Source organism: Hyperoodon ampullatus (assembly GCF_949752795.1).
Source record: "Hyperoodon ampullatus genome assembly, chromosome: 6".
Classification (NCBI taxonomy): Eukaryota; Metazoa; Chordata; class Mammalia; order Artiodactyla; family Ziphiidae; genus Hyperoodon; species Hyperoodon ampullatus.
This window is the reverse complement of record NC_136919.1, coordinates 113,985,696-114,057,784: the sequence shown is the minus strand read 5'-3', so window position 1 is coordinate 114,057,784 and position 72,089 is coordinate 113,985,696. Positions and strand designations below refer to the sequence as shown.

General features: G+C 47.6%; 1 protein-coding gene across 1 annotated transcript; it reads right to left on the bottom strand.

Annotated features, from left to right (window-relative positions):
• Nucleotides 1-20,487: 20,487 nt before the first annotated feature.
• Nucleotides 20,488-60,906, bottom strand: SLC25A37 (solute carrier family 25 member 37; the record flags this gene model as incomplete). The annotated part of the gene is made up of 4 exons (XM_079707194.1): nt 20,488-21,640; nt 23,772-23,828; nt 25,854-26,082; nt 60,694-60,906. The coding sequence occupies 4 exons, from the start codon at nt 60,904-60,906 to the stop codon at nt 21,120-21,122; spliced, it is 1,020 nt and encodes a 339-aa protein (XP_079563320.1). The 3' UTR covers nt 20,488-21,119.
• Nucleotides 60,907-72,089: the final 11,183 nt, after the last annotated feature.

The window sequence follows — 72,089 nt, the reverse complement described above, 5'->3', positions numbered from 1 at the left end:
GAACTATGATATAAAGACTAAGTCCCAGACTAAATTCTGAGTGGTACATGCCTGGATAGATTCATCAAACTGATGTTGGATCTACCACCGCTAAGTAGGTAAAACTGAACCTGCAGCCTGAATATAATCAGGTTGATTGCCTACTAAAACAAAAAATAAATAAATAAACATTCTCCAGAGGATTTTAACAGGACTCACACTTTCACAACATACTATTCAAAGTGTTCAGGATACAATCTAAAATTACTCAACATGCCAACAATGAGGAAAATATGGCCAAGGCTCAAGAAAAGACAACTTGCAGATGCCAACCTTGGGAATACCCAGATATTGGAATGATCAGACAGAGACATTAAAGCAATATTATAACCACACTCCATGAGATATGGATATATACTTTTGACAAGAATATAAAGACAGACATTCTCATCAGAGAAAAATAAACTACTTTTTAGTGTACAACTAAAAGGTATGATATCTGAAATAAAGAATTCACTCAATAGCAGAGTGAAGATGACAAAGGAAAAAGTGAGTGAATCTGAAGGTAGATCAATAGTGATTTTCCAATCTGAAGAAGAAAGAAAAAACAAATTTTCAAACAAATAAATTTAGCTTTAGGAACTTGTGAGATGGTATCAAAAGTTTAACATTCATGTCATTGGAGTCCCAAAATGAGAAGAGAGATATTGGTACAGAAACAATATTTGAAGAAATAAGGGTGAAAACTTTCCAAATTTTGTGGAAGATATAGATTTACAAATCGAAAATATCAGTGAACCTCAATCAAGAGAAACTCAATGAAAACCAGCAAATCATAACCAAATTGATGAAAAACACATGGTAAGAAAAAAATCTTGAAAACAGCCAGAGAAAAATAACATATTACATACAAGAGACATTAGTCAAATAACTGCAGATTTCTCATCAGGCACCATGGAGGCCAGAAGACAATGGAACAGAACCTCTAACAATCTGAAAGAGTTGTCAACTCAGACTTTAAACCCATTGAATATAACCTCCAAGGCAAATAAAAGACATTTTCAGGTTAAGGAAAAGTAAGAATTTGTTAGCAGAGGATCTGCTCTAAAAGAAATGCTGAAGGATGTTCTTCAGCCTAAAAGGAAATGATACCAAAGGGAAACTTAGAACTTCAGGAATGAGGAAAGATAAAGAACAACAGAAATTCTAAAACCCCAGATAAAAATCATGGGCTATTTTTCTTGTCTTAAGTTCTTGAAAATATGTGTTATCATTAAGAGCAAAAATTATTTCATATTGTTTAGTGCCACTGGGATTCTCATACATTGCTGGTAAGAATACAAACAATACAGCCATTTTAGAAAGCTATTTGGCAGTTTCTTATAAAGCTAAACATACACTTACCATATAACCCAGCAATCCCACTCCTAAATATTTACCTTAGAGAAATGAAAACTTATGTTTATACAAAAACTTGTATGCAGATGCTTAGAGCAGTTTTATTCATAATCACCAAACTAAAAACAATCCAAATATCCTTCAGTGAATGGATAAACAAACTGTGTTACATCCACACAATAGAAAATAGTCTACAATTTGTATGACCTTCTGCAAAAGCAAAACTATACAGATAGAGAACAGTTTGTCAAGGGTCAGGGGTTGAGAAAAAATTTGACTATAAAGGGCAGCTCAAGGGAATTTGGGGGAGTGATAGAAATATCTGTACCTTGATCATGGTGGTGATTACATGACTTTATACATTTCTCAAAACTCAGAACTGAACACCAAACAAGTTCATTATTCTCGATGTAAATTTATAAATATTTTTTTAAAATTTAGCTGTCTGTTAATTTCTTCAATTCCACATGTCCCTTCCTTAGGTAAACATACATATTTATAAAAGCTGAATGCAAATGGGACTCTTGTATATTTCAATATTTAAAAATTCACCAAGCAGGCTTACTTTTAAAAAGAATTTAGTGTGCATTCTTTCGTGAGGTAAACTTAGTGCATCTGATATGCACTATTATCTACGTAAACCAGAGTTTTGAATTTCATCATCTGCTTAAAGTGAGGTGAATCTGCAACTGTGATGATCTCCCAGGATATTCTTTTTTTCTCTGCAGTTCTAATCAAGAGCAGGTTGGTTAAGTTATTCTCACAGCCTTTCCAATACCACGACAGGAAAAAAAAAAAAAAAAAAAAGAGTCAGAGCAGTCCTAGGCAGTTCAAGTCCCCAGGACCAGCCACTGGAGAAACCCACATTCTCTGCCTTAGTGAAGAGGACACCAGGAGACAGGGCTTGGGTGCCTGGTTGCACAAGGACTTGCCCCTTCTTAGACTGTGCTCACAGCTAAAAGTCACTGAGTCGTGAGCCCCTTTGAGCTGGATTACGGCCACATCCCTCCTCTCATCCTGCCAGTCCTGATGTCAAGTGCAAACAGCAACACCATGAGAAGGAGGAAGTCGTCTTTGTCTCAGCCTGGTGCTTAGTGATGTATGACAGAGATGACACCTGTTCAACAAACCAGGTAAACTTAGTGCACCTTGCTCTGGCTCCCTCCTCCTCCATGGTTAGCTCAGGTGCTCTGTTCATCAGTTTGCACATCCTGGTCACATTTCCTCAGGCCCCACTTTCCTGAGCTGTGTTTCAGGTTCAGTAGTCTTTCAAAAAATCACAGACAACTCTGCCTTTGCCCTTCTAGGACGGTGTTCCTCACTTTGCTCAGTAACTTTCTGGAAAAACAATGGATGCAAATCTTATCAATCACAGAGCATAATAGATGCCTAGGAATATAGGCATCCTCTATAACGCAAACCAGTGTGGCTTCTTCTACAAACTGAAGTCTCCTTTTGCAAAGAAGCTAATCCACCCCTCTTGCCACACACACACACACACACAGACACACACACACCAATTTCTCTGGCAACTAAATCCTTATTGGCATATAGTGGAGCTTTTGTCAGGTGAGCAGTCTAAGCAGTCTAGCAGTCACTCTCCTGGGTTCCTAAAATGCCCTGTGCTTTAATGCAGTGACTCTGGGAGACGTAAGCTTGAACTTAATTGCTGGGTATCAAAACCAGTCCTGGGAGCTCCAAGCTCCTGACGAACCATTTCCTCCTCTTTCTATAGCATACAGATGCTTCTGCTTATCTCCCAGCTTCATCCAGCACTCCCCACCTTTACAGAAGGAGAAGGTAGTGCCATAACTCAACCCAAGGGGAGGATGTTCTTACATAAAGCATGCATTTAGTAAATAAGAAGAAATAGACCGTAATATGAGTGTCCTTTCATATTACCAACGTACACCAAGAGTTTTTCTTTTTCTGGGGCTCTCACTGCAACTGGAAAAGATCAATGGATACGGCTAGATTTTTAAAATAAAGTATAAGTCAAATTTAAATTGTTAATTTCCTTATTACTGAGAAGCCAAAGAGTATCCACTAATGAGAAAGAATCCACAGAACCCTTTTTCCAATCCATTCTTCATCCTCTGTCAGGCTCACCCTATGCTATCTGATCTAGCTGTTGAAGGAAAGTAAGAGGTCAGGAGGACGGATAAACCCCCAGGCCCTGCCTCATTCGGCATGGCAAGCCAGCTCATCCTTAAGGATTCCATGATTGCACCAGCCATAGGAGTGGAACTGTTTTAAGAACTTTATAGGCCTGTGTCCCTAAGTCTTCATCCCACATCAAATCGAAAAGCTTTAATTTACTCACATCCCACATTAAATATAATTTCTACGTGGCTATATAAGAGCTAGAAGCAGTTAACTAACTGATATAATGTTTAATAGACATTTAATTAAATGTTCATTAATTTTGATTTTTCAGGTTTCTTTTCATATTTTGAAATCAGTATATTTCTTTTTGGTTTCCAAACATTCCCACTGTTCCCTGTAAAGCTGGTACTCCTAAGGCACTAAATCTATAGTGCTTAATGGATACAACGGTTTTGCGCACGGGAATGCAGGAATGGTGTCTCTGGGCCAAATCCTTGCGAAATCCAGCTTAAGATAATTTTACATGTTTGAAAAGAGAAGAAACTCAGGGCCCTAATACCCACTGGCTGTTGGTTTCATTTATATTATTCACTCATTCTTTTACAACAGTCTTTTGAGGTTTTAATTATCATCCTCACATAACAGAGAGGAAAAATAGAACACAAACCATCTTAGTGACTTGTCCAAGGTCCTACTGCTAGCAAGCAGGCTTTTGAACCGAGGTCTCAGGGCCCCAAAGTCCACAGTTTTCAACTGAGTCATGACCCTTGCAGGTACTGTGCAAGGTGCTAGAAACACAATGGTGAACCCAGTCAGACTTGATCCTTTCCTTCGTGGATCTAGAGACCTTACTCATACAAATGGTCTTCAACTTAACCAATTTGCCTTGGGAGATTTTCCTTCAGGGTTGTTTCATGCATATATCTTGTATAGACCCAGCTTGAAACCTAGATCTTTGAGTAGAGGCTTCTCTGTACTCTCTCACTCCCAAGCAAAATAGCATGTGGCATATAATAAGCATATGTCAAAATAATTCATGCCTCCACTCTTGGGCGTAAGGCAAAGAAACACATGGGAAAAGTTCCCAGACTATGAATGATCTGCAATACAATGATCAATTAAAAAATTTAAAATGCATGAGCATGCCTTGATACAGATCTGAGTTACAGATACAAAAGATTTAGTTCAAGACTCCTAGAGGAACCCAAGGTAATGCAATATCCTTTGGAAATGCTGCCATTTGAAAAAATTGTGGTACACTAAGCATCCAGAGGCTGAGACAGATGTGGGTTTCCAGTTTGAATGGTGAGAGATGAAGTGTGTCTCGGATATTAATGAAAATCAGATGCCACCCTGTGGCAAGAAATAGAAATTCAGCAAAAAAAAAAAAAAGAATTTGATTGCTCTGAGAATCAAATACTACTATAGAATTGTGTCCATAAGTAACACAGTCCATCCAAGTGGAGACAGTGTATTCACACATTAATCCTCAAAACACTTTTTTTCTCTAATCTATGACATCCTTACAGACATAATTCTTAATACACACACACACACACACACACACACACACACACACACACGACATTTACAAGCCTCCTGAACACCCCCTTCCTCCACTCTAATCTACAGAGCTGGTTGTCACCTCCCTAAATCCAGTGTTGATTAACCCCTAAGGCATTCCAAATTCTGTGGGACTCCAGAAGTTTGCTAAAAACAATTAACAATGATTGTTGCTTGAGATGGGAATGCAAAAATAGTAGGAATGCAAAATGGGACAGCCACTTTGGAAAACAGTTTGGCAGTTTCTTACAAAACTAAAATAATCTTACCATGTAATTCGATAATCACCTTTCTTTCAACTCAAAGGAGTTGAAAACTATGTCCTCACAAAAACCTGCACATAGATGTTTATAACAGCTTTATTCATAATTGTCAAAACTTGGAAGGAACCAAGATGTCCTTCAGTAAGTGAGTGGAACAAAACAAAACAAACCAAAACGAAAACAAACTGTGGTACAACCCAGCAATGGAATATAATTCAGTGCTAAAAAGAAAAGAGCCACTGGGGCTTCCCTGGTGGTGCAGTTGTTGAGAATCTGCCTGCCAATGCAGGGGACACGGGTTCGAGCCCTGGTCTGGGAAGATCCCACATGCCGCAGAGCGACTGGGCCCGTGAGCCATGGCCGCTGAGCCTGCGCGTCCGGAGCCTGTGCTCTGCAACAAGAGAGGCCGCGACAGTGAGAGGCCGGCGCACCGCGATGAAGAGTGGCCCTCACTTGCCGCAACTAGAGAAAGCCCTCACACAGAAACGAAGACCCAACACAGCCAAAAATAAATAAATAAATAAATAAATCTTAAAAAAAAAAGAAATGAGCTATCAAGTCATGAAAAGACATAGAGGAAACTTAAAATGCATATTACTATGTGAAAGAAGCCACTCTGAAAAGATGAAATACTGTATGATTCCAAATATATGACATTCTGGAAAAGTCAGAACTATGGAGAGAGCAAATTGATCAATGGTTGCAGGGGTTAGGAGGAAGTAGGGATGAATAGCAGAGCACATAGGATTTTTAGAGCAGTGAAATGACCCTGCTTGACACTATAATGGTGGACACGTGTCATTACACATTTGTTCAAACCCATCAAATGTACAACACCAAGAGTGAACCCCAAGGTTGATCTTTGAGTGATTATGATGTGTCAATGTAGGTTCATCAATAGTAACAAATGTACCACCCTGGTCAGGGATGTTGATAATGGAGGAGGCTATGCATGTGTAGGGTCAGAAGGTATATGGGAACTCTCTGTACCTCAATTTTACTGTGAACCAAAAACTGTTCTAAAAATTGAAGTATGTATTTTTTAAAAGTTCAGACATACAGACCCTACAATTTTTTTAAATGCCACAGAAAAACTTCATTGTGTCTTCCTATAATTATGTACAATGTGAAAATGAGGGCCTTGCTGCTATCACATTCCCCAAACTGCAGGCTCTCAATGTGACCTATTTTGTTTCAGGCACTGGACCTGGAGTTCAACACAGACAACAGTCGTCACTCAGAATTTAGAATGACATAGGCAAATAATTTAATTACCATTGCATAAAGATGCAGCAATTAAAAACATGTTAAAGACAAGGATGTGAAATACACTTACATGCATCATTTTCCTATACTGAGTTCCTGGATTTTTATATTTTATTTGTAGAGTAGTTTAGGAAGTGAGAAGTAAATATCAGTAAAGCAAAATGATAATGAATGATTCCTTCTGGCAGGTACGCTAAAAGGCCTGTGAAGATTCTCCTTCTCATCTCATATAAAAGCATGTAATCATACTTTAATTACAGACTTAGAGACTGGATAGAGCCTGTACTAAACAAACATAGACTATTGCAGTTGGAGTAACTATTACAGGCCATCTGACCCAACCCTTTCATTTTCCAGATGAGGAAACTAGACCAGAGAGATTAAATGATATGTCCAAGGTCACTCAAGTTTGCCCCACTAGTTAGTGACCACCAGGACTAGTGTCCAAGCCTTTGGACTGCACCCATCTGATATGGTTTAATGGTTAAAATTAACCAAAGCAAATAAATTACTTCATTATATCAACAATAAAAAATTATTCTCATATTAGTATTCACTATAAGGTAATTATACACTTCTCAAATTTGGCTTTTAGAAACTTGCTGATCTTAGAAACAAAAGAATTATAGAGGCCAAGGTAGAAATACAAGATAGCATCAATAAACAAAGATTTTCAACCTAAGTCAAATCAGCAAAAATAATCTCTTCACAATAGGAAGCGGGATCAAATGAAGCATGATGGTAGGAGTCTAAGAACATTTGCAAATGAGTGCTCTTGGCAACCCTAGCTCACTGGAACACCAAGAGGCTTAGAACCCCATGTTCCATGCTGTGTAAAGAGAGTTTTTCTATGATGAATAACAGGATCAGGGTTTGGTCCAGTATTTCCATCTAGAACATTCTTTGTTCCCAGCTGTTCTTCCCAGTACAGTTATCATCTCAGTGTCATTAGTCATAATCTTCTTAATGTGTAATTTACCCAGATCTCATTCATATCATGAGTTTGAGGGGAAACATGAGAGGGAGACATATAATTGGCCCTCAGCCCCTGGCCCCTGCCTAAAGACTGTGAACTGACCATAGAGGCTCATTATTATGGACATAAAGTAATCCATAGATAAGACCACTGGAAGTGCTAGAAAATAAGCAAGAACCAAAGGAAGCTGCTAGCACTTGGGTCTTATCAGCTTCCAGGCTGGTGAAGTTCTTTTAGTCCTGGGCCAAGGCAGTTGAAATTTGGACATTGCTTTGAGTCCCCAGATACTTCTGTTGTCAAGGACTTTCACTACTGAAAGTGGTTTCTACCAAAAGCAATCTACAGATTCAATGCAATCCCTGTCAAATTACCAATGGCATTTCCCACAGAATTAGAACAAAAAATTTTACAATTTAAATGGAAACACAAAAGACCCCAAATAGCCAAAGCAATCTTGAGAAAGAAAAATGGGGCTGGAGGAATCAGGTTCCCTGACTTCAGACTATACTACAAAGCTACAGTAATCAAGACAGTATGGTACTGGCACAAAAACAGAAATATAGATCAATGGAACAGGATAGAAAGCCCAGAGATAAACCCACACACCTATGGTCACCTAACCCATGACAAAGGGGGCATGAATATACAATGGAGAAAAAACAGTCTCTTCAATAAGTGGTGCTGGGAAAACTGGACAGATACATGTAAAAGAATGAAATTAGAACACTCCCTAACACCATACACAAAAATAAATTCAAAATGGATTAAAGACCTAAATGTAAGGCCAGACACTATAAAACTCTTAGAGGAAAACATAGGAAGAACACTCTTTGACATAAATCACAGCAAGATCTTTTTTGACCCACCTCCTAGAGTAATGGAAATAAAAACAAAAATAAACAAATGGGATCTAATTAAACTTAAAAGCTTTTGCACAGCAAAGGAAACCATAAACAAAACAAAAAGACAGCCCTCAGAATGGGAGACAATATTAGCAAACGAAGCAACTGACAAGGGATTAATCTCCAAAATATACAAACAGCTCATGTAGCTCAATATCAAAAAAACCAAATAACCCAATCAAAAAATGGGAGGAAGATCTAAATAGACATTTCTCCAAAGAAAACATGCAGATAGCCAAGAGGAACATGAAAAGATGCTCAACATTATTAATTATTAGAGAAATGCAAATCAATACTATAATGAGGTTATCACCTCACACCAGTCAGAATAGCCATCACCAAAAAAAGTCTACAAATAATAAATGCTGGAGAGGGTGTGGAGAAAATGTAACCCTCCTACACTGTTGGTGGGAATGTAAACTGGTACAGCCACTATGGAGAACAATATGAAGGTTCCTTAAAAAACTAAAAATAGACCTACCATATGACCCAGCAATCCCACTCTTAGGCATATTTCCAGAGAAAACCATAATTCGAAAGGATGCATGCACCCCGATGTTCATTGCAGTGTTATTTACAATAACCAGGGCATGTAAGCAACCTAAATGTCCATCAACAGAGGAATGGATAAAGAAGATGTGGTACATATATACAATGGAATATTACTCAGTCATAAAAATGAATAAAATAGTGTCATTTGCAGAGACGTGGGTGGACCTAGAGATTGTCATTCAGAGTGAAGTAAGTCAGAAATAGAAAAACAAATATCGTATAGTATTGCTTATATGTGAAATCTAGAAAAATGGTACAGATGAACTTATTGGCAAAGCAGAAATAGAGTCATAGATGTAGAGAACAAACTTATGGTTACCAAGGGGGGAAGGAGGGGTGAGACGAATTGGGAGATTGGGATTGACATATATACACTACTATATATAAAATAGATAACTAATGAGAACTTACTGTTTAGCACAGGGAACTCTACTCAATGATCTGTGGTGACCAAATGGGAAGGAAATCTAAAAAAGAGTGAATATATGTATACGTCTAACTGATTCACTTTGCTGTGCAGCAGAAACTAACACATTGTAAAGCAACTATACTCCAATTTTAAAAAGTGGTTTCTATAAAGCAACACCCATTAAAACTTCGTGAAGCCCAGCACTACAGAAAAAAAAAATGGCATATGGGTGGTATCCATAATTATTTTCATTAAAATTTGTACATTATTTTATTTCAAATTTTACACAGATACAATCAGGCAAAGGGAGAAGATTTGCTGCAGTATTTCACTCACCTGATTGTATGAGGCTCAAAATATGAATGTTGATATATATATTTGTCACCTGTCAACCCAACTAGAGGCATCCTCTAAAAGAATATTCTCACTATTCAGCAGAAGCCAGAATCTATATCTACACACCCACAAACAATAGGAGCAAAGACTCCCAAGACCACTCTTCATTTATTCTTTTTTTTTTCCTTCATTGACTATAGATTTATTGTTTGCCCAGTCATGGCAAGTTAAATGTCTGAGTTTTAAAATTATGTATGTAGGTATTTAAATTTTTATTTTTATTATGAACCAAAACAAAATTATGCAGAATAATGTAATAGACATCCATGTATTCACTGTCAAAACTGAGCATATGTTAATAGTTTGTCTTATTTGTTTCACACTTTTTTAAAAAGATGAAAAAACTCACAAATATTTGGAAAGACTTCCCTCATTCCTTCATTTCAATTTGCTTTTTTAAGCTTAATTCTGTCTCTGAGATTATCCATGTTAATCTACATGGCTCAAATGCTTTCATTTAAACTGTTGTATAGTATCCCAGTGTATGAGTAAATCAGTTTATTATTTATTCTCCCAACAAGCTCAATTTTTTGGGTTATTATCAAGGCTGAAGTGAATATACTTGTATGTATCGCCTTATGCCCAAAGTGAGTTCCTTTAGTGTAGAATTCTAGGCGTGATATTGTTGGATTTCCAAGATGAAGATCTATACCTTTTCTGTTTGGTTTATTTCTAAATTTCATGTAGTCTTTGTTGCTAGTGAAAATATCTTTTGAAGACTGTATTTTTAGATTGGTAAAAAGGGAATAATAAGAATGTTGGAATAATAACTAATTTCTGTTTATTAATCTCGTATCTAACAACATTTCTCAACTCATTATTATTATTTTTCTTTTTCGGTACGTGGGCCTCTCACTGTTGTGGCCTCTCCCGTTGCGGAGCACAGGCTCCAGACGCGCAGGCTCAGCGGCCATGGCTCATGGGCCCAGCCACTCCGTGGCATGTGGGATCTTCCCAGACCGGGGCACGAACCTGTGTCTCCTGCATTGGCAGGCGGACTCTCAACCACTGCACCACCAGGGAGGCCCTCACTCATTATTTTAACAGTTTATCTAATAGTTCTGACTTTTCTATGTGATTTTTGTCTGTAAATAATTTTTATTTCTTAGCTCTAAGTTTACTGTTTTCTTGTATTGGCTAGTGCAAGAAACTCTGGTACAGTGTCTAATTGGAACAGTAGTAGAAGCATTCTTGTTTTGTTCCTGACTTTATGAGAATGTTTCTTACATTTAACCATTTGGTAAGATGTTGGTTATCAGTTCTTGGTATATTTCTTATATTGGGTTAAGACAGTCCTATTTTATTTTACCAAAACTTTGTATGATGAATGTTTGTTGAAACTTACCAAAAAGTTGGTAAGATTGTGGATTCTTTGGACCATATGTTATTCTTCTCCTTTAATTTAATGTGCAGGAGATAGTTAACATAGCAGGCTTGAAGCTGCTATCTTTAGAAGGACCTGCTTGCAACGATGGCCTCCTGCTAAGGTGTGAGAACTTGACTGCTGAAACATTCTCTAACTGGTATAGATGTTTCACTGTGGCTAGGTTGTTTGTATATTGTGATTTATGGTGAGCACATGATTTCTTTCTCGGAGGCTAGAATTTTGGTACTTGAGGGCAGAGAATGCCTGTTGACCAGACCCCCAGTAAAAACCCTAATTTCTGAGTCTCAAATGGGCTTTTCCAAAAGGCTTCATTTTTCTTCCTGGAGAAAGAAGCACACTCAAGTGTGTCTCTTCCTGGGCTGGGACGGGGAAGCATAGGAAGCCTGTGTATTGATTTCTCCAGACCTCACCTATATCTTTTTCCCTTACTGAACCATCTAGTTGTATATTCTTACTGTGTTGTTTATAATAAATCTTAGCTGTGATTACAACTGCCTCTGAGCCCTGTGACTCCATCATCTCATCTTGGGGGACCCCTGAAACACTCAATAATGCAGTAATAATGTACACTGATAGATATTCTGTGTTAAACTGTTCTTACATTCTTGGAATAAATCCTGTTTCAGCATGATGTATTTTTTTAATTTATTTAAGTTTTGGCTGCATTGAGTCTTAGTTGCATCATGCAGGATCTTTCGTTGGGGCATACGGGCTCTTCACTGAGGCGCGCAGGCTTCTCTCTAGTTGCTGCACCAGGGCTTAGTTGCCCCGCTGCACGTGGGATCTTAGTTTCCCCACCAGCAATCAAACCTGCATCCCCTGCATTGAAAAGTGGATTCTTAACCACTGGACCACCAGGGAAGTCCCTGGGCATGATGTATTTTTTAATTGCTTGATTCAATTTGCTAATTTTCAGCTGAAAATTTGCATCTATATTTATAAGTGAGAACAGTCTGTAATATTCCTTTCTTTCACTTTCTTTCTCCAGTTTTGAAATCATGGTCATATTAATCTCAGCAGCTTTTAAAATCCGGCTTATAAAACCACTTGAGTTTGGACTTCCCTGGTGGCGCAGTGGTTAAGAATCCACCTGGCAATGCAGGGGACACGGGTTCGAGCCCTGGTCTGGGAAGATCCCACATGCTGCAAAACAACTAAGCCTGTGCACCACAACTACTGAGCCTGCACTCTACAGCCCACAAGCCACAACTACTGAGCCCACGTGCCACAACTACTGAGTCCACGTGCCACAACTACTGAGCCTGCACATCTAGAGCCTGTGCTCTGCAACAAGAGAAGCCATAGCAATGAGAAGCCCACGCACCACAACCAAGAGTAGCCCCCGCTCACCACAACTAGAGAAAGCCTGCACGCAGCATCGAAGACCCAACACAGCCAAAAATAAATAAATAAATTTATTTTTAAAAAAAACACTTGAGTTTGAAGAAAGGAGAAAAAAGATGAAGAATTACTCTAACCAATATTAAGTTTCATTATAGAGCTATAGTAGTAAATAATCTCTTTCTCTTTTTTTGTGTTTTATTCTTTGATTTATGTTTTATGTTTTTATATTATTGTTTTATTTTTAAATAGTTTTTTTAAATTTTCAATATTCCATTATCTGAATTTCTGGTGGATATATTCCAGTTGTTTGTTATGATTATTGACTTTAGCTTTCATTGGTTTGTAATTGTAGATTGCAAACTCATCTTTGGCAAGGCTTACCTTCCTAAATTGTTTTACCTATTTTACTGCTACTTCATACTTTTAGCTGTTTGCTGTGGGAGGATTTTCAGTTTATCTTAGTCTTCCACATTGCAGAAACCGGAAATCAAACCCAACATTATTTGCTTATCTGCTGTTGATGTTAGAGGTAACTTGGCAAGGCTGCTCACCTGATCTTCTGAGAGAGCACTGCTTGTTCTGCCAGCAGTTTTTGTGGGTTTTGATCCATCTGCTTCCACGTTAGGCCAGACTTTCAAGTCATGCATCCCCTGGCAAAACATGCTGTATTTTCCAAACTGTGAAACAGTTGGTCCTCCCACAGACACTGCCTTTCCTGGCCCAACACATCCCAAATAGTCAGGGCCACTTGGGCATTCCTGGGCCAGTCAGGGTATTTCACAGGCAGCTTTAGCCATTCATTCCAGTTCCACCTCATACTAAATGCCTTGTAGGAGGGTCTCACTGGCAAGGCCAGAGGCTTCCCTTCTGCAAAAACTTGGCAAGTAACATAGAGGTCAGAACATGTTTTTTGGTACAGTCCTGAAAACTTCCACACTGGGTCTTCTAGAACAGCTTTATAACTCTTTTGTTCTCCCTTCCCTTCCAAACTTCCTATGTTAAACTGCACATTGATGTCCAGGTCACAATGGTAGACGTAGTGAAACTTCTATGCTTCCCCCATGCCCTTCTCCACCCACCCCGGGCAAGAGCAACACCTAAGGTTGAAAGCAGGGTGCTGGGCAGACTCCAGGACTGAACTCCTTCATTTATTCTTTTTAAACCACCTGTTCTCTTAAAGGAAGCCACCAAAAGCCAGGGTGACAATGACAAAGAACCCAGGTGTCCACAATGCCTCTGTCACTCTGGGTTTCATGTGGGTTCTGCTTTGTAGTAAGTGATTTCAGTAGTAAGTCCTTGATAACAGAAATTCACGAGAACTCTAAGGCAATACCTGAACTTCAACTGCCTTGGGTCAGAGACCCAAACATCTCCAGTATGATCTTGATTTTAGAGTTTTTCTTCTCACATAGGACTTTCAGATGACAGCAGACACAGGCTGGGCTATCCTTCCTAAGGTGGTACTTGTGTCCTCTCAGCAGTGGTGCTGGTGGTTCTCCCCAGCTGTCCCACCTGCTATAGAAAGTAAAAGATCACGACTGCCACGTGTAAATAAAAACATAAGCAAAGATTTTCTTAAAGAATCCATGTCAACAGGAAACTAAAGTGGAATTCTAAACCGTGGATATGCCATCGCATATCCACCCCTTCACAAAAGGGGGCTTACATGTTCCCCAAAGTAAGGTTACTTTTAGGAGGAAAGGTTAGAGAAATGAGTAAGCTTGGAAGTATTCTCGAATTTTATAAATGTACTGGGGAGCCCACATTTTTTTTTTTTTTTTTTTTTGCGGTACGCGGGCCTCTCACTGCTGTGGCCTCTCCCGTTGTGGAGCACAGGCTCCGGACGGGCAGGCTCAGCGGCCATGGCTCACTGGCCCAGCCGCTCCACCGCATGCGGGAACTTCCCGGACCGGGGCACGAACCTGCGTCCCCTGCATCGGCAGGCGGACTCTCAACCACTGTGCCACCAGGGAAGCCTGGGGAGTCCACATTTTAAACAATGTATCTGACCCGGGACTCCTGATGAAACTTCCTTGGTTCCCACTAGAACACCAGGGTAGCTCGGATGCTCTATAAATCATTTAACTTCTTGATAGATATCCAGTTTGCTTCCGGATTTGACTTTTGTGAACAAGCCTGGGATGGGCATTTCTGATTACTTGCCTGATTATTGCCTTTGGTGGCTATTGGAATATTCTGTCAGGTATATTAGGAATGGCGCTTGGAGGGCAAGCAGCTGAACCTGGGGGAGGTGGGATTTAGCAAGGAATCAGAAGAGGTAAGAGTAAAGGGGAGGGGAGACAAACCAGGGACAAAGAGGGCAAGAGCAAGGAGAGACAATCCGGGAATTTGTAAATGACTGTCACTGCTTTTACAGCACACCTACCCAAGTCGAACGGATGACTCCTCCTCCCGTGAAAAAGCCTCACCTCTTGGCTATCTTCATGGTTTTCTGACCACTCCAGTCTCTCCTGGTCCCCATTTCTCTCCTCACTATTAAATGTAAGCATTGCACATGGTTCTTGTCCTGCGCTGTTCAGGAGGTCAAGACCTCAGGGTCTCATATGTCCATTAGCTGTTCTCTTTCTCTTTACTCCCTAAATCTGGCACTGCCATATGCAGGTTAGCCTATTCTTAAAGTCAATAAGCACTGGGGAGCCCTGGAAGGTTTTGAGCAAGTGAGTAACATGGTGAGTAGCATGGTAAGGGAGTAGCATGGTAAGGGAGTGATAACGTAAGTAACATAGTAAGCCTCCGGCAGGAGGGGCCAGATTCTCTTGAGGTTAGGAGAACAGTAGCTGAGATCTGGGAGATCTCCAGCCAGCACCTGAACACCTAGATCTGGAGCTCAGAAGAGAGGTGGGAGCGCTATCTCCCACATCTGGGAATCATCTTTCCAGGGGGGCCAGGTGAAGCTGTGAGGGCAGATCAGCACCAAGAGGGGTGGAGAGTCAGGAGTTCCAAAGGCAAAACCTTCCCAAGCAGCCATCCTTAGGAGGCCCGGAAAGCAACAAAGAAGGTAGTCAGGGTGTGGCCTGAAGAAGGGCAAGGAACGAACACCAAGGGGTTGGGGGGTGGGGAGTGAAGAGGCAGCTCTGGCCAAGAGCTCAGCTCATGTCGAGCACGCCCAGGGAGGAGGAGGACCGAGGGGAGCCCAATGGCTCTAGAGACGAGGCACTTCCTCCACCACCTGCTCCTCCTGCCAGCCAGGTTTCCCTCCCGACGCGGCCTCTGCCCTCAGCCAGCCCATTCCCACCTTGCCCTGCAGCCGCGCCCCACCCCAAGCTCCACTGTACACGCTCATCAGCCACGCTCACTCTGTTCCAGTCTCCCCTGCCTTTCCCTCAGTCACCTCTTTTCTAGGCAACTTCACTGTGACACAAATCGACCACCTCCCGGCCTCCTTCGTATCCCACCTCCACTCCATTACTTCCGCCAGATGACTTCCTAAAGCTGAGCTCCAGTCATGGAGTCCTCCACTCGGAGACCCTTAATGGCTCCCCATTACCCACTGATTCAAGGTCAGATGACAGTCAAAGCTCATATTTGCAGCGCTGCACCGAGGTTTCTCCTACAAGGCCCTTATGGCTCAACCCAGCTGTTCTCCCGAATGGTAATCTTTACTCTTAGGCCATGCATGCATTCTGCCTTAGACCAGAGCCAAGCCTTTATTTCTCTGTAAGCAGTACTAGCCCCCCTCCACCCCTCCCAGGGAGCCTTTCTGTCGCATGGACAACCCTGGGCTTTTTATATTCTTCTCTGAGGTGTCTGTTGCATTTAGGTCACTCGAGCGGGCAGAAGTGGAGTCTCTCCCAGAAGAGGTGGGAACTGGAACAGAATGGAGAGCTTGGCCCGGGAGGAAAGGGAAGCCCTTCCCTTCATGGCTTTTCTGGGCTGGAATTTAAAGAGTGTGGATGGGCTGGAAAGGACTCCTAAGTGATGAAGATGGTCTCTGTCATAGGAGGAACCAGGAGCTCCAGCACTAGAGGGGACCCCGGGTCGAACACAAAAAGTGCATCCAGCATCTCTTTCACTCAGTGAAACTTCAGCGAATATCACACACCAAGCCCCGTGCTATGTGCCAATAGTGGTGGACAGGTAAGCTGGCTCTTCAAAAAGAAAGAGCCCTGATTTATAGCACCGGCCTATTCCTGTGGTGTAAACATCCCTACCATTGCTGATTTCAAGCTACCAGTGCGACATTACCGAATTCGAAGCTGGGAAAAAATGCGCCCCGTCAGCTCCGGGGAGCTGGTGCAGGACAAGACGGCACACCAATGGTGGGGACCGAGCTGGGGATTGGATGGACTAGTAAGTGTCTCATGGAGCCTGGTCTAAAGGTATCGAGTTACTGTTTTCCATCCACGGCAGCCTCCACTACCATCTTGGTGGGTCTTGATTTGATGTCTTCCCTTATATTCTTCTATTAGACTGTATGGCCTGAAAGGGTGGGAACACCACTGACACTTGGCTTTTGTCCCCAGGGCGCCAGGCACGGTGCTCTGCTCGTGGGAGGCGCTCTGGATTTGCTGGCAGGTGGACTCCATGGGGCAGGGAGAGAAATCTGCTGAATGGGTACATACGCACTGGATGCCCTCCAGCCCGGAGTGGAGGCAATCAACAAGCCACAAGGCAGCTTTGAGAAGCACAGTGTTGGTCTTTGGTAAAAGTGCAAAGCAGGAAGTTTACCTATAGCCTTCTCCACTCTCTGATCAGCACCGCTGCCCACCTCCTGGCACCACTGCCCATGGCTGGTTCTCAAGCCTGACCTCAACCCTGACTCCCCACCCTCACTAAAGTCTTTGGTGGTTATGCTGAAAGCAGGCGCTCTGACCTCCCAAACTATGATGAGTCAAGGGCTGTCCCTGGCTTTTCAAAGGGGTCCGAGACCCCCCAGCCCCATTCTCAACTCCAGAATAGGCCTACTTCCTGGTTTAAGCTGTGCTCTTTAGGAAGTATGTGTGGATTCTGGTCACCCTCGGGGTCTTCCGTGTAGAGGGACCCTGATTAAGCCTCCATAAAAGGAAGAGAGAGGGAAAACAGGCATGAACGTGCCAGGCATCAGGGCTGGGCATCCCAGGTGCTGGCAGCCTCTCACACTCATGGTCCCACAAGGATAGAAGAGCTGCCACCCTCCCCAGCAGAGCGAGCAAAGCCATGGAGGCTCCCAGCCCTGCCCCATCATCTCTCGTGACCATCCCCGGCCACCTGCTTCCATTTTGATAAGAGGGCTGAGGGGCACTTTCCATCGAAGCCATAGATCCTGGTCCTTAATGCACCAGACTGCAGGAGGCACAAGCCCCATGAATTAGGTTCCTTTTCTCCATCCATGTCCCTCTTATTTCAACATTCCCACCAAAGAGCCCACAACACTTCAAAGATCAAGGCTTTATTTTCTGTAGCTCCAGTGTCACAACTGTAGCAGCGTATCAGAAATATCCCCACACAGAAACACACATTTCTCCCCTTCTTCCAGGAACGGGTGACAATCAAGAGGCAGAAACCATGATATTTACGACAGGAATTTAAGAAAGGACACTGGCCCACCCTAGTAACATACATCGTGCGTCTCGCAGGTGGGAAGCAGCAGTACATTTGTATGGAACAGGCACAATCATCCTTAAATAAAGTTAAATAAAACTTTAATGGCATAACAACGTGTTGCCAGTGCAGCCTTAGGGGGACTTTGGAGGACAGCTCTTGGAACAAGACATCAGCATTTAAAAAAAAATAAAAGAAAAAGAAACCACACAAAAGGATGCAGGCCACTATCTAGCGAGTTTCGATCCAAAGTTAAGAAAAAAATCGTCATGGATTGAAGATTTATCCCATTTGGAAAAAAAATCAATTTTTTAATTCTAAAAAGTAAAACTCAGATGTATGAGGGGTTGGATCACAAATCATGGTCTGGACAGAAGTCACTGTTATTGACTATTGTACTCAAGTGGCATTGCTGGGTGGCAGATGACACCCCAGTGACACCAAAGACACCAGTGACCAAGTCTGTGCCGTGACTGACTACATTAGGTTGGTCATCGCCAGGGCTGGGGGATGGGGAGAACATGTTCCTCTTTCGTTCTTGGCCAAGTCAAAGTCACCGTCAACTGGGCTGCAGTCTGCATGGGGCTGCAAGACAAGTTTTGGAGCTCAGGGTGAGGCGGGGGGCGGTGGTTACCTCCCACAAAGTTCATGACCACTTCTATTTGTTTAGCGCTTCACAACTTTCAAAGCTTTTTCAGATACATCGCTCGTCCAGCCTCTGGAAGACCCAGTGGGGAAGGCAGGACAGGTGGCATCAGCCCCATTTCCCAGCCGATCCCTACACACTGGGAAAGGAAAGCCAGGATCAGACCTTCCGACTCTGAAATCTGGAGACTCTATCTCTCCTGACCCAAAGGAGTTCTCCCAGAGAAGTGAGCCGTTTCTTTCCTCAATACCATCAAAAACAAAATCCCATAAGAAATAAGGAATATTTTGCAGCAGTGTGGTGTATCTGAAGTGGACAAAAAAGGGTGGTTGGATAATTATTTTAGAATTCGATCTAGATTTTCTTCCATTTGCAAAATGTAACACTGACGGGGTATATGTTTAGAGAGATGTCATCACTTCCTCCAGCAGTTTGGTCTCCGTGGGCTTTTGGCATCCCTGAGTGGGGATGTAACTGCAACTGAGTGGGGAAGCTCGCTGCAACTGATTTCCACCGGGAGATGGCGGTGGGCTAACTCCGAGGTGGGACGGGTCAGCAGGCAGGCCCCCCAGCCCAGGAGAAGACCCTGCTCATCGGAGCACGTATGGGAGCTGCCTGACGTGGGTCTCTGCTGTCCCCGACCTGCACGCGAGGTTCTGAGATGCAAAAGTCCCAGCACCACCTGAGTTCATCCCAAGAGTCACGGCATCTGAAAGAGCCCGGGTCTGAGCCTCAGAGAGAATGCACGACACGGACCGTGCCTAAGGTGAAGGGTGAAAGGCGAAGGGCAAAGGGTCAAGGTCAGGACCAGGCCGGCCAGAATGAAAACACACATGTACTTCCTGCTCATCTTGAAAGACAGCTCTCAAGGAAACTGTGAAGCCACTGGGTCTTCCCTCCGAGAGGCCTGGGAAGGCTTGGCTGGAGGAAACAGGCTTGCGTTTGCTCTCAGGGATAATCTGGCTCAGATAGGCCATTTCAGGAAACAAGGCATCGTGTTCCCAGCTGGCGCGGACCAAGCAAGGCTGAAGATGGTTCGAGAGGCATCCTGACTGAGCACGAGGGCCCGGGTCCCTTGCGCAGTGGGGCTGGGGAGCCTGGCCTGTCCCGGCGTGGTGAGAGGCTCTTAAGGGGGAAATTTGTGATGGGCAGGTGTACAGACAAATGCCGTAGATATGCTTGCTGTGTTTTTTAAGACCCCTAAAACTGCACAGGGAAACACAGGAGATCAGGAGATTTAGTCAAACACACACACAGACAAGAATACCTGAAGTGCCTGGGTTAAAAGACTGTTGGAGAATTAAGTCCAAGGATCAAGGTAGGATTTATCACACTTGCCCGCCCAACAAGTGGCCAAGCGTTGGCATTTCAAGGGCTTTTAAGTGCTGGCCCCGCGAGGCATACATTCACGTCACCCACAAGGGAAGGAAATGGTTTCAGTAAGTGTAAGGCCAGCCACCCTAATTCCACTGGGGGCCACTGTGCTCCAGTGTGAGCCGTGCTGCCGCCCAGTACGTGTGCGTGCGGTCGAGCACACAGCAAGAGGAAAAGCCCCAGGGCCAGATCTTTGGTCCTGGAATTTCTAGGAAAAGACAAAGGGAAAAGGCACATGAAGGTGACTGATTAAGGAAAAAAAAAAAAAAGTAGCTAAAAGTATTATATCATTATTTTGACTTGTTTTTCAACGTACCATTTTCCCCTATGAAAAGAAAATTCAAAATATAAACCTTATATTTATTATTTTACATTCAAGTGGAACTTCCATCTGGGGGGGCTCAACACAATTTTAGGCCACGTGGAGCAACGTATTACTTTGGTGCCTTTTGACTTAACCCGATGGAAGAATTCAGCTTTTTTTTTTTTTAAACAGCTTTATATTCCCAGCTGTAACACTTGCTTGTACACACACACAGGCACACACGCAAATCCAAAAACTTCTACATAGAAAAATAAAGGATAAACATTATCCATCTACTTGATACTGGGTACTGGAACTTCTATGTACATAATTTTTTTTTCCTCTTTAATGTTTTCAGTCACCGCACATTTTCTTCCCTCCTGGGTGATCTACGTACGAGTCTAGGGGAGGAGATGCTATACTGAAGCAGAAAAGCTACATCGCTCTCGGGGTGGTGGGGGAGGAAGAGAAAAAGCACTTTCTCGCTCCCCTGTCAGTCTTTCGACATGTTCTACCACCTGGGATGTCCCTGCCGACGGACGGCCGTCGTGTAAGCGGCTGTCCCATCCTCTCCTCTCTCTAAGGCGTCAGAGAGCAGATTCTGCCAACACCCTGCCCCAGTAATCTTGGTGTGAGGGCAGGGGAAGGGGAGAAGTCAGGGAAAGCCTTTGCACAATCCAAGATTCTGGCATCACTTCCCACAGCCCGTTCCTTTAGTACAGAGTTCGATTCTCCAGCTTGTGCTTGGTGAGGAAGTACTTGAAGAACTCGTAGACGGACCAGGAGATGGCAGTGGACGGCATCTGGTAGATGACGCGGGCCTGCACGCCCTTGAAGTAGCCCGGCAGGCCGTTGAGCTGGTACACCGTCCGGAAGGCGTTGGCCATGCCCGACAGCCGGCCGCTGATGTTGGCCAGGTTGAGGGCCATGTTCTCCTGAGTGTTGAGGAGGGTTTTACAAACGTCCAGAGGAGTGGTAGCGGCTGCAGCCAGGGCCCCGGCCAGCCCTCCTGAGATGATGTGGGACTGCGGGTTGTAGGCCCGGTATGGGTTGATCTGCTCCTGCAGGAACTCGTAGGTGATGAAGTGGATGGACTGGAAGGGAACGTTCATGGTCAGCTGCGTGGTGTAACTCCGGTAGAAGGCCCCCAAGCCCTCCGTCCCCCACACGGTCCGGATGCAGCTGAGGGCCGACCGGTGCGGCGAGTCGTACATCTGCAAGCGCTGCTTCACAACTGTGGGCGGGTCCCGGGTGGTTGGGTTTAGCCCCACCCCAGGTCGGAGTGAGACGGGAAGCCAAGCCATAAAGAGAAACAAGCAAGTTTAGACACATGGGTAACAGGGCACAGAGAGCTAGCACACACCCAGCCCCAGCCCGAGAAACCACCGAGGGCCAGCTCCAGGGCATCCCATTTAAACACACGCCTCCGGGATCCAGGGCCAGGAGGTGGCTGTTCCCTGACGTTTCTCCTGCCTGACTCTTGGTTGACGTGGCCCCCAAACCAGGCAGCCACTTCAGACGAGACTCCCCGAGCTGAGCCCCCAGGCCCTAACTGCCTCGGGCTTCACGCACGCTGAGAAATCTAAACCCTGCTCCTGGCTCCTCGGCCCTCTTCCGTCCCAGTACGTCTATTGGACACGTGTCCCGTCTTTTATTCTCAGTGGTCTGTACCTCTGACAGTGTTTTTAGCTTCTGGGTCTCAGTGCTCTTGGAAGAGACACTAGAGTGATATCAGCCCAAGCTCAATGGCAAACTCCAGTGAGGACCCTGGCTTTATTAATACAAAAGTAACTGGTGGGTCAAAGGACATGGGGGCAAATACTTAGAATTTTAATTGTCCCCACGCATTGCAAGATAAACACATACAGCGTGCTTTACTTTTAAAGAAATAAAGTCCTTAAAACGATATAATGTCAAGGAGAGGAGGGTGGAGTTGAACCTCATTTTTCTCTCCTTTAAAAAAAATAGAAATAAAAGTCTTGCCTGGTTGACATGGGCTAACTTCCTGCTCATTGATGTGAACTGCCTTAAACACACAGAAAAAGCGGCCCACCTCCCAATCTGACCCATACATCCCTGAAAGTCAGAACAAGTTTCCTATCTGCTAAGGCATGGGAGGCAGCTGAGAGCAAATAAATTGTAACCTTAAAAGACAAAACCAGACAAACTTATAACACAAGATTTAAAATGCTGCACTTTTAAACCTCTGATTCTCCCTTCTGGCAAGGGACCATTTTCAGATAGAGGAGGAAAAGGGAGAGAGCCCTACATCTCACACAGAGAATAACCCAGCTGAAGGTGTGTCCAGCACTGGGTCCAAAAGCTCCTCAACATTCAGACCCAAGTTGGCTGAGGATGCGAGGATATTGAAAAAGCTGACAGAACTCGTCTGCACAGCTAAGAATTGCTTTATCACGCTCCCAAAATTCAAAAGGAAAAAAAAAAAAAAAAAAAGAAGGTAATATGGGAGGAGACAGCTACAACAAAATGGCCAAATAATAATTTATGACGTAGAGCGATACACACATGGGGGCTCACCATACTCTTCTCCCTACATTCACCTGTTTGAAATTTTCCATAATAATTTCAAATTTCTTTGAAAAAAAGCAAATTGAACATAAGCCCTTAAGCCCTAACGAATGGCCTCTGACAGATTCCTTCTAAATTCGCGTCTGTGGTTGATAATGGTTAACAAGGGCCCAGTGGGGTGTGTGTGTGTGCACATGTGTATGCATGTGAGCACACACAGGTTTCAGAGTAGTGCAAAAGCACACAAAAGAATTGCCAGGAGAGGCTGTTAAGCAGATATCCTGTCTCTACCCCCAGAGATTCTGGTTTAGTAGGTCTGGGGTCGAACCTGAGAATCACCATGGTTTTTTCGGGTTTTTTTTTTTTTTTTTGTGGTATGTGGGCCTCTCACTGTTGTGGCCTCTCCCGTTGCGGAGCACAGGCTCCGGATGCGCAGGTTCAGCGGCCATGGCTCACGGGCCCAGCCGCTCCACGGCATGTGGGATCCTCCCGGACCGGGGCATGAACCCGCGTCCCCTGAATCGGCAGGCGGACTCTCAACCACTGCGCCACCAGGGAAGCCCAGAGAATCACCATGTTTAACATGCTCCCAGGAGACACTGATGCTACTGGTCTGTGGATCACACCCTGAGTAGCTCCGTTTAAGCGAACAGGAATCCCAGAGCTCAAATGCTCACGTGCCTTCTCGAGGCCTTTGAGAACATGGTATGAATTCTCCTGCTTATTCCGACGGGACCAGGAGTTCCCTTGCCCGACCTTCTGTCCCCAGCCCCCAACTTTGCTCAGGCCCCTCTGTGCATCCCCTACTGCCACTCCCTGGGACCCTGAAACATTACCTTCTGCTGGATTCATTACTGCATCGTGGAGCAGGGTGGCCATACTCCCAGCTATCCCTGCAAAACAAACTCCAGAAAATTACCCTCTGGGACCAGGGGTTCTGAGGAAGTTCCTGGACCTTGCTTTCTAAGAAGCAAAACTCATTACCAACTCCACCCAGGTGAGCATTGTCTCTTAAAACCCTAAAGTGATCATGGAAAATACTGGATAAAAATGAGGAAGGTAATATAGGCACCGTTACTCACATTTCAACCCTGCAGAACCTCATTTTCCCTAGGAAAAGGCTAGACCTGCCACCATGGGATGCTACCAGAAAACACACTTGGTGGCTTTTTCCACCACAGAGATTTGAATTCTCTCTCATCTCTGGCCTTTGTCTACAGATTAACCCACTCTGCCCTTACGCTGGGGGCAATGGAAGGGGATGATATCATGTATACAGCAGAGAGGGGGGAAAAAGAAGATAAATCTTTGAGAAAATTCCTTAATAAAATCCAGGCATTTTTTAAAGCAAATGGCCAAGGGAAATGGGCGTCAGGGAGATCTGCATATGGCAGATTTCCAGGGTGAGTTTGCAAAGTGATGACGTGTCTCAGAAATGACCGAGCCCCTCTGAGGGTCTCCTCTGGCCTGGCTTCAAGAACCAGGAACTTCAAAAGCCAGATTCCAGCCTGGAATTTTGCTTTTGGCTCTGGGTTTCCTCCCTCTGTGGGTGACACTGCCCAGTAATTAAGATAACTGCTAAAAGGTGGGAAGCATGAGGGACACAGGCTAACGCTTCAGAAATGCGTATATATCCCCCTCCCTCCCTCCCTCCCTCCCTCCCTCCCACACGCTTAGGATCATCCCCAGAAAGGTCAAAACGCGACCAAAGCACACACCACAGTGAAGCAATAACAGTGCTCGGTAGAACTTGACATAAACTGGGCTCCGTTCAAACCGCCTTCAAGGGGCTCAGAGACCAAGGAGCTAAAAAGGCAGTTTCAGCAAAAGGAGGGCCCTGAGGCCATGAACTTGAGGACAGCATCAAGAGTGCAGATCTTGGTGACGGTCCGGACAAATGCAACTAGGGGCCGATTTTTAAAAAGCAAAACCAATGTCTGCAAACCAGCCAGGTTGGAGTCATTATTACCAGGGTTTGCTGATGGGAGGGATGCTTTCTGGTTCTGAGCAGAACAAAAAAGAGAAGGGGTAGAGAGTTGTTGCCAGTCACATCTACCTCTCTGTTGCTGAAAAATAAATTTGTTAAAGTAAGTTCTCCTTATGCCACTAGCCAGAGTCTCACTCCAAACCCAAACAGAAACCAACAAAAGCCAAACCCACAGGAGGCGAAAATAACCACTTGGCAGGGCCCAGTAAGACAAGCCTATATAACAGTTGCCTGCGGCCAGCTCAGGCCACCCCCCACCCTCCTGGTTCCCTCAAAACAACAAAAGAAAACGATTTCAGCCCTTGCTTGCAGAGAGATGCAACAGACGAAGAGAATGGGAGCAAAATTCCCAAATCCCCAGAAGCTTAGGTGGGAAAGGTCCTCTGTGCAGGAGCAAATCCTTTGTCAGCCATAAAACTTCTTGACCTTTTAAAGCTTAGTTAGATCTTGACGTTGTAGAGACCTGTTGGGCCAGTTTTTAAATAGTCTCAAAGAAGCTGTCCAGATAACTTTTTTTTTTTTTTTTTTTTTTTGGAATCCAGCATTCAAAAGTTTTGTTTCTATTCAGGGTTGTTTGTTTTTTTGTTTTTTGTTTTTTTCTCCCCTAGATCTGATCATTAATTGCTTTTGAATTAAAAAAAAATTTTTTTTTTAAAAGCAAAAAGGCAAAACCCACTCAACAATGAAACACCTCTGTCACTGATTCTCCCTGGGCTCCAGAGAGCGAAGGAAGGGAATGAAAAAAAGCACGTGTGCATGTGTGTGTGCGTGTGTTTGGGTGTGTGTGCACACACATATCTAGAGTCCTTGATTCATGAGCAAGCGTGGCGGAGATGAGGCATCAGGCTGCTGGGTCACAGGGAGGAGAACCCTGGGGAAGGGTCTGTTGAAGGAGAGACCTTTCTAACTCCAGACAAATGCTTGCAAATACCATTGGCTAGGTGGCTGTTCCCTTGGTGGTGGAAAACGGCATTTAAAGTCCTTTTCATGTTTTCGTAGCAGGCAAAATACAGGGCATGGGCCGGCCCTGCGCCCATCATCATCACGTTGAGGCCTCGCAAGGGTCTCCAGAAGCCTTCAGTCCGTATGATTTTCTTGAGGGCTCCGTAGACACTTGTGTAATGGGCTTTGGGATCTGGATTCAAACTCTGCATTCGTGTCTGGGGGAGGGTGAGAAAAGAAAAGAGTGGGGTTAATGAGGCTGGTCAGGAGGGAAAGGAAGACCCAGGGAGAGAGTGAGAAAAAAACAGGCCATTTTTATAGATTCACAGGATTTCTGGGTGAAGAAAACTTTTATTCTTCTCCTTTCTGGAGTAATCCCCCATCCCTACACACACACACACACACACACACACACACACACACACACACGTTCACATGGATTTCATTATGCGCAGCAAAGGCAGTAAAAGATGAGGGGCAGGATTTGGAGTAGGAACACCTGCCCGGCCACTGGCAAGCTGTGTGACTTCTGATGAATCCCTTAACCTCTCTGGGCCTCGGGATTTGGCACCAGAGACCAGTTTCCACGGATCAGGGGTAGAGGGGTGGGGGGGATGGCTTCAGGATGATTCAAGCGCATTACATTTATTGTGCACTTTATTTCTATTATTATTACATTGTAATATATAATGAAATAATTCTACAACTCACCATAATGCAGAACCAGTGGGAGCCCTGAGCTTGTTTTCCTGTAACTAGATGGTCCCATCTGGGGGTGATGAGACCGCCTCAGCCCCACCTCAGATCATCAGGCATTAGATTCTCATAAGGAGCGCGCAACCTAGATCCCTCACGTGTGCAGTGCACACACAGGGGTCGCGCTCCTATGAGAATCTAATGCCACTGCTTATCTGACAGGAGGCGGAGCTCAGGCGGTAATGCAAGCGATGGGAAGTGGCTGTAAATACATATGGAGCTTCACTCACTAACCTGCTGCTCACCTCCTGCTGTGTGGCCCAGGGGGTGGGGACCCCTGAAATAGAAGTTTCATTATTATCCAGGGGTTCCCACTCCAGTTCTAAAGTCTTCTGTGCCCTCACTTATCTGAGACCTCTGCGTTGGGAAAGCTCCATTCAGCCCCAGCCATAAATCTCCCTGGCATCCTCCATCGCCCACCCCCTCATCTCCTCTAAATACTTTTTACATTTCGTCTATACAAGTTAGCCCTGAAATATATGGTCTTGTTCTTAATTTCTTCCTATGTATAGTCTTGCCCCCTGGGGGCAAAGACCAACTTCCCCCATCTCTGTCATCCCCATCACATTCCCCAGGCCCTTGAGTAGGTGTGATGGTGAATCTTATATGCCAACAACCCGGCGAGGCCGTGATACCCATGCTGGCTCCAATTACGTCCAAACACTAGTCAACATGTTGCTGTGAACGTGTTTTATAGATGAGATTACCATTTAAAGTCAGTAGCCTTTGAGTAAAGCAGATTACCCTCCATTGTGTGGGTGGGCCTCGTCTAATCAGGTGAAGGCCTGAAGAGAAAAGAAACTAATGTCCCCCAAAGAAGAAAGAATTCTGCCTCCAGTCTTTGTTTGTAACATCAGCTCTTCCCTGGGTCTCCAGCTGGCCTGGCCTGCAGATTTGGACTTGCCAGTCTCCACAATCATGTGAACCAATTCCCTCCCTCTCTCTCCTCTCTCTCTCTCTCTCTCTCTCACACACACACACACACACACACACATTATTGGCTCTGTTTCTCTGAAGAGCCCTGACCAGTACAGTAGATAAGAAATATTTGTGGGTACATGTACCACACTGGCTCAGTCCTGCAGAAGCAGCATTCCCTCCTGCACTCCCCTCCACCCGACACACACAGTCTAGAGCAGAGGGTCTCCAAACTTTGGTAGGAATACCCTTTTACCTCTAAACAAAATCATAAAGAAACTAATATAAAAAATTAAAAAACTTCTCTGACTGGAAATGGGACAAAAAGTTCTGTGCCCTCCTCTGACTCCTCAAGGCAGAAATCCCCCCGACCAGGAACCCCAGGGCTCAGAGGAACAGCATGAAAACCAAATTAGTGGTAGTGGTAGTTTTATTTTTTGGTCCTGCGGCGCGGCACGCAGAACCTTAGTTCCTTGACCAGGGATCGAACCCATGCCTCCTGAACTGGAAACGTGGAGCCTCAACCACTGGACCACCAGGGAAGTCCCAGGACATCTTTAATGCTTAAAAAAAAAAAAAAAAAAAAAAGCAAAGACTACTTCTGACTATAAAATTGGTCTTTAAGTTCAATTTAGCTTTATTAAATACTACTTTCCCCTCTTTTCTTCTACCACAGACTGGTGAAAATGCCCCCTGACTCAGCCAGAGGAAGCCGCCAGACACTTGGGTCCCACATTCCCGGGGGGGGGGGAATGGACAGGGTCAGTGTCCCTGTACCTTTTTGTTTAAGTGTTTTCTATTCTAACCCGTTTCAAAAGGATTTTAGGCAACTTGATAATGGAGGACACATTATAAGCAAACAAGACCAAAGGAAGAAGTGGGTGAGCGTGCCGACCAGGAGGGTCGCTGACTCACGGCTACAAAACCTGGGCTTTGTTCCTAAGTGCACCGCTGGCCAGAGAAAATAAAGTACACGCAATGCAAAGTGCTCCCTTTGGAAGAGACAAAACTGGTGCTCCAGGGACGGCAGAGGTTCTCTAGCACTAAATTCTAACGGGTATTTGAAATTGCTCAAGCTTTAGAGCAAATGAAGCTTCATATTTTGCCTGGCTTTCTCTTATCACTGCCCCCGATAAAAATCAGGAGGCTGATGCAGGAGGTGGTACAACCAGGTGGCCCGGAAGGCAAGTTCTGCTATCAGACAGAACTGATTCCGTCACTTATGGTGTGACCCTGGACAAGGCAGTTAAGCTCTCTAAGTTTCAGCTTCTTCTTTTGAGAGAAGAAGTGAGAAAATTAAATGTCTATTACTATTCTTACGGTTAATAACAATAAAGGATTCATCAAGAGGCTAAGTAATATGGTTCTAGTACCTGACCTTCCAGACCGTTCTAAGCTCCATGGAGCAGGGGTTGTGTCTGTCTGAGTCACAGCACATCTCCAATGCCTAGTACAGTGTCTAACTCACAGTGGGGGACCAATAAATGTTTGCTGAATGAATGGATATGCAAACAAACACACATGCACCTCAGGATACCGACGAGGGTGAAGCCGTACTACATCCCTTATTCACCTCCCCTAAATATAAGCATGCTTTCCTGGAATTACCTGTCCCTCTCATCACCCTTTATATCTAGAGATTTCCTTATTGATGAAAAGTTCACATTTGGCTGCATTTCTCAAGCCCAGAGTGTGAGTCTCTGAGCCACAGGAGGACCAGAGGCAGCCTGTCCCTGGGGACCTAGCTGGGGCCTCTCACTAAGAAGTGGCTCCTGCCAGGCCCATTCCCGGAGGAGAGACCCGCCTTGGGGAAGGTCTGCAGCAGCTGCCTGTGCCACCTCCTCCCGGTTTCTGGCCTGGGGTGGCAAGACCAGCCTATGGAGGACAGCCTTCCTCGGTCCCAGCAGCCCCTCGCAAGCAGGGGTGTGGCAGTGCAAAAAAACACGCAGGACTGGAGTGAGACACTGGATCCCGGCCCTCACTGGCTCTGACAGGGCCAAGTGGCCTTGGCCATGGCATCTCACCTCTCTGGTCCCCAGTGCCCTCAACTGTAAAGCAAAGGGGAGGATCAAAACAGCGGCTAATTATCAGAATCACTTGGTAAATGTCTAAAAATACCTGTCTGGGCACCACCCCAACACATATTGATTTAAAACTTTTTTTTAAATTGAAGTATAGTTGATTTACAATGTCATGTTAATTTCAGGTGTACAGCAAGGTGATTCAGTTCTCTCTCTCTCTCTCTCTCTCTCTCTATATATATATATATATACACACACACACATATGTATATACATGTATATATATGTGTGTATCTATATCTATCTATCTATATATATATTGATATATTCTTTTTCAGATTCTTTTCCCTTACAGGGAAAATAATTTTATTTTCCTTATTACAAAATATTGGGTATAGTTCCCTGTGTTTTACAGGAGGTCCCTGTTGGTTATCTATTTTATACATGGTAGTGTGCATATGTTACTCCCAAACTCCTAATTTACCCCACCTTTCCCCTTTGGTAACCATAACTTTTCTATGTCTGTGGGTCTAGTACTGTCTTGTGAATAAGTTCACCGGTATCTTTTGTTAAAAATTTTTAGATTTCACATATAAGTGATATCATATGATTATTTGTCTTTCTCTGTCTGGCTTAGTTTTTTTTTAAATTCCCCATTTGATCCTGATCCTCACTCACACTTTCGGAGAACTGCTAAATAAAGGCCCCTTCTAGGGCTTCCCTGGTGGCGCAGTGGTTGAGAGCCCGCCTGCCGATGCAGGGGACACGGGTTCGTGCCCCGGTCCGGGAAGATCCCACATGCCGCGGAGCCGCTGGGCCCGTGAGCCATGGCCGCTGAGCCTGTGCGTCTGGAGCCCGTGCTTCGCAACGGGAGAGGCCACAACAGTGAGAGGCCCACGTACCGCAAAAAAATAAAAAATAAAGGCCCCTTCTAGGCCCCAGTGCTTTCTAATGACGTTCTTCACCCGGCCTCAGCAGTAATCGACTCAGCTTTGCTCGCTTGAGGAGTGGTGAGGGCTGTCTGGGAGGGCGGTGTATGTGGAGAGGCGAAGGCGGGGAGTAGTGGGCGCACGGTGCTAGGGCTTTAGAGCCGGCCAAGCTGACGTCGCTGGTCTGTACCATCCCCGCTCTGGGACCTCAAGCGGGTTCCTTAATCTTGGGGTATGGAAAAATCCCCCAGAGAGCTGTTGGCAGACCGAGTGAGGTAACCTCAGGAAACGCCTGGCTTGGAGTGCAGTCAACGATCATCGTCCCGCCTCCTACCTGCCCCCTATATATGGGAAGGCACGGCGGGCAGGGGGCGGAGGGCACGGGTGGTCTCTGCCTTAACAAAGCTGCTCATGTCAGCCGGCTCACGGAGACTTACAAGGGAAATTTGGGGTTGAGTTCTCACCTCCTCCCTCTTTATAGGAGGGGTGAGGGCGTTGGAATAAATACATTTTGAACCAAAACATATCATCCTATGGAAAAGGACAGCTGGACTTCAGTGGACTTCTCTGTCCTCGGGGAGGTGGGCTACTCAGTGGCAGGTCATATTCAACGACCCCCACCCGGAACAGAAGCAAGTGGTCCATGAGCGCTGAGGACCCAGGAAGCCCCCTCTCAGCCCACGTCAACCACCATGGCCAGGCTTGGGGCCAGCGCTTCCCTGGTCCTGCAGCACCTTCATTTCTCCAATCTGCCTGCAGGGGGCACCCACTCGGGGTCGGGAGCCAGGAGACCAAGAGGAAATAAACAAGGAAAGTGTGAAGTAAGAGGAAAATGAAACGGACTGTCGGAAGGCGCTCAGAAAAGGGGGCAGGACTGACCCATCTGTACCGTTACGTAAGGTCATGAAAGCATCCTCAGAAGGGAGCCTGAGAAAAGCTGAAGGCGGGCAGGTGAGAGTGAGGCTGCAGGGACCAGGGCTGGAGAGGAGATAATCAATAGAGTCTCTTTTTTTTTCTTTTTCTGTGACATTGCCCATAAAATGTACAACCGAGGGCTGGGCATTTTCTATCTACCTGTGGACTAGAGAAGGAGAAAAAGTTAGGGGTGAGTGGGAGCCACCCAAGTGTCCATCGATAGATGAATGGATAAGCAGAATGTGGTCCACCCGCACAGTGGAATATTATTCACCTTAAAAGAAAAGGAAATTCTGACTTGTGCTATGACATGGGTGAACCCTGAGGACATGATGCTAAGTGAAATAAGCCAATCACAGAAAGACAAATAGTGTATGATTCCACTTATAAGAGGTCCTAGGGACCTCTAATTCATAGAGATAGAAAGCCGAATGATGGTTGCCAGGAGCTGCGGGGAGCGGATAAGGGGAGTTATTGTTTAAAGGGTAGGATTTGGGGTTTGCGAGATGTAGAGTTCTGGGACTTCCCTGGCGGTCCAGTGGTTAAGACTCTGTGCTTCCGCTGCAGGGGGCACAATCCCTGGGCCTGGTCAGGGAACTAAAATCCTGCAAGCCACGTGGCCACAAAAATATTTTTAAATTAAAAAAAAAAAAGATGCAGAGTTTTGTGGATGGATGGTGGTGATGGTAGCACAACAATATAAACATACTTAACGCCACTTAACAGGACATTTAAAAATGGTTAAGATGGTACATTTGATGTTATGTGTATTTTACCACAATTAAAAAAAAAAAGGTGTGAGGGTGGAGAGAAGGAAAACGAAAATGAATGAATGAAGATGCCCAGAGAAAGAGCAGAAATTAAAATAAAATAAAATAAAAAAAACAAGAAAACGGAGACAGAATTTCACCCACTGCCATTCATGTCCTGAGTTTCAGTTCCTACCTAGCTGTCCAGCTCTCCTGTTTATAATAAATTCCCATTCTTTGCATTTTAATTCTCCCCTCTTGGAAATTCATAAGGTACATTAGCACAATAAAGACTCTGGGAAGTCCTTCAGGAAAGCAGACTGTTGAGCTTTGTTTCAAGGCACTTCTTCAAGGTTTGTCTTTGGCAATGGAAGCCTCGTCTCACTGAATCATCAGTTACACCTTGCAGAACTCACTTGAGAAAACACAGCTGCAGCCAAAGGCACGGACCCTGGAAGTAGGAAGTGCAGAGATCAGGAGTCAGAGGGACCCCCTGGAGCAGCCCCTGCAGAGCATGGGCAGCAGGGAACAGCCTGGAAGACTAGGCCTGGTGGGGGGGCCGTGCGGGGGACAAATGAGCAGCACAAGCCCTGTGTGGCACGTGATGGAGCCTTTTACTCCACATCAACTCGCATAACTGCCGTTGCTCTCAAAGGGACGGGATGGAGGATAGTGCATGGGCCCCGAGATCAGGAGACCTGGGTCTCTGGCCTGGTCCTGCCACTCACTGCATCACCTAAGCACCCCCCACCCTACTCCCCCCCCACCCCAGCTCTAGAACAGTAATTCTACAGGAGGGATACAAATTTTAAACCAACTCCATCAACTGCCAGCAAGACCAGAATGGAGAGGTCAAGTCCCTTCCTCAAATTCTCCCCTAAGAAGACAAAACAGGACAAGCCTACCTTGTAGGCCTGTACTTTCTCTTTCTTTTCTTTCTTTTTTTTTTTTTTACCACGCCTGCAGTGGAAGCACAGAGTCTCAACCACTAGACCACCAGGGAAGTCCTGGCCTGTTCTCGCATTGAGAGGGCAGGGAGGGAGTGGAAAATGTGTGTTCTGCCCCAGGTAAGCTCGAAGGATCGTATAACAGGAGCTGCAAGGGCTGGGCAGAGAGCACATCTAGCTTATGAGCAGCTGCCTTTTCTGCTGGGAAACTGGAGCCCAGAATGGAAAAGGGACTTGCCCAAGGGCCCATGGATAAGGAGTCATGGATCTGGGCCCACCAGAAAGAAGAGGGCAAGCTGAGTCTGGCAGGGAGTTCTTGGACCTCCCCGGGGATCCTGCAGAGGCCAAGCCAGCCTGGCTCCAGCCGCTGCAGTGTCACTTGGCCACTGTCCTCCCACCTGACCTGGACACGGCTGGGGATTCCCAATCTTTCCGAATTTCTCAAAAATAAAACCCAAGTAATAAGATAAAAAAAAAAAACTTCCCATGACAAGTGGCACTTTCAAGACCAGAAAAAGATAATGTGAAATCTACTCATCCATCCATTCAAATGCATTTGCCAAGCTCCTCCCCTGAGGCAGGTGTGATGGGGAGGGAGACAGGGAGGGGCGTGCACAGGGCTCCCAGTTCACGGTGTGAATGAACAAACATCACAGCACATGGGCAGCCACGGCTCCCACAGAGGGAACAAGGCTGTGCTCCAGAAGGTCGCCCAGGAATCTCTGCTCCAGACTTCCTCCCAGAGAAAGGAAATAAGGTCCAAGCACCGAGAAAGTGCTAGGAAAATGCCAAACCATGTTAGCATCTGCCACCCAGTGGCTGCTTCAGAATTAGATGTTAAGTTGGTGAGTTTAATTCCCTCCCATCTGCCAACCGTTTCCAAGTAGCACTGACATCACTAAGTCGAACCGCAGTAAAATGCCTAGGCTGGACTGCAGGGCCTGCCCCCAGCCCCCACCCCCTATTTTCCAAACCCCATAGCCACGCACCCATGGGTGCAAGGCCTCCCTGGCAGTGCATTTCCACCTGCAGCGCATCCACGACGCTGTGTGCAGCTGCACTGGGGTCTGTCTTCTGCTGATGCTACAGCTCCCGTGCACAGCCGCCCAGAGGAGAGACGGCCGCCCAAGAGCCGGTTCACACGCAGGCCAGGAAGGAGAGGCTTTTTTTGGCACAGTGCTTTGTGGGGAAAGGACTGCCTTCCGGAGCAAAGCCACAGACCTCATCGCACCTTCCAGAATCCTTAGGAGGGACATACAACAGACGAAGAAACCCAAACCACATCAAGGGAGCCAACGCACAGTAAACCTTTCAGCGCTCTGAGTTCAAAATGGCCAGCATCCTAGCTCAGACAGGACTCGCATCCTCATCATGCTCACGACGGGGGATGGACTCCTGGTGGTACTCCCAACGATCACGCCCTGGCCCTTTGAAAGCACATGCAGAAATCATAAAAAATGAGGCACGAGGACAGCATCTAGCATCACCCCCACACCACATTAACCAGGAACGGAGCAATGCAGAAAATCCTCTAGGGGAACCATGCCGTTCGCAACACTCTGAGGCACAACAAAGCGTATTCCCAGGTTCAAAACTCCAAATCGTGTCTTTTTACATCTCCCAAGTTGGCAAAAGTATATCCATAAGGAGAATATACTGTGTCTCTGATTTTTCATCAAAAGGAAAATTTAGGAGCCAGCAAGAGAAAATGAGTCTTCACAAGCAGTCCTTGCCTCTCCCCACCAGCAAAAAAAGGGGGGTCTGTTGGGAGAATGGCTGTACATCGGAGTAGGAAGACGGGTGGTGCACGGGAGGACCGGGCCTTTGCATTCTGAAAGCCCTTGCTGAGAACCCCTATATGAAAGCAGCCAAAGGGCCAGCTCTTAGAGAACCAGGCAGAAAAGGTGAACAGAAAAGAGATGAGAGGGGGGCTTCCCTGGTGGCGCAGTGCTTGAGAGTCCGCCTGCCGATGCAGGGGACACGGGTGCCGGGCCCGTGAGCCATGGCCGCTGAGCCTGCGCGTCCGGAGCCTGTGCTCCGCAACGGGAGAGGCTGCAACAGTGAGAGGCCCGCATACCGCAAAAAAAAAAAAAAAAAAAAAGAGAGAGAGAGATGAGATGAGATGGGTGGGAACAGACCTCCAGCTAAATCAGGTCTGTGCCAATGTCCCTGCTTCGCCTACAGAAAGCCTCAGACCTCCCAGGGTTTTCAGGTGGCCCCGATGTTGGGGGAGGGTGGGAGGAAGTGGGTTCACACATGGGAGAGAAAACCTTCAAGCCTGCTCTGCCTTTTCACTTATTTCCCATGGGGTCCAATGTGCACAAAAGTCACATTTGCTCTTCTCATCAGACCAGCCACCGTCAGACGTTCCTGATTACCTGCTGCCTCTGTGGTGCTGGGCCTGGACTGCAAAGGATCCCTGCCAACTGTCATTCATGCTCTCTGGACTGAAACCTTCAGGCCCATTAAGGGTGTGCTTAGGGCGCATTGCTATTTCTAGGGACAAAAGGACTAAGTGATGACATCACTTATATGTGGAATCTAAGAAATAGTACAAATGAATTTATTTGCAAAACAGAAACAGACTCACAGACATAGAAAACAAACTTATGGTTACCAAAGGGGAAAGCGGAAAAGAGGGATAAATAAGCAGGTATGGGATTAACAGATACACACCACTATATATCAAATAGATAAACAACAAGGACCTACTGTATAGCACAGGGAACTGTATTCAATATCTTGTAATAAGCTATATAATGGAAAAGAATCTGAAGATATATATATAAATATATATATATATATTGCTGTACACCTGAAACTAACACAATATTGTAAATCAACTATACTTCAATTTTTTTCTTTTTTTTTTTTTTAAAAAAAGGACTAAGTGAAGACCTTACACGATGTATTCAGGAGAAAACACATATTCCACCAAGACAACCCAAACCAGGTTCCTCAGCCTACCAGGGAAGAAGCCACAGCACCAAACACCACTTCTCCTGGGAACAGGCCACAGACCCCAGAGCATATCCAACCCAAAAAGGGTGGCATTTGAGCTGCACCTGGAAAGGGGGATGGTATTTCAACTGGCAAGAAATGGAGCTGTCATTACAGTCCCTTCCACACTATCTGCCTTTTTGACTAGGTGCACGTGTGACTTTGATTGAAAAAAAAAAGCAAACAGAGCAGAGAAAGGAAGAGAACGTTCGGGCTGAGGGGGATGTGAATGTGCTGGTGGGTCTGGGAAATGGAGGAGGGTCTGGCTGGAGGGCGCGTGTGCAGGGGATGCAGCGGTAAGGTGTGGATGGAGAGGGAAGGCGGCTGAACTCCAGGAGGCTCTGTCTGAATAGGTTGCTGAGGTGTTTAGAATTTACTTTACAGTCAAGTGTTCTCCATGGTTACGCCCCGCACTTGACAAAGCAGCTACAAAGAGCAGCACGGTAAGCAAGAAGGCTGGGATCTCCTGCCTCTGGGAGGAGGGACCAGGCCTGTGCAACAGAAGCCCTCCCCATGGGGTCCCATTACGGGCCGGCGGCTGGCTCCCAAGCTGCAAGGTCACTGTAACGGCACAGCCACGGAGTCTGCCTTCCCACCCGCAGGCGGCAGCTCACAGCCTCCTCGCCTGTGGCTCCAAGGATGCCATTCCCACATTCCTTTATCATAGGAGCCAAACCTGCTCATTCCTCCCCTTCTCTAGAAAATTCTATAGCTGGAGGGAGGGATGAAAGAATCCGTACCTGGCTCAGGCCCCAGGTACCTAGGACACACTCAGAGTACCTAGTTGGTGGCCCGCCCAAAGGATTAAATGATCTCTGCTCTGCAGGTGGGCAAATTCCCAAGATTCTAGGTAACAGGGCTGGAATTTCATGGGTGGGATGGGAGACCTCACTGGGAGACAGAGAGGGCGGGGAGAGCACTGGGTGGAGGGGAAGCCTGGACCACTGGTCACTCTGATCCACCTTGCTTGGCTCCAGTAAGACGAGCCAGGGCTGGACTCCTATGTTCAAGCCCCACATCTGACATGCAGGACTACGTGGCCTTAGGCAAACTGCCTTACTTCTCTGAGCCCCAATGCCAATACTCACAAAATAAATATAATAAATAAATAAATATAATAAAATATTTATTATAATAATGTATTATATATAATAAATAAAATAATTATAATAAAGTTAGATAGCAGCTAACTATCCCCATTTTACAAACAAGGAAACTGAGGCACAGAGGGATAAGCGACTTGCCCCAAGGTCACAGAGTACAGACAGGACCGGAAGCCACACAGTCTGACTCCAGGACTGCGCCCTTAGCCTGCACCAGGCTACAGGACCTCTCATGGAAAGGTAGACTGGAAGGGTGACCTATGACCTCCAGCTTCTCCCTGGTCTCTGATGTGCCCTGCTTCTATGATTGTGCTAAGTCACCCGTACACCACCTCACGTGCCGGACCTTTTAAAGAGGGAGAAGCCCTGATGCGTCAAAGTCACCTAAAGCCTTGCTGCTTAAGTCCATGCAGGTCCTGGGGAGGGGGGCGGGGGTGTCTATGTCCAGGTGGTACTTAGAGGCAGTCATAGAGACCAGTCCCCTGGAGGTCACACAGCATCACTGTTTCCCAACTCTGGCTGTCAGCCTGGACACTGGGCTCAAACAGAGCTGGGTAATTGAACCCGGTTCAATACCAACCCATCTCTGTCCTGGAAAAGAGCTTGAACCACTTGCCCACCCAGGCTGTGGGCAGGAAGAGCATCCTGACCAACGAACACCCCCGGCACTCCATCAGTATGCAAAGGCTGAGACTGAATACTCCAATGGTCAGGCTGCTTTCAAGGAAGAATTTCACTCACCTGGCCTCCCCGGGGCCTCCCCTGACTCAGCAGCTTTGTCTATGTCACTGGCTTAAAAACACCCCACCTACAAGTAAGGAAAAGGCGTCAGAGGCAAAACTGGAGAAACACCTCACTCTCCAAAGTGTTCTGTTTTCCTGGCATCTGGGGAAACTCACTGAAGCATCACAGAACCGCACTGAAGAACAAGCTTAATACAAGGGTCCACATGGAAGCGCCCAGGGAACACACGAGGTCCCCCAGCCCAGAGCACCAGTGCATCTCCTGCATGCAGGAGAAGCAGAGTCCAGACAGCCCTGCTACCTACTTCAGCCCCCCAAGCTCCAGCAACATCGGTTTTGTTTTGCATGGGGTGGAGTGGCTCCTCCCTCTGGGCTTCTGTTTGATTTCAGAGTTTTCCACCCATCCAGCCCTCCCCCAACTCTGCTTGGCTGATGAGGAAACGGTTGTAGGACTTGCCCAAGTTCCCAGAGTTAGTCACCACTGCACTGAGACTGGACAGCACTCCGACTCCCGGACCCCACCCACTTGACCATCCTTCAGCGGTACTTTGCTAAAAATCCGAATCATGGAATCTCAAAGAAACCTCGTTCAATCACCCACCCACCCAAGGCTCAGACAGTTCCTGGGGTTTGAAGTTCATCCATTCACTCAACCGTCACATACTGAGCTCCTACAACATGCCAGACGCCGTCGTTATTAGGACCTAGGGACACAAAGACGGCCCCGTCCTCAACCACGTCACTGTTTTTGAGCTGTACACATTAAGTGACTAAAGTTCTCTGTCCTTCAGTTCCCTCATCAGTGAAAACCCCTACCTCACATGCTTCCTGCGATGAATAAGTGAGAAAACACGAGCACATCGACCACCTAGCACCGTAGAGGAGGTGCTCGGTATACGTTAGCATCACTGCCATTTTTTGTAGAAGGGCTCCAGCAAGTATGATCCCTGAACTACCACCTGTGTTAATACAAATGGCTTTGAAATATCATTAAGAACTACCACCAAAACTAGCTTCATCCTGCCTAGAAGGTGAGGGTGTTTTTCCCTGCTTGCTCATAAATGGCTGTTGGGCACAAAGGATCTCATTACAGGTTTGAACGGAATCATTAGACTACGGAATAGGACAGGCCATAAACCACACAACAGAGCTCAGGGTCCTGGAAGGAAGCTACCAGCCACAGGGCACTGGGGACTCCAGGCCACGATTCCTACAATCTCATAATAAAGGGACAGGAATGGAACCCCTACTCCAATCCCCTCTGACCAGAAAGAGGCCGGACAAACCGGAGGCAGCCCTCCAGTTTCCAGTGGAGTCCAGACCCACCACAGTCAGCTGAACAGGCTCTGGGGCCTCACCTGACGTAAATCCCAGCTCTGCTGCTTCCTCTCTCGCACCTTTGCTCCTTTGCACCCTCCGCGAATTACTTAATCTCTCCCAGCCTTACCTGGAAATGGGGCTCATCATAGCAGCCACCTCCTAGCCTCTGCGACGATTAAAGGAAATAATGAATGAAAAGCCCTTTGCCTTGGGTCTGGCATCCGGCTGCTGGTGCTTCTATTAATCCTTTTTATGGGGGTGAGGAGGAGATAAATAGCAAACTCCTAGGAAGATGTCATGTCATTTTTAGTCTAATTCCTTCATAAGACGCCTTGAGGAGGATGCCCCCAGGATGCACCCTGGTTGGAAGCAAGGCCCTTGCAATCACTGCATATTTGGACTAGACGACCTGAGTGATTGCCAGGACTGCCCAGCAGCCCTTTAGTTCGCTGACCCTCTTAACAGAAGAGAAACTGAGGCCTAGGAAGGTGAGGGCTCTGCACAAAACAGCCCCTAAGGGTCTCCATCCCTCCCACCCACCCCACTTGCACAGTCACCTTTCTCTGCTCCCCATTTCTAAATGAATGGAGCCAGCTGCTTACATTAATCCTGATTATGTAACAATCAGGGGAGCTAGAGAGGTGGGGGGGAAAATCTAGTGCCAATTTACACTGGTGCAAAGGTCCAGAGGAGAGTGCTGCAGAAAGTTCACTAAGTGCTCAGGGCAGTTCTGGAGACCTTTACCTGGCGCTTAAGTCCAGGGCTAGCGCCAGGCAGAGCCCTTAAGTGCCAAGGTTCCCTGAAACGGCTGATTGGCACCCATTCCCGTGCAGTCACCACAGTGGTAGTGAAGGCCCTGCCCAGCTCTCAGGGACCCACCACCCTCGGAACTGCAGGGAAACAGCCAGGTGGGGCCAAACTGAGCTACAGGCCCGGGCACAGGGCGCCCTGCGTGGGGTCTGCTCCCTCTGCCGCCTGTGGGTGTGGGCCGGCTCTCAGGTCCCTCGGATTCTGGGGATAAATCTAAGTGTGTCTCACTTTCCCAAACGGGGGATCTGGGGGATCCCCCCAAGATGTGCACCTAAATGTGAGCATGACAGAACAGAGACAGCCCTGTTCCAAGCGTCAGAAGACCTCAACTCCCATCCAGCTTGGCTACCAAATCCCTGAGGAACTCCTAGCAATCGGTTCGCCTAGCTGGGCATCAACATGAATTTCCACCAGCAGGTAAACCGAGAGGTGGAAGATTTCCTGCGTTTTGTTCACCCATCTACTACAAATGCAAATATCTGTCCAATGAACAAATGGAGTTAATAGATCATCTCTAAGGAGGTCCTTTTTGGCCTCTAACATTCTAAATCTATAAAACCAGTAAAGAGTCTTTTAAAAAACAAAACGTGTGGGAGGGGAATGTTTTATTTGGGGGGGAGGTAAATCTACATTGCTAAACCTTAGGACTACCCGCAGCTTAAAAACACCTGTATTAAAAAAAAAAAAAGAATTCCAGCAGAGATTAGAACCCTTGTGTGTTGCTGGTGTGCATGTAAAATGGTGCAGCCCCTATGGAAAACAGTATGGAAGTTCCAAAAAAAATTAAAAATAGAATTATTACACAATCCAGCAATCCCACTGCTGGGTATACATCCAAAAGAACTGAAAGCAGAGTCCCAAAGAGATATTTGTACACCCATGTTCACAGCAGCATTCATCACAATAGCCAAGGGGTGGAAGCAACCCAAGTGTCCATCCATGGATGAATGAATAAACAAAAGGTGCTATTATCCATGCAACGGAATATAATTCAGCCTCAACAAGGAAGGAAATTCTGACACATGCTACAACACGGACGAACCTTGAAGACACTAAGCTAAGTGAAATAAGCCGATCACAAAAAGACAAATACTGTATGATTCCACTTACAGGAGGTATCTGAAATAGTCAAATGCAAAGTGACCGAAAGTAGAATGGTGGTTGCTAGGGGACTGGGGACAATGGGGAGATGCTGTTTAATGGGGATAGAGTTTCAGTTTGCAAAGATGAAAGAAGTTCTGGAGATGGATGGTGGTGACGGTTGTATCATACAATAATGCCGATATACCACACTACTGAACTGTACACTGAAAAAAGGGTAAGATGGTAAGTTTTATGTTATGTGTATTTTAACCACAATTCTTAAACAATCCTCAATCTAATCAACAGCTCACTCCATATGCATTTCTGAAATCACAGTCTGAAATCCTGTCACAATCCAATGGTTCCCTGAGGTTTCTTTGCATAGCTGGGAGAGCAATTTTTTTTTTCTTGTCTGTTTTTGGCGAAGGCGACCAGAGGCTCAAAGGCACAGCATAATCACCTGGACACAGCAACATCCCTGGCTCCAGGGCCTGCCTTGGAAGGAAGTACCTGGAAGTTCAGCCCAGGGGCTCTTGGACGGAAGGCAAAGCTTTGACGTAAGGCAGAAAGGCTTAAGGTGCAGAGCTGCGATGCTCACCCTTTTCCACATGCTGGCCCCCGGCCCCAATGATGCAGTGTGTCCCTGTGTAATACACCCTTGGCCTGTGTCAGCCCAGAAGATATCATACCAGGAAGCAGTACCCCACCTGCTCAGGCGTGGAGGTAGCTGTCAAAAACCAGCCAAACGTTTGTATGTGAGAGACTGGGTGACGATGCCGGTGTTTCCAAGGCCCTACCTTGTCATCAGAGCCAGGGAGCCGTGGGTGACGGCCCTCCTGGATCCACCCTGGACAAACTCAGGGAGCCAGGCACCGCGCAAGTCCCATGCACGGTTCCCAAGTCAAGCGCGGTCCTGCCAGCTTCTGCAAAACTGGCTTCCACGCCCGCCAGAGAAGCCACACCTTCTAAAGCAAGCCCCACTATTAGCCTGTTATCCATAGGAAAAAAAGCCTTTTCAAAGCTGCCCTGTCACCAGCCTTCTCTTGCTCATTCCCCTACTTATAATTATATCAGGTGATGCGTCTGCATGCCTGTCTCCCATTAAAGTCTGACAGAAACACAAAGGAAGGAGCAGCCTCATCTGTTGTGATCTCAGCGCCCCAGCACTGTGCTTTGACACTCCATAACGATAGTCAAGGACTCAGAGGTGCGCTGCATTTCATCCAGAGACGTACACAAAACAGGCACATTAAGCCCCAGATGTACTCTCCTCCCCAAACAGCTATCTGCTTACTGAGGATCTATGTCCCACAGTGGGATGCATCTCACATTTTCTGGGGTCTAACACACAGGATAAGAGCCCAGGATATAAGCCCTAGGAGAGCCAGGCTCTAGAGTTCAGGGAACACTAGAGAGCTAAGCACGGGTCCTGGGTAAATTTCCCAGATGTTCCCGGAGCCAGATTTCCCACAAATGCTGCTGTCAAATCATCTCCAAAATGCTGGGTGATTTACGTGTAGGCGGGGCCAGGTCACAGCTGGAGTGGATGTTCTCCTGCTTTCTTCATATACCAGACAATAACAGAGAAAGATGACAAAATACCAGAAACACCAGGCTTGATGTTCTAAGGGTCTCAGGGGAAAGACACCAAAGGTAACATCCTGAAGACTCGCCTCTCAGCCTCCAAAATCCACCTGCATGTATAATACAACTTTTTGCATGTACAAATTATTTCCTAAGTTTTGGGGGAGCTATTTGTAAGTTTCCCTGGATGCCTAAGAGAATGGCAGGAACCTTCAATCCTGGGTGAGATTTCATGCCAATGAAAACCCTCATCCTGGAAACAGAGCTCAAGTGTATGATTTAAACCAAAGTCAACTGATGAGAAGGGTTTCCAGGGGGAGAGAAGGAGATGGGTGCCGGGCATGAAAGTGAGTGGCCAGACCGCAGGAGTCTCACGTTGGTAAAACAGGGTCATTCTACCAACAAATTCTCCCTACGACATAAACAGGGCGCTGCTAGGGGTGCTGGGGATGCTGGGGCGGGCAGCGAGTCCTTGCCTTCAAGGAGGTTACAGTCTAGTAGGCGAAGGGAAGAGCAAACCAAAACTCATACAAATAGGGACTTCCCTGGTGGTCCAGCGGTGAAAATTCCACACTTCCAATGCAGGGGGCCCGGGTTCGATCCCTGATCAGGGAACTAGATCCCGCATGCCGCAACTAAGAGCCCACATGTCGCAACTAAAGATCCTGCATGTTGCAACTAAAAATCAAAAAAAGGATCCCACACGCCTCAATGAAGATCCCACGAAGATCCCACGTGCTGCAACTAAAGACCCAGTGCAGCCAAATAAATAAATAAATATACAAAAATTTTTTTAAGTCCTACAAATAAAAAATTTCAAACTCTAAATGTCCTGAAGCAAGGCAGAAGGGGAAGATGCTGAGACAGTAAAGGCAGGGATCCTAGTTTAGACTTGGGGCAGGGTTCTGGAAGTGACTTTGAAGCAGGGACCGGAAGCCTGGGGGGAGCCACGCAGGTGAAGCATGGGAGAAGGAGGCCACCTGGGGGCACGGGTAGTGGCAGGTGGGATGTGAACAGAGGCCCCGAGAAAGGTGTTGTCATTGCAGCCAGCTGGGTACCAGGAGCACAGCACAGAGCCCACGTGGAGCCCTGAAAAGAGGACAGTCCTTTGACCCTCCATGGGATGTCTCAGTCTCTTTGGTCCTGACCTCAGCACAAGCCACGGGGAGTGATGGGGTTCCCATCACCGTGCGGGGAATGGCTGCAGCAAGCCTCTCAATGTGGCAATGCTGGGTGACCGTGGCCATGCCGGCTGACCCCTCGATGACTCAGCTTCCTGGTAGTGAGCTCATGAAAGGTCCTCAGCAGGAAGGACTCAGAGAGCTATAAACAGAGCCTTCCAGAAGCATCTGCTACACGGCTCTCCTTGATTCTAGGGTGGGGCTGTGGCCATTCAGCATTTCTGGAATTGTGTGGATGAATCGTTTGCAGTCTTTCAGTGCTGTAGTTGGAGGTTTCAAGTAATTTATGTAAATGATCATTTCTCGGCAGGTACTCTGGGAAACAGGGGCCCCAAATGGTAGTTGGGCATCTAGCTCTTTTCCTCCTTGGGCATTCTAGCCCTGGGAGAATTCCAGAGCTGGGGGCCGTGGGCAGGGGTGGTCTTCCTAGCTTCCTCCTTCAAGTAGAAGTGCTTGCAAGTCTATATGTTACATTCCAAGTCAAAAGACAGTGCCCAGAGTTATACAGCCCATGCAAATAAGGAGCGGAAATTTTAGAACTGGAAGCTTCCTAAGAAACCATATAGTTTTAGTTCCATCTTGCCATTCCACAGATGAAGAAACTGAGGCTCAGATTAAGTGAAGTGTTTTCCCAGGGTCACTCGTTGGTGGGCTTTTGGTCATCAGGAGCTAATTGTAACTCACCCTAAAATGCAAATTAAATGTTCTGTGTGTGTATCCAGAGAAAGAATCCGTTTTGCCTTGTTTCTCCTCATGTCATCCCCTGCCCTCCACGTTCAAGTTCTGGGTTGACAAAGCTTCTTCCTGTCCCTTAAACTCAGAGAGGATCAGAAATCTGTTTCCAACTTAAAAGCAACTTCTAGTAAAAGCCCAGCTTTGTAGTTAACTTTCATTTTCTCGGGTCTGAAAGAGAATTTCAGAAACTTTCTTGTGATTAGATTATCAGAAAATTCAAAAGAACCTTGGAAGAGACATTCACGGGAAGGTTAAAATGAGAATTCTTACCCCAGGTCAGGGGAAGCATCACTGGCTGGCCCAATCTCAGGAGCCTGTGGAGGGAACAGTGCTAATTCCAAGGATAAACAGAACCACCTAAAACTGTACCCACACAGACCCCATTGTGACAAACTGCAGTGTTAGCTCCTTCTCTACCTCCTTCTGAAACTTGAAAGACTTTTTTTGGAAGCAAAGAAGGAACTAGGAGTCACTTCAACTTGTCCATGTATTCCTCATTGTTCTTCTATTGTTTTTACAATGAAAAGTCATTTCTAAAGCTGATTTAAGTCATCTTGCTTTATGTTTTTGTTTTGTTTTGTTTTTTTGCGGTACGCGGGCCTCTCACTGTTGTGGCCTCTCCCGTTGTGGAGCACAGGCTCCTCCGGACGCGCAGGCTCAGCGGCCATGGCTCACGGGCCCAGCCGCTCCGCGGCATGTGGGATCCTCCCGAACCGGGGCACGAACCCGCGTCCCCTGCATCGGCAGGCGGACTCTCAACCACTGCGCCACCAGGGAAGCCCTTGCTTTATGTATTTTTAAAAATTGAACTATAGTTGATTTACAACTTTGTGTTAGTTTCAGGTGTACGGCAAAGTGATTCAGATAGATAGATACACACACACACAAATCTTTTTCAGATTCTTTTCCATTATAGGTTATTACAAGATATTGAATGTAGTTCCCTGTGCTATATAGTAGGTCCTTGTTGTTTATCTGTTTTATATACAGCAGTGTGCAGCTGTTAATCCCAGACTCCTAATTTATCCCTCCCCCACCCCCTTCCCCTTTGGTAACTGTAAATCTGTTTTCTACGTCTATGGGTCTGTTTCTGTTTTGTAAATAAGTTCATTTGTGTCATTTTTTTAGATTCCACATGTAAGTGACATCATATGATATATGTCTTTCTCTGTCTGACTTAATGATGGTGATATTCTCAGTGCTCTAAGGACTAACTATAAATCTTCAGTCATTTTTGAAATAAATTTAACGCTTCACGCTTCCTGGCATAAATACACGTTCATTAATTCAATGATTGTCTGAGAAGCCAAAATTTAAGGAAAAACAATTTTTAAACACAATTACACTAAAAAGGAACTCTCTAGTCTCTTTTTCATATTTTAGATTGTTAACCCTTTCACTGACAACTCCTATCCCAACAGGGCATTTTCTATGGCGTAACGTCCACCAGATCAATCCTTTGCTTCTATCCCGACTGTTTCTCCTGGAGAACAGCTCAGCATTGTCTATCGACACTGAAAAAGGCCCACACACGTCCTCCTTCAAAACACCCAGAAGATTTAGTAACAAAGACCTCCTGTGCCAGGGGAATCCGCAGACACAGAAAGGGAGGGCTGGCCTTGGGGTCCGTTGACTCTTGCCCATGTCACTGGACCAGCGTTTTGGAGAAACAGGACTCAGATTTTAGAAGCTGTGAGATCCAGGAGCTTCTGTCTAAACCTGGACTAGTATGGGCACCAGGAGGAAAATCCTCAAGAGCCCAGCTTCCAGCCTTTATCAGAACCACTGGAGGTTGATGGATAAGCCCCAGGAACTGAACCCTCTGCATTTATAGGAGGATCCACCGGAGACAGAAGGGCTCAAAGGAAAGAGAGGGCACGAAAAAATGTCCAGCTATTCAGCTGCCTTTAAAAAGCGACAAGGAATGAGATAGGAATCTGAGTGTCAAGAACAGGGCCCTGTATGGGGCGCCAGGTCAACCTCTGTCCTTCAGAAAGCCAAGTGGTCACCTACACTGTTTGTCATGCCTCTCAGGTCACCCTACGAACTGTGACCTGGGCCGAAAAGGTTACTCGGGCAGACCGTAAACCTCGACAAGTCATGTGACTTTTAATTTTTAGCCACTTGTCTGGCTGCTGCTCCAGCTGGCATATGCCAGTCATGTCACCAATCAATTACGAACCAGTTATGAGCAGAAATGCCTTTGACATGACAGCTTTCCTCCCTTCTTCTGTGTTTTCACCCTCCTCTGGTCCTCAGCTCTGCAGTGAAAGTTCTCATCCAGGGACGAGGTCCTCAGCTCTGCAGTGAAAGTTCTCATCCAGGGACGAGGCTGGGCTTCCTGGATGCCACCAGGCAGTCACTCGGAGGCCAAACAGTGAAGTAAAATTTCAGTACAGGGTGGGGAGAGAAGAAGAATTTCAGAATGTGGGGCAGGTCCCACGTGGGGGCCCCAGTGTGACCCCAAACCCCAAAAACTTTCTCAGCTGATTCTGTGATCAGAAGGCTCAGAGCAGAAGCCCAAAATCAGAATGTCAGGAGAGGATGTCCTGCTGATGGCCAGGCCATCATGGCCTGGGGACAGGCCATGACATTCTAGGGGACAGGGAATCGTACAGCCTTGTTCTAACATCTACTTCTCCTTCAGTCTATATACAGATATGTTGAGACATTATTTCTTCGAGGGGCCCTTTCCTGACTGCTCCTGAGGTTCGGTTTCCATGAGAAGAGGCTCACCGCCCCCTCCGGAAATGATTTATTGATAGCTCTGTCCTCCTGGCAGACAGGGGACTGCTGTGGGGTGACCTCGGAGGTGTCGAGCCCCCCAGCTCCCAGCGCCCAGCACATGTGGTCACACCCACATGCTCCCACGCCTGAATTAATTTAGTTATTCAGTGAAGTCCAGGGGATGAAGCTGCCCTTTTACAAATGCCTTTTAACTCTTTCTCGGTAGAGATGTTTCTGTGAATCATGCTAATGCAAGCCAACATTTAGCAAACAAGCCGTGGAAAGGGTGACTAAGGAAGGAGGCTTGGTTCTATAGTCAGTGACACACCCCAGGTTCGGCCTTCCACCCACACACTCATGTACACACACACCAGCATCCTCTTTCCTTTAGAAAGGCTTCCCGGGACTTCCCCGGCAGCCCAGTGGGTAAGACTCTGCACTCCCAGTGCAGGGGGCCTGGGTTCGATCCCTGGTCGGGGAACTAGATCCTGCATGAATGCCACAACTAAGAGTCCGCATGCTGCAACTAAAAGATCCCGCACGCCGCAAGGAAGATCCTGTGTGCCGCAAGGAAGAGCCGGTGCAGCATGAATGAATGAATAAATAAATAAATAACTACTTAAAAAAAAGAAAGGCTTCCCCCTGTTTCTCCATTCTGACTTCTTAGATCTGATTATCTGCCAACCACCCACTCCTTTAATCCAGGCTGGAGACAGCCCCAAGACACCCATGGGACCACCTCTATTCCAGGGCAGCACAGTACCTCGCTGCAAGCCAGAGGCAGGGCCCTGCATGTTCCCACCCCCAGCAAGCCAGCCAGCAAGCTTCCTGCGGGCTGCCAGCGCCCACTCTCCACCTCCACCTTCCACACTGGCTGCCAGGCCCAGGGCAAAGCAATGAGCAAGCAAAACCCTCCGTGTCGGCAGCGCGAGGAAAGGAGGAGCAGGGACCCCGAGACAAAGGCCTCTGTGTCCTACCTCCTTCCCCTCTAACTTCTCACGGTCAGTGGCCATGAACAACCAAGGCAAACAGAGATGGGAGGGACCAAGGTAGGTAAGAGCATCAGCAGATACACAGAGACACACTTCAGGATGATCAGCCACCTCCCTTGGTCCCCAGCCTCACACGCCTGCCACTCAAAGAGGCAGACTCACCTGAAAAGTGAAATGGAGCCTCTAAGGTGATAACCCCACGGAGATGCACGGGGCCCTCACTCCCTGAAGTCGGCCTTAATCACTGGCCTTCATCACAGTAGCCAGCCGTATGCGGCCCCGCTCGTCACTGGTCCTACATCATCAATTTTAAATGTATTTCTGAGCACGCCCCAGAGTAGAATTGGCTCTTCGTCATTACCCAGCTAAAGAGGCGGCGGCAGCCGGCCACCCTGGTCTTTATTCAACAGATGGGAGACACTGTGTGTAAGGAGAGAGGTGAAGTGCCCAAGGCCATGCAGCTGTAGCAAATCCTGCAGTGGCTGGAACCAGAGCCTGTATTTTCCATTCCAACGAGCTAACCCTACCCCTTTAACAGGATCCCAGTTTGATAATAAATACCACAACCTGGCACCTGCAGAGAGCTTTATACTTTTTAAATGGTATAAAGGTTTGTTCACTGCAAACCGGGCTGTATTTTCTTACTAGATGTATTAAGTAGACCTGAAACGGAGGCACGACAGGCATTGTGACTCTGCCCTATTTAAGATGAGAAAACTGCAGCCCTAGCAGACCGAGGAACTATGAGGTAATGCTCTTCCCAACAGGTCATTTTCCGGCTGTGTTCTGGCAAGGAATCCTCAGGCCAGTCCAAATTCAAATTACTATATTGAGTCCAACGTTGACACACTGCTGAAATGAGAGCTGCAACTTGCTCCAGAGAGAGAAGCCAGGCAGAGCCAAAAATATCCTACGGCAATAGCCATTTGTCATCATCCGCTTGCCTTGCATACTAGAGTAGTTGACCCAGGAACTCCTACCTATATGTTAGAGCCCCGTGTTCCATGCCACACTTTGATTTCCTGCTGGTGTTCCCTCAACTCCAATTCCTCCCTCCCAAGAATGCAGCTGAGGCCCCATCATCTCCTCTCAGAACCCAGCTCAAGGGTTCTGCCATCATTAACATCTGAGTCTGCACCCCAGCACCTCACTTGCTTGCTCCTACCTGATTCCTTTCCTCAACTCTGGTACAGCAGAAAGAGGCCCAAGTTTCAGGGCATGTGATTGTTCTGAAGCTCAGTTTTCTCATCTATGAAATGAGAAACTGCACATGCCTTTTCCTATCTTCAAAGGAGAGTTAAGGGCTTCCCTGGTGGCGCAGTGGTTGAGAGTCCGCCTGCCGATGCAGGGGACACGGGTTCGTGCCCCAGTCTGGGAGGATCCCACATGCCGCGGAGCGGCTGGGCCCATGAGCCATGGCCGCTGAGCCTGCGCGTCCGGAGCCTGTGCTCCACAACGGGAGAGGCCGCAACAGTGAGAGGCCCGCGTACCGCAAAAAAAAAAAAAAAAAAAGGAGAGCTAAGAGGATCAAGGGACAGAATATAGGGTTGAAACAATACAAAAATACTGCAATATACAATTACAATAGCAACATACAAGCATAATCAGGCATTCAAGAAATAACACTTTCAGAAATGATGTTACGAGCTAATATTAAAGGAGTGCTTTCCATGTCCCTGACGCTCTTCTTAACACTCTAGGTGGATGGATCATAATTAATTCTCATAGCAACACGCTGAGGTGCGTACTATTTTATCCCCATTTCACAGATGAGAAAAATAAGGCACAGAGAGTTTTCAGTAACTTGTCCAGGCACCAGCCTAGGGAGTCTAGCCCCAGAGCCCGTGCTGTTAACTTGAACAGCTCTTAATCACTAAGCATATTGCCTCTGATATGCTCTGCCATTAGCTGGGCCTGTCAAGGTTCACAAAAGCCGCCCGCAAACATGATCCCACCTGAGCTTCTCAACAGCCCTGTCAAGTAGGTAAACAGATGATGTTAGTCTAGGTGACTAATAATAGTCTATGAGACAAGGAGACACTGGCCCAGAGAAATGACTCGTCCAGGTTTCAAAGCTGGTGAATGGCAGGACTGGGACTTAAATTCATGGGGCCAGCCCCACGCCCTCCTAGTTCAGTGCCCTTTCTAGGGGCTTCAACACCAGCACCAGTCTGACAGACATGCCCCCCTTCCCAGCCCCTGCCCACGGCAGCATCTCCAGGGAACAAAGGCTGTCGCTACAGTGAGAGGTCCATCAGGGGCTTTTGCCACTGGACCTCAGGGTACCGTGGCTTTCTGAGTCTCTCGCAGGATGTGTGTGATGAATCTGGAGGCTGCTGGCCTCAGAGGACGTCCTCTCCATGACACGAAGCGGCAGCGTCCCCTCACCTGATCCACGGTGGCCAGACATTTCCTAAACCTGTTATGCAACTCTTGCTTCAACCAAGCTGCTGCTGGGATTTCTCTCTATTTCAACATGTTTTGTTTTCTCTTCAGAGAGAAAGCATGAATGTGAAACCAAAACACCTCTTAGTGACCTGACAACGGCCCTTCCCGGCAGGCTGGGATTACTGGGAGGGTGCGGTGAGAGGATTCTCAAAGGTACCTTCTGTGAGCCAATTTCAGCTTCCAGAATGACTAACAACCGCAGGGGCGAGGAAGAGGATGGGGGGTGGGGTGGGCACGGAGGAACAGTACAACTGAGGGCCAGTGTCTCCCACGGGGACAGGAGCCGATGCAAGAATGCCAGGCAAAGACATCCCAGTGACACTCCCAATCTGGTTCCACACGTTCAAGATGGCAGCCTGGGCCCTCCAGACTCCACACCCCAGCCCTCATGCCCATCTGAAAGCAAATATCAAGTTGGGCCATTCATCTCCTCAAAGGGAGCCAGCCGGTCCCATCACCTAAGCTCAGGGTCTAATTATAGGGAGCGGGCTCTGGAAATAGGGGCCAGGACCTATTTTTGTTGCCCGGGGTAGGCGGGGCCCTCAGTTAAGTGTGGAATGAATGAAGTGGGTGGCCAGATGAATTAATAGCCTCATCAGGGTTTCACTGAGGCTTATGGGTTCTACCGCAAGAAAGGGACAGGCAAAAGGGCTGAGAAAGTCTCTTTGTGACCAAGATACAGTAGAGATTCCAAACAACGCTAAGCAAAACAAAAACTAGCATTTGTTTCATAGCAGGTTTTAAAGCACTTTTTCCCCCACATCTTTTTTCAAACAACTGATTCATTCAACCAGGAGTCACAGAAAACCTTTACGTATCCCCGGTGGCTAAGTCAGAGGGGGAGAAGATCTAGGTCTTTGCATGCCACGCGAGGTAGCCCAGGTTTTATTCTGAAGGCAACGGGGACAGCTAGGGGAGTGTCAGGTGGGGGGAGACACCAATGGATGTGAACTGAGACAATGGGCTGCCTCTCTACCCCCTCAGGCCCCTTGCAGGCTCTGCAGCACCATGGAGAACAGGCTGGACTTTCCATTCCAATCGGCTAACCTTACCCCTTTAACACGGTCCTGGTTTGATAATAAATACCACAGCCTGGCACCTGCAGAGAGCTTTATGCTTTTTCAACTGTGTTCACTGCAAACCTGGCTGCACTTTCTTCCAATAAGTAGATCTGAAAGGTGGGCAGGATGGGTATTGCTACTCTTCCCTATTTAAGGAGAGAAAACTGGGAGTGTGCAGGACTAGCTAGGGCGGATTTGTGGGAATTCATTCAACAAATATCAATACTTAACTGAGCACCTACGGTGTGCCGGGTACTGCTTCTGGCAATAGGAACACACCAAAGGACAAAGGAGTAAAACATTCCTGCCCACTGGGAGCTGACATTCCAATGAAGGGAGACCATAAACAATGTAAATAACATTACAGATATGAAGAAAATAGTAAACAATATAAGTAATAAATATGAGGGAATTCCTTGGCAGTCCAGTGGTTAAGAGTCCGCACTTCCACTGCAGGGGGCACAGGTTCGGTCCTTGGTCAGGGAACTAAGATTCCACAAGCTGGGTGGCGCAGCCAGAAAAATAAATAAATAAACAAATACGTACGAATTAACAGGATTGTGTGTTATAAGGTCACACATGCTGTGGAGAAAAAGCAGGGCCGGGCAATAGGGAAGTGTGGGTGAGTGGAGGGGAGGGTTTGCTCAACTGTGACTCTGTGATCAGGGAAGTGTGCAATGTAAAGGCGACAGCTGCTGAGTCCCCTGAACCAAGGGAGAAGCAGTCGGAAGGAGAAGAGAACAAATTAAGAGGTATTACAGATGCAGGAGTGGACAGGTCTTGGAAGCATATGGGGAGAAGGGGAAGGGGGGAAGAGGTGGGGGAAAAGCTGAAGGCCATCCCCAATTTTCTGGGGGAGGGGGCCTAGGCCAAAGGGCAGGCCAGAGGGGGAGGGCAGGACGTCCATGATGGACACCAAGGCAGCCAAACGGACATGTCTTCAAGGCAACTGTTTATCTAGCTCCTAGAGAGTCTGGACCAGAGACACAGAGATGCAACCTGCGAGTTATCAGGACCCAGGCAGAAATGGAGACGTGTCCCGAGGGAAGAAAAGAAGGTAGAGGGCAGAATTCTGAGGAAGACCAGCAGGCTGCCTGTCATCAGAGGGGCCAGGAAAACGATGGCTGAACTTATTAGCCTGGAGATCGCCGGCACCCTAGTGCCAGCAGAGTGACGGGCACAAAAACCCAGAGAGGCCTGGGGGGTGACAAGGGGCGGAGGGAGAGACTGAATGTCAACCATCCTTCTTGAACATTTGTTATTTTAAGGGCACATGGGCTCAAGGTGAGCTGCCTGGGGTTGGTTCGTTATTTAAGATGGGAGAAGTACGGACTGGACATAGAAATGCTTCTAAGAAGGAACCAACGGTGGGGTGGGGGTGTGCTAAGGATACTGGAACTGGGATACTCATGAGACAACTGACCAAAATAACTACCCCCATGACCTTTATTGAGAACTTAGGTGCCAGGCACTGCAGCAAGAGCTTCACATGTGTCACCCCGCTTAATTCTTTCAACAACCCTATAAGGTAGGTCTTTGGATTCACATCCACACTCTGCAGACAAGGAAACTGAGCTTAGAGAGGTCAAGTAAGGTGGCCCAGGTGGAGAGCCAGGATTCAAATCCAGGTGTATGGGGTGGTCCCTACACGTCACCCTTCCCCCGCTGATTCCCCTTAGAGGAAGGAAACACCCTCTTACCTTAAGATAGGAGGAGGGAGGGGCCGGGGACGGCAGGCTAGTTGGAAGGACAGTCACAGGAGAGTCTGCCTGGGGGCCTGGTTCCTCTATAAACAGGGAGCAAGATGCCACACTGAGGCTGAGAGAAGTGGAGGGGTGGGGGTCTGAGAAGCAAGGTGGTCTGAAGCAGCTGCTGAGGAGGACAAAAGCAGACTGACCAGAACACGGGAAAGGACAGGCTGGGGCCCCAGAGGCCTGGCACACGGGGCAGCAGTGTGGGTTTCTCCCGAAGGGCTCGGCTGCCCAGCGGGTGGTGGGTTGTTAGGGGTTAGGTGTGGGCAGGCCAGCGTTGGAAGAACCAAAGGCAGAGAAACTGCGGGCCCGGGAGTGGCTGCAGTGATGGGCTGAGGAAGCCAGGGATGTGGTGAGAGAAGAGAGAGAAGAGACAGGAGCCCTAGCACGGTGTGACCACGCGAAAGCTGCGGCCAGGCTATGAGACGTCTGAATGCACGATTTCAGAGGCGGAAAGGTTCTGGGTCAGGACAAGGCCCCGTGGAGGTCACGGCCCTCGACCTGAGCAACATAAAGAATGGAGGGGGGCTTCCCTGGTGGCGCAGTGGTTGAGAGTCTGCCTGCCGATGCAGGGGACACGGGTTCGTGCCCCGGTCCGGGAGGATCCCACATGCCGCGGAGCGGCTGGGCCCGTGAGCCATGGCCGCTGAACCTGCGCGTCCGGAGCCTGTGCTCCGCAACGGGAGAGGCCACAACAGTGAGAGGCCCACATACCGCAAAAAAAAAAAAAAAATGGAGGGATTTGGGTGTTAGTTGGGTGGTGGCCAAGAGGGGACAGTCTCAGGATGATGATGGGATTCAGGGTAGTGGAGCAGTCTATGAGCCAGACGCCAACATCCAGAGAAAGAGGGAAAGTGACTGGATCACGTCGTTGATGATGATCATGGTGAAGCTGAGAGCTCCCACCTAGAGGACACTCACACACAGCAGGCTCTGATAAGCGCTGTAAGGACGTAACCCTCACAGCCACCTGGGACATCAGTACCATCTTGTCCTTTTTTTACAGGTGGGGAAACTGGGCAGAGAGGTGAATGAAGAAACTTGCCCCAGGTCACACCCAAGTGGGAAGCAGGACCTAGTCCATGCAGTCTGGCTCAAGGGCCCCTGCCCCTACCCATGCTGCCATCCCAGTAGAGTAGGAGGTGAGTGGGGACAGAGAGAGAAGAGGGATGGACACTGGTGGAAGTGGATGGTGGGAGCCTCAAAGGGGAGGAGCAGTTGATAAGGTGGGTGATTAACAGCCAGAGGGCAGCAGCCCCAAGGCATGTGGTTTGAGGCGATGGGAACCATCTTTTCTTGAGAGGCTTCAGGGAAGTGGGGGTCTCAGGAGAAGAGCTGGATTTCCATCAGCACCGGTAGGAGGAAGGAGAACTCAGTGAAGATGTAAGGGAGCCTGTTACAAGGAACTTCCATGGGTTCCGACGGGAAAGCAAGGGAAGAAGGAAGCAATGGAAAGTTGGTTCAGGTGGGAAAAAGCAGGAAGAAAATTTGTGTCTGCATTTCACAGATAAGAAAACTAGACCTCAGAAAAGCTAAGTGTCCCGCCCAACCGGTAAGTCCAAGACTGGGATCTGAATTGCCCCAAGACAGTTCTCAGAGGGTGAGAAACTGCAGCTCAGAAGGAGCTTGAGGGCAGGTTTGCAGTTAAAGAGACAGTGATCAGATGCAAGCCTCCTATGAAAAATGGCGGCAGCAAACATTCCAGGCGGAGGCCGGGAGGGGAGGGCAGACTTCGGGAGAAGCAGAACTCAATGAAGATTAAAAACAAAAAGAAAACTCTCTGAGCAGGAAAGGTTGGGTACCAGGGGAGATATGAAAAGAGCCAGTTCTGGGGTTCAAGAGGGACTACCAAAGGCTTCCTTGAACACAAGCAAGCCAGTTCATCCAGTGGGTCAGGGAAAGCCAGAAGGGGTCCAGAACCCAAGCCTGTAAAAGAAGGAAAGTGGGACTCAAGTCTGGAGATGGGTCACCGCCCCAAAGAGCGGTGGGACAAAAGCCCTCTTCAATGAAAGGGCCACAGATGGCTTAAAGGTGCCCAACGGAAACCAGGAAACTATGGAAGGCCTTCTCCACAGAGCCACACCCTTCCTTCCACATGACACGCCCCACCCACACTTCATGTGCACACCCCTGTATGGTTTAAACAATGTAACTGAATCCCCTCAATTAGCCCCAAGTGCCTCCCGCTGTTAAAGAGGTGGGGCCGCCTTGGCTGCCAACTAGAAGCCTAGGGGCTCCCCTCCAAGCCCTTTGCCCAGGCTTCCCCCTCCCCCACTTCTGGGCAGAGGGGGCCAGCAGCCGGCAGGAAAGTGGCCACATGGGGGCCAAGTGCTGATCTGGGACCGCCTGAGATCCCTGCTCCCACTCCCTCCAGCAGACCCCAGCCCTGGGCATCAGCACGCGGCCTGGGTGTTCATGAAACAGACAACCGGACAGAAGTTCAAGAGGACTCCTCGCTGGGCTCCACGCCACTCGGAAATCCACCTTTTAGAAAAGCGCCTCCCACTGAAGGAGGGCAGAAAAGAGAAGGGAGGGGCGGGATCTCTAGGAGACAGGAAAGATCACTGTAATTTTGTTGCAAGAACGAGAGCAATTTGGGATTTCACGCCCTTTCGACGCAGAATGGCATCTACTGGACGATACTTGGTTTCGAAAGCACTGGAGTGGGTGGGAGGGACACTGGCGGCTGCCTTCGTCCGTCCCCTGCCCCCCACCTCCCCAGAGGACCCTAGCAGTCAGCTTGCGCTGCTGGGACCAGGAAGGATGAGCCAAGTCAGAAGTGGAGGAATACAGAGCCTCCTGGCACCTGCCTGGCTCGCTGCTGCTGCTGCTGCTGCTCCGAGCTCAGCAGGGCCAGCGACAGAAACCCCCAAGGCCAAGCGAGGTTTCCAACTGGCTCGGCGGCCACCAGCTCCTCGAGAGAAGGCTGAGCCTTAACCCACTCGGCCGGCTGTCAGTGCCCTGCCATCGGGCTGCACCCTGGCGGGGAAGGAGGGCTTCCCCCAGCAGAGCTTGAGGACTGAGTTTCCCTGACAAGCAAAACAAGAGAAGGGCTGTGAAAGGGTCAGCGGAAGTTCCCTCGCTTCAAATCTTTCCTGTTTCCTTCTGCCTGCCCCTGCTTTCGCCACCGCAGGACTCAGCATGGTCCGCGAGCGGTGTGCCTAATCTGGTTGGAATTTCCTCCTCCACCCACCTGGCATTCTCCCCACAGCCCTGAGCGCTCCCGACCAGGGGTTCTCACAGCCACCCCAAGTGCTGGCCTAGGCGACCACGCCACTGGCCCCTCTGGAGCGCCAGGGAGAGGCTCACGGTAGAGGGGCTGCAAAGCCCCGGTTGGAAAGGAGCAAGTCGTGGCTAGCCTTTGGTGAGAGCCCTACGGAGGCCCCTCGCTCCCTCCCCTGGGACCACTACGGGGTCCCAGCAGCCTGGCCCTTTATGGATGAGTGAGTACTCATATGCCACCAGCGCGGGGACAAGTGACAGAGGAAGACACAGGAAACAGGAGAAAAGTTGCCGAAAGTCTTCCAAATACCCACTTAATAATCACAGGCTGTTGACTGCTGGAGCTCGAGAGGCACTAGTGATTATGAGGTTCAGTGTTTTTCAGACGTTTTTGCCCATAATCCCCAGCCGGAAGTGCACTTTACACAGCCACTCAGGGAACACACACACACACAGCCAAGCAGAATTTCATGGAGCAACACTGTTCCTTACCGCATGCCACACGTGTCTGTATTTTGTACTCGCACCAATCTGGCTTTTTAAAAATGTTGCTCCCGGGACTTCCCTGGTGGCACAGTGGTTAAGAATCCACCTGCCAATGCAGGGGACACCGGTTCGAGCCCTGGTCCGCGAAGATACCACATGTCTCAGAGCAACTAAGCCCGCAAGCCTCAACTACTGAGCCCACTCGCCACAACTACTGAAGCCCAGGTGCCGCAACGACTGAAGCCCGCACGCCTAGAGCCTGTGCTCCGCAACGAGAAGCCACCACAATGGGAAGCCCAGGCACCGCAACAAAGAGTAGCCCCTGCTCGCCGCAACTAGAGAAAGCCCGCGCGCAGCAACGAAGACCCAACGCAGCCAAAAATTAATTAATTAATTAATTTAAAAAAAAATGTTGCTCCCACTGATGGGTCACCACCCAGGTTGAAAAATGCAGATCATTAAGGTGGCATGGTGGGGGGGATGGGACTTCACGGGAAAGCGTATGTAATGTTACAACGGGAAGCATTAGCAAGGCTGACCTATCTGCACTTAATGACCCAACCTAACAGCTCCCTGGGCTCAGAAATGAAAGTGACCACCCCTGAGCACCATGGTTTACACTATCTAGGAGAGAAAAACTGGAAAAAGCAGGCCCACCCGACACTCTCACTGAACTTTACAAGACCAGGTTAAAACTGTGTGCCTTATAAAATCAAAGAAAACTTTTTTTTTTCCCTTTCAAGATACAATTTACATTGATTTGGCTTCAGGTGTAATAACTTTTTGAAATTTCAAGAACGTAAAGAGGACAATGAGTGTTCTGTGTCCGTAGAAAGGGGGACAGGTTAAAAATGGGAAATACTGAACTGGTCCACAGCCTCCGTTTTACTAGTGACAAAACTAAGGCACAGAACAGTGCCTAAGGCATGAAACAAGTTAGGGGCCAGGCTTGAACCCCAGCCCAGGGCTCCTGATTCAATTACTCACAGTCTTCATCTTCCCAAATATTTAAGAAGAACACAGTGAAGGTCTCCCCAAGTAGAGCATTTGCATGACTGAAGCATATCTCATGTTGGACACAGACAACCGTGCTGGTCTTGGCACACGTTGGCACTCTGCCGCAGCCTCACTGGGGTCACACAGCGGGGCTCATACCACTTAACTCTGTGCCTTTCATCCCTGCTGCAAAGTGAAAAGAGTAATCCAAGAAAGTTGTAGCCAAAAAACAAGAGGGGCTTTAAAGCCAAACCTGCATGCTCAAAACCAGAAGAACCCCTAAGGGTCGTTATTCAGAGCTAGGATTATAATCGCAGAACCTAGAAAACCTTCCTGGTTCGTTAACCCAAGCCTTCATTTTACAGTCAAGCCCCACAGAATGACTTGCCTAGGACGGTAAGACCAGCTCCTTCGATCATACACACCACATTAACCTGGTCACAGGTGAAAACTGCTACGGAAAGTAATACTAAGTACACAGTGACAAATGGATCAAAACAGACCAGCATCCACGGGGCAGCAGCAGGGGCAGGGAGGAAACTAAACACAGATCACAAAATTCAAACACGTGAGATTAAGGCCTCTTCAGAGTGTCACAGAGAGCTCAAAAGGCATGACTGACTATTCCTAATCCTAAAGATAAGCTAAAAGGATGCCCTGAACCAAACTCACAGCAGAGGCCAAGGGCCTCAGAAGTGGTACAGGTCCTTGATGGAACATTCATCTCCACGACCCAGTGGGTCTGGTGCCTGCTCAAGTAACATCTCCCTGCTCCTAACTTTCCCACACTCTGTCCAAGGCACCTGAGACAACAACTTCAAACATGCGGAATTTTATTACATGTGAGGGATTCTTTCCTATACAAATGCCACCTGGTATCTGTCCAGGGTCTTTCCTGGAGCACCTTTGAAAACCTAAGAGACAAGATCTCCCTATGGCCTCTGTAACCCTGGCAGGCAAGGACCATTCCCTTAATTCCCCACTGGGATGCCGGAGGGAGAGAAGGGGTGATGGCTCAGTCCCAGCAGCACAATATAAGACTTGGGCTCACCTTACTGCCAATGCCCATGGTCTTCTCTCTGGACCCGTGTCTGTCCAGCCACTGACTGCCAGCTCTGAGAGCTGCCCAGGGCAGGGAAAACCCTCTACATTAGACACTCTGGCCTTCACGCCACTCACATGGGGCCAGCATCAGCAACAAGATACAGATGCTAGCTGGGGAACTCTGCTGGGCCTGCCTTCCAGGATAACTGCCACCCTGAGAGGTCCCCAAATCTCCCAAAGCACACTGGGGCTGGAGTCGGAGGATACAGCTGGCTCCTGAGTCCGGGCAGGCTAATCTATTCACCTCTCTGTGCCACGGTTTCTTCATCTGTTAATCCCCAGGGTTGCTGTATGTTTTAGATGAGTTCTGCCCACAAAAGTGCAATGTGTCAGTACTAGAATTACTCCCCGTCAGCACTTTATCCCCTAGCCATTCGGTATCCTGAACAGGCTGACTGAGGGCAACTCAGGTAAAATCCGCCTGGCTAAAGCTGCCTCCTTACAGAAATGCATTTAAAACTACCCGGGAAGTACCGGGCCAACTGAACGTCTATTACACAAACCGTAAGAAAGGCTGTATAGCACACGCTCTCCCTGCCTGCCCGCCTCCCTACAATAAAATGAGAAGGCAAATGTCATTGCAAGTCTTACTGCCTCTCAGCGGCTCGACAGCCGGAGGGCGGGTGGCCGGGCCGGCCGGACCGGGGACACGTTCCTCGGCGCGAGCGTGATTAGCGCTCCCGGCGGCGGGTCCCTCCGGGACAGCGCACGTGTGGGCAGCCTCGGCCACCCGGCACCGGCCGGCGGACGCCACTCGCCGTGGCTCGGACACAGGGCGCGCCAGCTGGAGCCGCAACGACCCGGGACCGCAAACTCTCCAATCGCGTGGCCAGACAGTGGTAAGACTGTGCAAAGCTGCACTGGCCGCCTCCCTCGGGAACCCCGCCGCCACCACCGAGGCCAGCGGCGCTCGCCACTCCTCCTCGCCGGCCGCAGCGCCGCCAGCAGCCCGGGCCGGGAACTCGGCGGGAGCAGCGGAGCGGGGCGCCGGCTGGGGCACCCTCGTGGGCGCGGGGGGTGCCCCCAGGGCCCAGGCTCACAGCGGAAGGAGCTGCGCAGCGCGCTCCCCGGCGCCCCGGCTGCGCGCGCCAGCTCCCGGTGAGACCCAGGAGACCCGGGGCGCCGCGGCCCCGAGGAGAGCGCGGTTTCGGAGAGCTGCATCCAGGCTGCTCCTGCGCGGGATGCAAACGCACGCGCGCGCGCTCTCCTCTCCGCTCGCTCCGTCCCTAAAGTCCCCTCGCGCCTCACCTTCACTGAGTCTACCGGGTACATGATCGAATGCTCCAGGATCCCGGCCATCGCTCCGGCTGTCATGTGGATGGATAAGGAGACGCTGGTCGGCAGGTTCTCATAGTCCTCCGACCCGGCGTCCTTGCAGCCGCCGCCGCCGCCATCTCGGCTGTCCCCATCCATCCTGCGCCCTCCAGCCTGGCTCCCTACGCCGCCGCAGCGTAGCTCCATCCGCCGGCTCCGCTGGGCGCGGGAGGCTGCAGGAGGCGGGCGGGGAGGGGGAGGGGGTGAAAAACTTCACTTCTTTAAAGTGGGAACCACCTCCCGGGTGCTGCGGCGCCTGACGCCATGGCGGGCTGGGGTGGAGCAGAGGGGCACCAATCAGTGGGAAAGGAGAGGCCCGCCGCGGCCGCGCCATTGGTGTGCGGGACAGTGAGGACCCGCCTCCCAGTGTGACCTCACTGCCCATTGCAAATTTCCAAGCTACCGGATGGGGGCGAAAGGAGACGTTGGGGTGTCCCGGGAAGTTGTCTTACCTCCTGGTGGGGTGGTGCTGCCTGGTTTGGGGCAGACCAGGGGGCAGTCGCTGGGGAGGGTCAGCCGGACCGTAGGGATTGGGCAATGCTTGAGGCTGGAGGGAGATTCGGAGCAGCGGAAAATCTGCCCCCAGAGCCCGGGATTTTGCAAACAGTATTGCTCAGCAAGCTTTGGCATTCCTCAGGCCTGGAGGGGGGAAGTTGCTGCGAACGTCATTTATGGAGCAGTTATGGTGGCTGGAGGAGGGGAGGGGTGGAGGCACACGTGGGGGTGGAGTGGAGTTCTAGAATTGAGGACCCACTGCACGATATGAGGGGTGCACCTCCTTTTGTGCAGCACGAGAGCACGTCCCGTGGAGGGAACAAAGTGAAAACTCAAGATGCTGTGCCAGGCTGCTTCGTTGGGGAGAACAGCCACTTACTCGAATTTTTCTGTCTCACTGAAAACACATAATACATAGAGCAAAACTTGTGCCTCCTTATTCTTACCAAAAGGCTAGATCCACCCTGCCCTGGACTGGGCAATAAGTAGCCACCAGGATGGAGCCCTTCTGAGTAGGTGCCTTCAGCACGTTTTCCTGGGGCTGGAGGGGCTTTAGAAGCCTGGTCTCACAGTAGGGTGCAAAGTGGCCAAGAGAGTAAAATCGTGCAGTATTGCATCTGCCTATCTTTAAAGACTCTGGTCTTCTAGCTCTTAAACTCATCCCAAGCTATCTTCTTAAATAAAGTGTAACCCAGACTGTTTTATTTTAACCTAAATAATATTGTCTTTCTCCATCTGGGGGAAGGGGGAGGAATCAAAAAATAGGGGAGTAACCTGCCTGTTTATCTAAGGCTCCCTGAAAGCATGGCATCTGCACATCTGAATGTGCATGTTCTGGGCTTAAGACTTGGCTGGAGCTGATCAACTTTTACTGCACCTTATCCAAAGAAGGCTTCTCTGGTCAGGAAAGCTGTGCCTTGAGATATGAAAAGGGGCAGGAGACCCTGAAGATGCTGCACACCCTCCTTGGCCTCACCCTGGTCCCAAGGTTTGGGTCATAACAACCCAGGCAGCTCTCCGGGATTTGAGATTCAGTGATGTGAGCGATGTCAATAGAGTCTTCACGACCAAGGGCACCATTTCCCCAATTTTGGTAGCTGCCAAAAGTTGCTCCCGAGACCAGTGCTAAGGATGGGCTAGGTAGAAACATGCTCTGTATTTAGTAATTGCTGGAGAAAAATTTAGTAATTGCTTTTGCCAGAGATGATTTTGAAGAAACGTTGGTCAAAACCTGTTGATACTCATGTAAAAATGGATACCCTTTAACCAGTACATATTAACTCATCGTCCCACTTCAGGGAATGTGACACAACTGTCTGAATATGCATGATGCTCTTCAAAGCATTATTCATAGTAATAAATAATTGGAAACAACCAAAATGTTCAACTAGAGAACATTGGCTGAGCAAATTATGATACCTGTATTCATGAAATATTATGGGGCCATTAAAACTGTGGCTATGCAACGACATGGGAAATAATAATTATGATGCAATGTTATGTGAAAAAACAAAACAAAATTCTATGAACATTACATTCACAAAGATGTAAATATGCATAGGAAAAGAGTGAAGTGGTTATTGTGATAGTGACGTAGGATTAGAGGTATTTTTACTATATTTTTCAGACAAACAATGCTTGTATTGTTTCTATAATTGAAGAATGAAAATGGATCATTCTTTTTAGGATCTAATCTCCCAACGGATGAGAAATCTCCTGAACTCTGCAATGGTGATATTGGTGGAGAAAAGTAAGCTTGTGGATGGTTAAGAGGACCCTTGGCACTTGTAAACATGCCCATAATCTTCAGATACCTAAGTTTTTTTAAAATTTCATTAAACAAACGTTAAGCCAGAAGCATTTAGAGAATCTTTGGAATACTTATTTTGAATATTCAATATTTTTTCTCACCAAATGCGGTAAAAATGGTGGTTTGGCCCTCAGCATCCATCTTAAACTTCTCCTTGTACTGTAGTGACCAGAACATTTTAAACCACATTTCTCAGACTCCTTTGCAACTAGGAGTCTAGATATAATTTATATTCTGCCAGTTGGGTGAACTAGGGAAATCTGGGAAGTAGAAGGCAGATAGAGACCACCTTCCTGCTGCTTTGAAGTTATACGCTGCCTAGTGAAATCAGAGACTCTTGGGTTAGGAGCAGTTGGGGTGGGCAGTGGCTTGCCTGTTACAATAACATTGCAGGGTCTGGACACCAAGTTCGTGAATGTTGAGAGGCAATTGTGGCAGTGGGAGTGGCAGCAGGGTTGGTGGCATCACCATAGCTTCCATAGGTGGCCTTCACCTTTGAGGATGTGGTGGAGGTTCCCTTGGGAAGCCGGTTTGGAGGTGTGGGTCTGAGAATCATCTCTGGAGTCCCCACCCAGGTTTCAGCTCTTCCTTCCCATCCAACAATATCCTGTATAGGAGCAAATGGGCATCAAAATGAAGGCGGCTTCCCTAGATGTCAGAATACAGCAGCCAGACGTGGTCTTAGACCTCTGAGGAAGGCCTGCTTGCAAGGAGGGGTGAGATCCCAGACCCCATAACCCAGTGCTTTGGCCACACTGCCAACAAGGAGGCAGCAGTGGAAGGACCCAGGAGCAGAGTGGAGATCCTGCCCTGTGGGGTAAACCAGGAGACTCAGAATGACTTGCTGGTTCCAGCCGAGTCTTACATAAAGTTCCTGAATGTTGAAGTTCTGAAGATGTCATCATGCTGCTTTAGCCCAGCTGGGAGTCAAGCTCCACTTAGAAACGGGAAGCTACAGAGGGTATAGGGGGAAGAGCATTTGAGTTGGAGCCACAGACCTGTTCAAGCCCAGATCTCACCATTTAGCAGCTATGTGGCTCTGGCCCTTTTGGTTGGCATGCTTCCTCACCTGCTTACCATGGGCACTGCCACTTAACACATGGTGAATGAAATACAGAAAAGAGTAGACTAGAAGCTCGTGGTGAAGTATATATAATTTGGGGGTGTTGGGAGGAAAGAGGACAGAAAGGAGTTAAGAGTATAGAGTTAAGAGGTCCGGGCTTCCTCCAAAATCCTACCTTTTTCACAATAATTACTTAAACCCTGGCGTCCACCTGCCCACCCATGCAACACACAGATATATTAACACTGTACCCAGAATTTAGCCAATGCTGTGTCTCCCCCTGGAGCCCCAGAATTCCTCTAACAGAGGGGAGGCCCGGACCATGGTGGGACTGCAGCTGGTGTGATGTCTCCTAGATCATCGTGTGCTGGGTACCAGGTGGGGTGCACATTTTGCCTTTGTTTTTCACAATGTGCACTCCTCCACATCTCCGTTATTTTTAAGTCAAGTGTATACGTTGGAAGGGCTGCGCGGGCCTCTAGACATGCAGGGTGTCTCCCTCATTTACACAGCTGACCCCCTTACTTTCCTAAGGACAGCACTGTATTCCCTAAAAGCTCTATCTGTGATTCATCCTTAGGGATGAGTCTCCCCTATGAGACAGAAGAAATGGAGGCCAAAAGCTAGCCTCCCTCCAGAGCCCCCCATCAAATAAGGAAGGGATGGGGGGGCGAGCCACCAGGCACAGAGAGCACAGAGCTGCCTCAGTTTACGGGGCTTCCTTTTATGAAAGGTGGTGACAAGAGAGGGTCAGAGCTGGCAGTTTAATCAGCGGGTTGGGAGAGCCTGCCGGGCTCTCACTACTGCAGACTCTGCTGCTGAGTCCCTTGTGATAGGGCTGGGCCACCCTGCTGTGTGACAGCCACGCCCCTCCCCCCCCACTCCTGTCCTGTGGATGCGTGTGCCATCCTCCGTGGCAGCTGCCCCCTGCACTTTCACGGATGAGACCCAACGATGCCAGCCGTACCCTCCTCACATCAGGGTCTCTGCACGGCGGCCATTCCCACTCTCACTCAAGAACCCATCACCTAGCAGATGTCTCAAGGCCCCAGAGGTGGACGGAATGGGTAGCAGAGGAGCCCTGAGGCCCCAGTGGAGGTCAAGCATTGGCTGAATTGTGGGTAGGGTGTGCCACATCTGTGTGTTTGCATGGGTGACCTTGGACCACCCGTAGCCACTCACCAAAAGGGCTTGCATCTGTCATCTTTCCCTTTCCTCACCTTTTCCACAAATATACTCAACCCTCCATAGCCTGATAAAATCCCTCTTCCCTGTTCCACGCCTTAAGCTATTGCCCTATTTCTCTCCTCCATTCTGAAGTCCCAGAAAGAATGATCGCCCTTGGCCATCCCTCAATACAAGGCGCTCCCTCCTGAAGCCTTCCCGTGGTGTCTAACTCCTGCACTTTTCGAAAGGAGCTCTTGAAAAGGTCACCAATGACCTCACTGCGGGATCAGCCCGCCCCTCCTGGCGGGAGCCTCTGAACCCCGCCTCCTCAGGAATTCCTCCCTCACTTCCTCTCTCTTCCTGCCCTTCAGGCAGCACGCTCTGCCTCCTCGGCCTCTCCTTCCTCCTGACAGTCTGTCCTCAGAGCTCCTTTCTTCTCCTCCCTTTGTTCCTCGCTTCCATTCCCACGTTCCCGTTCCCAACCCTGGCTCTGTTGTCAATCCTGACCATTCCTCTGCACTCCAGCCCCATATTTTCTCATGCCTCTCAGACAGCTCCATCTGAAGCTCAGATGGTAGATCAGTGTCCTAGGGCTGCCGTCACAAAACACCACAAACGGGCAGCTTGAAACAGCAGCAGTATATTCTCTCATGGCTCTGGAGGCTAGAAGTTCAAGATCAAGGTGTTGGCAGGGCCATGCCCCCTGCAAAGGCTCTAAGGGAGGATCCTTCCTTGCCCCTTCCTAGCTTCTGGCGGCTCCTCTGCAATCCTCGACGTTCCTTGGCCCCTGTCATTGGATTAGAGGCCCACGCTACGCCAGGATGACTTCATCTTAGCTTGATTATATTTGCAAAGATATTTCTAAATAAGGGCACAGGTTCTGAGCAGACATGAATATTGGAGGAAAACTGTTGAGCTCACGACAGGGGAAGTTAAGAGGCTAGAGCTGCAGGCTGTCGGGGGAGAAGCCCGGGTTCCAGTCCTGACTCATATCCTTTGCCCCCGTCCCTTTATCTTCAAAAGGAGAAGTTGGACCCAGTGATGTACCAATCCCCTTCCAGCTCTATCTGTCCAATCTAAAACTGAATTCATAATCTTTCCTCCTAGTTGACAACTTCTTCTCATGCTACTTTTTCCTGTAGCTTACCTCTGTTTTACCACGCAACCGGCTGGCAAGTTTAGAGTCCTTCCTGGCTTCTCTCTTCTTCTCTCAGATCCTGCAGCCATGGGGAGATTCAGGCCTCTGAGAGAGTGTCACTTATAGCTACGGCGACTGTGTAATTTATCATCCAAACTGGGATGCTTTTTGAGAGTGACAAGGGACACTGGTGAGAATTACACCAAGACAGAAGTAGAAACTGAGACTGTCCTGGGGAAACTAGGATATGGTCATCCTACTTAGAGCCTACCCTTGCTTTCCATGCCCCACCTGTCACAGGTACTCATTTCTCAGCTCAGATGGCTCCCCGTCCAGGAAGTCTTCTCTGACCCTCAGGAAGTGAGCTGAGCCCTGTCACTCTGTCACGCCTCCTTCCTGGCTCTCCCAACCTTCTATTTATTATTATAGTTATGTTGCCTCAAGTTCTTTGGGGATGTAAATTGAGTAAATGATCAATATTTATTACAGGAGTAAGAGTTTCCTTCAAAGGGGCTCCATATTCCTATATAATAACATAAAAATTCTGCAGACGTTCATGATCTCCAGGAAATTAAACCATGTTGCACCGTAGCTCCTGAGGCTCTGAGCACAGACAGTGGAGAAGAGAGAAAAAAGGGACATTTTCTTTTCTTCCAAAGTATTGATACATGTCACAAATGCTAAAACAGGGTGCTACTTTTCTTGGGAGCGTGGAGTTGCAAAGCCTGAGAAGTGGAAGAGACTTAGAATATGATATAGTCTATAATCCCATCTCACAGGTGACCAAAGAGGTCCAAGAGGTAAAGTAACTTGTCCACACAGAAGTGGATAGTGAAAGAACTGGGATAAAAACCCAGGTGTTCCATTCAGTACTTTTTCAATTCACCCACCTTTGAAATAACCCTAGAGGCTGATAAGACTCCTTTATTGCTGTCATTAGTCTTATCTCAGATGCCTGCTCTGTAAAAACCAATAGTCATCAATGCTCCGCTCTGGCCGGGTTCCCCTGACATAGCACATTAGCACACGGCCGCATTTGCCAGATTCCGCAGGTGAGTTTCACCCTGAGCCTTACCATCATTAAGAATGTGTTGATCGGGCTTCCCTGGTGGCTCACTGGTTGAGAGTCCGCCTGCCGATGCAGCGGATACGGGTTCGTGCCCCGGTCCGGGAAGATCCCACATGCCGCAGAGCGGCTGGGCCCGTGAGCCATGGCCTCTGAGCCTGCGCGTCCGGAGCCTGTGCTCTGCAACGGGAGAGGCCACAACAGTGAGAGGCCCATGTACAGCAAAAAAAAAAAAAAAAAAAAAAAAAGAATGTGTTGATGATGATCCTCTAGGCAGCATAGCTGCCATATTTCCAACAATTCAATAGATTGCTGAGCATAGAAGAGGCACTCTTTTTTTTTTCTGTCTCTTAATCAGCAGTTAATTCTGCTTTTTAAGTGTTCTTTTTTTTTTCAAAAATGCAAGTCTGTAACATTTTTGTCAAAATATTTTGATAAATGCAAGTATATAAAATCAGGACATGAACACTACGTGCTACAGTTAACAGATCTCCTTTCCATATTATCATAAAAAGGACCAATTCACATTCTCACCATTTGCTTCACAATCACAAAAGTCACTTCAAGAGCTATAGCCATCTCTCAAAACTGATCAGTTTGGTGCAAGTAAAGCATGTTTCTTTTAAAAGGCTGTGCACTTGCCCAGGTGTGAGGTTATTACAATGTAGCACATTTATACAGGTGGAAATACAGAGAGGCTGCTCTGACCTTTAATCACCTGTCCTATGACAGCAGAGTCCTAACTTAATCTCCATGTCTCTTCATTCCCAGAAGTTTGGTGGCCAAGTCATACTAAATAGTGGCAACTTGTAGAACTCTGGAAAGTTTTCGAGCACTTTCTCATATCTTATCTCATTTGATTCTTAGGGTTGTTATTACAGAGTTAGATGGAGAAATGCAGGCCATGTAATATTATTTTATGGTTGGATTGATTTGTAAGCTGTACTACCCAAGGAGGTTGATTAATGGGGCCAATATCAGCAGGGGAGGTGTCACATAGTACCCTGTCCTTGACCAAGTTCAATTCAACTATTTTTTTTAATCAACTACTGGAAAAAGTCATGGAATGCAAACTTATCAACCTCTTGGAAGACGCAATACTAGGAGGAGTAGCTTTACAGAAGGCTAAAAGTCAAGGTTGTTTTTTTAAATCTCTAAAAACATATTGATAAAATTGTACCCTTAAGTCCTGAACCTTACGGACAAGCGAGGCAGAACAGGCCCTCTTGAACTGGTAAGACTTCACATGATGCTGTAGTTGCCCGTCAGCTTGGGACAAGCTCCAGCTCCCAGGACGTTTTTCCTGGCTCTCTTCACTTGGATGGCCACTGTTTGTCCTTCCAGTCCCCAGTTAGATGCCACTTCCTCTGGGAAGCATCCTGACTTCACAGGTTTGCTTCTAGTTGTTCAAGCCAAAACCCCTGGATTCATCCCAAAGTCCTAATTGTCGCTCACATAGAACATATGATCTATCAAGAATAATGCCAGGGCTTCCCAGGTGGCACAGTGGTTGAGAGTCCGCCTGCCGATGCAGGGGACACGGGTTCATGCCCCAGTCTGGGAGGATCCCACATGCCGCAGAGCGGCTGGGCCCGTGAGCCATGGCTGCTGGGCCTGTGTGTCCGGGGCCTGTGCTCCACAACGGGAGAGGCCACAACAGTGAGAGGCCCGGGTACCAAAAAAAAAAAAAAAAAAAATCATGCCAGCTCTGCCTCTAATAGACAGTAGAGTTGTAGTCATTAATGTACAATCTAATTTTTATTATTTATTTGTATTTATTATGTTTTTGTCCATCTCCCACCAGTAGAATGTAAACTTCCCAGGAGAGAGATCTTTGTTTTGTGCACAGCTACTTCCCAGAATCAACAATAGTACCTAACACTGGTAGGAACCCAGTAAGTATTTATTTTTGCTTTTTAAAAACAATTTTATTTATTTATTTAGGGGTTTTTTGCGGTACGCGGGCCTCTCACTGTTGTGGCCTCTCCCGTTGCGGAGCACAGGCTCCGGACGCGCAGGCCCAGCGGCCATGGCTCACGGGCTCAGCCGCTCCGCGGCATGTGGGATCTTCCCGGACCAGGGCACGAACCCGTGTCCCCTGCATTGGCAGGCGGACTCTCAACCACTGTGCCACCAGGGAAGCCCATCAATTTATTTTATTGATGTATAGTTGATTTACAATGCTGTGTTAGCTCCTGGTATACAACAAAGTGATTGTCATACATATATCTAATAGTTTGCATCTGCTAATCCCAAACTCCCAATCCATCACTCCCCCACTCTCCCTCCCCTTTGGCAACCACAAGTCTGTTCTCTATGTCTGTGAGTCTGTTTCTGTTTCGTAACTAAGTTCATTTGTGTCATATTTTAGATTCCACATATAAGTGATATCATACCGTATTTGTCTTTCTCTTTCTGACTTACTTCACTTAGTATAATGATCTCTAGGTGCAACCATGTTGCTGCAAATGGCGTTATCTTATTCTTTTTCTATGGCTGAGTAGTATTCCGTTGTACATATGTACTACGTCTTCTTTATCCATTCCTCTGTCAATGGACATTTAGGTTGCTTCCATGTCCTGGCTATTGTAAATAGTGCTGCTATGAACAGAGGGGTGCATGTATCTTTCCAAATTATAGTTTTGTCTAGATAAATGCCCAGGAATGGGATTGCTGGATCATATGGCAACTCTAGTTTTAGTTTTTTGAGGAACCTCCATACTGTTCTCCATAGTGGCTGCACCAATACGAATTTATTTTTAATGAATGACTGAGTGAATAAGTGAGGGTAAGTTAGGTGTCCCCCTGCTGTGCCCCCATCTCACTCTGCAATCCTCTCCTCATAAGACTTTATACACTGTAGTGTAATTGGGGTTTCTTTCTACTTAAAAACATATCTTTTAATTACATGTTTGCCCATGAATAAATTCTGGTTGTCATGTAATGGTTTGCTTGTCCAACCATTTCGCTAGACTGGGAACCACAAAGAGCCCATAGCTGGTCTGCCTGGCTGCCTGCCTGCCCCCAGCATCTGGCACAGTGCCCTGCGCAGAGAAATAACACATTTATTGATTGCCATGCCTTCTTCTCATGTTTGACAGGCACTAATTCATGTAACCTCCACAGCCATCCAATGAGGCAGGTTCTACCATTATTATTATTTTATAGATAAGGAAACAAGGCCCTGAGAGGTTGAGGCCCAATGGCACACAGTAAGGGATGGATCTCAGATTCTGACCTAGGAGGTCTGGCCCCCGAGCTCAAGCTCTAAACTGCTAACTGAATTGCCTCACCTTTACGAGGCACCTAATAAAATGTGTTCAATAGATGCATCAGTGAAATATGGCTGCCAAAAAAAAAGTCAATGCATTCTTAGGCTGTGTGAGTAGGGTCAAGATAAGGGAGGTTAGTCCCAGAGTACAGTACAAATCAGCTCAGTTTAGGATGATTTCTTTTGAACAGGAGATCAGCAAGTTGAAGTGGGTCTAAAGATTTAAACCACAATGGCAAAGAGTCTGGAAATTATGAAATACTGCTTAGCCTTTGAGGAGTTGGTGGTTCACATGCAGGGATTCTTGTGGGAAGGAGGCCAGTCTGATGCTCTAGCCCGAGGGCAGAGCTGGGCAGATGGGTTTAAGTCACAGGAAGGCACAATTCAGCTCACTTGGTGGAGGAACTGATGGTTAGAGACATTCAAAATCATCCATCAGCAGATAAATGGATAAACAAAAGGTTGTGTGCACGTACAATAGAATATTATACAGCCTTTAAAAGGAAAGAAGCTCTGACACATGCTACCGTGTGGATGACTCCTGAAGACATCATGCTAAATGAAATAAACCAGACACAAAAGGACAAATCCTGTAGGATTCCACTTACTTGAGATACCTAGAGTAGTCAAATTCATAGAGACAGAAAGAACAGTGGTTACCAGGGTCTGGGGAGACAGGGGAATGGGGGTTATTGTTTAGTAGGTACAGTTTTTATTTGGGATAATGAAAAGCTGGCTGGTGGGAAGTTTATACGACAACAAGTGAATGTACTTAATGCCACAGATCTGTACACTTAAAAATGGTTAAAATGGTAACATTTATGCTATGTATATTTTATCACAATAAAATAAAATTTAAAAACAAACAAACAAGTTCTGCCCTGTGAGACAGTGAGGTTCCCTCCGTTGGCAGTGAACAAGGGGAGGCCAGATATCAGGTGAAATATAAGGGCATCCTTGAGTTTGGTGGGAGTTGAACTGGGTGACCTTTAAGATCCCTTTCAGTTTGTAAGCTTTTAGTTGTTTTTAACGTTTATTGGGCATCCACTAGGCATGGTTTATCTCGTTGACTCTCCATCACTCTGTAAGACAGCACTGTCCTAGTCTCCATCTTACAAACAGTAAATGAAGGCTTAAAGATCTCCAGTCATTTCCTCAAGGCCTCCCCAGTTCTAAGTGTAAAACAGAAAGATGGGAACTCTAGAGAAAGCAGTATGCTACAGCACAAAGATTGCACCAAGAAGGAAACCTAGAGTGTTGGTGAATTATACGAGGCCATGCTGAGCTAGCATCTGGGCCCAGGTCTTCCACTAACTCCAT